The 72,089-nt window shown below is 36.7% G+C and overlaps 1 protein-coding gene across 2 annotated transcripts; it reads left to right on the plus strand.

The window, feature by feature from the left end:
• The first annotated feature begins 15,655 nt into the window (after positions 1-15,655).
• LOC131059997 (ubiquitin carboxyl-terminal hydrolase 24) lies at positions 15,656-59,880 on the plus strand. Of its 2 annotated transcripts, none has more exons than XM_057993078.2 (8): positions 15,656-16,077; positions 47,532-47,847; positions 47,950-48,518; positions 48,734-48,933; positions 52,766-52,992; positions 57,489-57,631; positions 59,244-59,420; positions 59,541-59,880. In XM_057993078.2, exons 1-8 carry the CDS (start codon positions 16,060-16,062, stop codon positions 59,727-59,729), a joined length of 1,839 nt encoding a protein of 612 aa, XP_057849061.1. In that variant the 5' UTR covers positions 15,656-16,059; the 3' UTR covers positions 59,730-59,880. The 2 variants fall into 2 exon arrangements, with proteins under 2 accessions (XP_057849061.1, XP_057849062.1); XM_057993079.2 differs by having other exon boundaries at positions 47,959-48,518.
• Positions 59,881-72,089: the final 12,209 nt, after the last annotated feature.

Below are 72,089 nucleotides of genomic sequence, written 5' to 3' on the forward strand. Positions count from 1 at the left end.
TCACTGCCATATGTGCCAAACTGCAGCCTCCAGAGAAACAAATCCCGCTATGCCTCTCCAACCAGTGTTTGAGGTAAAACCTTTTGCTCAATGGGCACTGGATTTCATAGGTGTTATTAATCCTAACTCATCTGCAAGACATAAGTTTATTCTTACTGCGATGGATTATTGTACTCGGTGGATAGAAGCCATTGCATGCTAGAATGCTACTGCTGAGGTGGTCTTGAAATGTATTGAAGAATGTATCCTCACTAGGTTTGGTATGTCGTTTGCTCTGGTATGTGACAATGGTCCTGCTTTTACTTCTGCACAGTTGATGCAATGGTCATATGAGTATAAAGTGATATTAAAATTTTCATCTAACTATTACCCGCAAGGTAATGGAGTAGCTGAATCCACGAACAAGAACATTCTAGATGTCATCAAGAAGCTACTTGAGAAAAATCCCAGGGATTGGCATAATCAATTGAGATACGCCTTATTGGCTGATTGAACCAGAGTAAAATCTGCCTTGGGAACTTCTCCATATTACCTTATCTACGGCCAGACCCCTGTCTTCCCAATCAACTTACAAATACCGATCCTCCAATTAATGAAAGAACTTGACATTGAGGATCAGGTAGAGGTTCGCCTCTTAAATTTATTAAGACTTGATGAAAAAAGGATTAATACTCTACAACACTTTGCCAAGGACCAAGTCGTTGTTAAGCGATGGTTTGATAAAAGGGCCAAGGTGAAATCTTTTTGGATCTCTGATCTAGTCCTGTTATGGGACAAGGCCAGGGAGAAGAAAGGTGATCATCACAAGTTTGAAAGGTTGTGGTTAGGTCCTTACCAAATAGCTAAAATTTTAGGCGATAACACTTTTAGGTTAAGCTCTTTGGCTGAAGAACTAGTACCATTGCCCGTCAATGGTCAGTTCCTCAAGCATTACTTCGATTAAATCCTCAATGAAGCTTAACTTGTTGTATATAGTAGTTAGTTGTTTTCTTTTTATTTTGCTTCATGTTTTGGGGCGTTGTTGCTTCTTTCCCTTTGGTTTTTGCTTGTTTGTTTGTTTTTGTTTGTTGAGTCGGGATATACATATTTTGTTCCCAAAGATTCTAAAAGGAAGGTATCCTTTGCATAACATCTTGCCAAATTCTGAGAGACTTTGACTCTCTGTTATTTACGACTTCATTGTCATTTGGTTAATTTTGAAACTTTTGTCTATACTCGTTCAAAGTGGTATATAATCGTTTAAATATGATTTGAAGTTTTGACTTTCAATTGGAAAAGGCTAGCTTGATAAACTCAACACTAACATCACATTAAGATACATCATAAAGTCTTGTAAGATATCAGATAAATTAGTTTTCAAGTGAAAAATCTGAAGTCAAGGCATTTCATGTTATCCACCATGGCTCCCAACCCAGTTATCGAACTTCAATGTTTGAAAGTTGCTTAAAAGGTTATTGAAGAAAGAAGTCATTCTCTATATCCTATAATTTTTTCAAAGAGAGAGAGAGAGAGAGAGAGAGAGAGAGAGAGAGAGAGAGAGAGAGAGAGAGAGAGAGAGAGAGAGAGAGAGAGAGAGAGAGAGAGAGAGAGAGAGAGAGAGAGAGAGAGAGAGAGAGAGAGAGAGAGAGAGAGAGAGAGAGAGAGAGAAGAAATGATCCTCTTAAGAAACTCAAATGGGTGTTTCAAGTAACCTCCACTGGGGCTATGGACGCCTGGCTGGCAGTGGAGCACTATTTGACAAGAACCAGAGGTATCTCTGTCGAGGCTATAGATGCTTGACTGGCAGCAGAGCTATGCCCAGGATGACCTTGCACGAAACACGGTTAATTACTTCATCTATGTAGCTTGCGACTAGTTTCCTCTGATTATTTGCATTATTGAAACGATGGAGGAACAAATCATACGCACACACTTAAGAGTTAATCATGTCTATTTCTCTTCCTGGTTGTTTTTTCATTACTTCACTCATCTTTCACTCTTATACATCCTTTTGAATGATAATAGCCTTAGGTGTTGGGTTAATCAGAGATTCTGAAGTTCTAAATTGCCTATAGTCATTTTTCCCAGATAGTCGCCATTTGTTATGCCTTTCATATCTATGTCCCCATTAGTCTCCTTGTGTTGAAATTTGGGTCCCTTTGTTTTGTTTTGTCTTTCTTTCTTTCTGCCTTTTTGACCTCGAAACTCTAGAGTCCCGAGGTCTCTTTGTTCTTTTGGTTTTGACCTTGGAACTTCGGAGTCCCGGAGTCCCGAGGTCTCTTTGTTCTTTTGGTTTTGACCTCGAAACTCTGGGACCCCCGGAGCCCCGAGGTTTTTGCATCTTCTGCCTCGGAACTCCAGAGTCCCAGAGTCCCGAGTTGGAGCCTCCATTTTCTTGCTTCGGAACCCCGAACCCCCGGAGTTCTGGGGTGGAAGTGTTCTTTTTCTTTTGTCTAGCTCGGAACCCCGGGACCTCGGAGTCCCGAGGTCGTGTTTAAGGCTTTCGTACGAATGAGCTTGGAGGAGCTATAAATAGAGATGATGGACTTATAAAGTTCATTTTGTGCATTCATAGCTCCTCCTCCCTAGCTCCAAGTCATGAACTTCTAGACCTCCGAGCTTTCCTTGGTGTTTTTGGGAATCTCGTTTCACCAGGTTGGTGAATTTTCTTGCCCTTGTTGTTGGTTTTTAGTTTAGTTTTTCTCCTCATTTTGTTGTTGGTTTTTGTTTATTTTTCTTTACATGCCTTTTTTTTCGTGTGCCCTAGTTTTTTACTGGAATCCTGGAACCCCGGAGTTCCGGGTAGTTGGTTTTTATGCCCTTAGAACCCTAGAACCCCGAAGTGTCAGGTGGTTGTTGTGCCCGGAACCCCGGAGTTCCGAGTGGTTGTTTGACTTAACCCCGGAACCTCGGAACCCTAGAGTTCCAAGTGGCTCTCGCTTCACTTAACCCCGGACCCCCAAAGTTCCGGGTAGATCTCACGTCGGAACCCCGAAGTTCCGGGTATCTTCCACTTAGGCTTATGTTGGCTGCAAAAGGAATCCCGGAACTCCGGACCCTTGGAGTTCCGGGATTCCTTTTGAACTAAACAAAAGCCCGGAACCTCGGACCCTCAGAGTTTTGGGATTCCTTTTGCACCCAACATAAGCTCAGAACCCCAGAGTTCTGCGCCTTCTTCACTTATGCCCATCCTGGGACCTCGAAGTCCCAAGGTAAATCAACTTTTATGCTTGTTACCAAAAACTGAGGATTTGCGTTCTGCTTGCAGGTTAGAGTGGTTGGATGGACTCATCCTCCAACAAAAGAGGCAAAGAGATTGATAGACTCTCAACCATCATGAAATACCATTATCAAGGACATGTCTATTTTTCAAAGCTAGAGGATCAAATCAGATGGGTCACGGATACTGAAATTGGCCATATAGAAATTGAAGATATCAAGGCTCAATTGGACAAACCTAGTCTGGAGGCCCTCCACCGGAGAATCAAGAGGTCTGGCCTAGTTGAAGCTACTGTCTTCCCATAGTCATTATAGGCACCCAAGTTCATAATGACCATTGCCCCATTTTATAACTCAGAAACTAGAAAGTGCACAAATGCACAAGGAAAAACAGTCATAGACTTGTCTCCAGATATGCTTGGGTTTGTCTTTGGAATCCCAACCAGGGAGGAGGTATTTATGTTAACCGAAGAAGAGGCCTTGAAGGCATGGAATGACAAAATATCAGCTAGTAAGAGGCACATGAATACAAACTGGTTAGAAGAAGAAAGAAAGATAACACTCAAGACAATAGAGATCCTAAGGGCGGACTTCAAAGAGCCTCAAAGAGACAATCATTATGCTCAGCAGGGCCTTTGGCAAGCCAGATTGCAAGCATTTTCATCCCTGGATGTTCCAATTCATGAGCACTATTTTAATAGGAAAATAATACTTTGATTGGCCACATATCCTCTCTGACAATATCTGTAAGCAGATGAAAGAAGTTCAACATACTCAAAAGTTCTTTTTCACGTCATATGTCATATGGGTAGCCGCAAGAGCTGGAAAGTTTCCAGGGCTACAAGTAGAAGGTCAATTGGGAGAGGAGGAAGGACAGAAGAAGATATGGGAGTATTATGCTCACCTCACTCTAGCCAATGCAAAGACTCATTGTAAAAGAGTTAATGATGCCTTCGTCTTCCCAATAATAATCAAATTGACAAGAGATGCAGGATATCGGATTAGCCCAAAGGCCATGGCTATCATCCAAGAGTGGGCATGTTGGTTTATCCAAAACCCACGCTCTACTTACATCAGGGTTAGCGGCTTCACAGGAAACCCAATGCTGTTGCCTCGATATTGCAATGATAGGATAATTTTTCTAGAGTATGTGAGGCAGCTTGTGGGCCTCCAGTCACTTTTGTCATCAAAACACAAAGCAGGTATCGATTTCTCAGTATCTATTGGATACTTTGCATGTTCCAAAATACAAGTAGCGAAGTTAGCAGAACAAGAGCTTCAAGAGTTGAACTTGAAAGAGTATGATCATGCTAGGGAGTTCTATGATCCCTACAGGAAACTTAAACAAGCTATGCCTAAGGCATATGAGGGGCACAGGCCCAGCTTGGAGGACTTTTGGGCCAACCTTCAAGACAGTTTTGAGGTTAGGGAGAAGAACTATAACGGGTTATCTGTGCCACAGGTAAGAGATTTTAGAATCGATACTAACCTCCCTAAAGACCTTAGGGATGATGGCGACATACTTGATCTAGCTTATAGGGAACTAGGGATAGATAAAAGGCCCCTCTCCCCAATAAAATGGTCTGCAAGTGAAGACACCAATATGGAAAAGATCTCCCAAGTAGTCATCAACAGGACCAAGCAATGGTTACGCCAGAGGGTAAGACCCAGCATCTCAAAGGCAAAACAAAAGGAATCCACTTCAGGGGTACCTGAATCAAGGGGCCATAAGGAGTACGCTTAGAAGAAAAGACCAGCCTCAAGGTAAAATATGTCCACTGATCCAGGTGAATAAGACAAACCTCAAGAAAGTACTTAGGACTTACTGAAGAAACTCCAAGAAAAGACGAGGGAGTCTGAATTATTAAAGAAGGTTGCGGACTTGGGAGTGACCGATGGATTGGGAGCGGTACCACTTGCCAAAGTTCTCCCACCGAGGATGACTATAGGGAACACTGAAGGAGAGGGTACCCAAGAACAAGAAGAAAATATAGAAATTACTGAGGAGATAACTGCTCAGCCACCTTCAATAAATGCCACAAATGCTCCAGGCACCAGTGCCCCTGCACCACCACTAGTCAATATATCCGCAGGGCAACCCGAAGTGCAAGGCTTCAGGTCTACCACTAAAGGAATAAAAGTTAGAAACATCGAGTCTGATTCAAATTAGGAGGAAGAGGATCTTGAGCTACAACGACCGCTGGAAGGCGAACAAGAAGGGGATGAGGCAAGAGACCTCTTGAATGAAAGACTAGTGCTAACCCCTCAAGATCAAGAGGACCTTCTTAAGGATATAGTAGTCGGGCAAGGGGAAATAGAGGCAGGTGACGAAGAAATGCCATTTAATGAGGAGGTCAATGACAAACTAGGAGAGTTACATAAGCAACAAGCTCTCCAAACCAATTTAGCTCGTCAAGTTATACCACCTCAAGACCCCAGGCAAACGGAAGCAGAGGTAAGAGGCGGAGCAAAGGAGTAGGTAGAGGTTCATGTTATAACTGCGGATATAGTGTCACATCAAGGTGACAAGGATGAAGATATACCGCAATGGTTGGAATTTACCTTTGGGAAGAAAAAGAGAAAAGCAGAACTCCCTAAGGTCACTCTACAACAAGTAATCAACGAGGAGCCACCAAAGGCTAAGAAGCTGAAAACTGTTCATCACCTATCAAAAACTAGTTCCTGTGAAGTGATTGCAGATGTGGCAGTTCCATCTCAGGCCGAGTGACAAGCTTCTCCCAAATACCAAATATCACAAATAAATTTGGGCAAACAAAGCAAGTGGGGGGAGCTAGATACTTTGGAGTTAGCCACGAGCGTCGTCAGAGGACGTGTAGAGAAGGAGCATACTTACAACGTGGAACTCAAAGCACAACTAGGATAATATAAGAAACTGCTAATTGAAATGAGCAAATCCCTGGACTCGTGCAGAATTGATTACTTGCCTTCTACCTCATCACTGCTAGAGGAAGAAGTAAAAATGTTAATGGAGGTGAGGCGGGTGGCCGCTGCAACCAAGTCATGGGTCCAAGTAAATACGACCAAAATAAGATTATTTTTGCAAGATACTATGGGGATGTATAGTAAGGTGGTACAGGTAGGCAGAGCTTTGGCTTCTTGTTCCACATAATTGGAACGAAAGTCGAACATTTTCACCAAACAATTTCAAGTTTTGAAGAAGATATTGTGGCTAGGGGAAGAGACGGTGATAAAGGAGGACCTCTTAGGGGGTGACAACTATAAAAACTTACAGTCTTATGTATATATCTTGGAGCTAAAGATTGAAATATTTCATCAATATATCAAGGATATGACCGAGATTCGGGACCCTCTCCTTACAGAAATTTTGTCATACGATAATTTTGTAAAGAATATGCTAGGACCTTTTGGCCTCAGATTAGCTGATATAGGAATAATGGACCAGCAACAAGTTTTGAATTAATGGGATGCATATGAGGCACAACACCTAAGACCCGCGACCTAGTTTGAGGAGGTGGCACACACAGTGAAGGAGTTAGAGGAGGGGAGAACGCATGCAGATGAAGTTTTGAAGAAGTATAAATTTAGAGTTAAGCATGTAGCAGATCCTCTGGTTCAAGCAGTTGCATGTATAGTTGATAATTATAGAGCTTTTATCAAGAAACAAAGGATAAGAACACAATTGCTAAAGGTGGCAAAGCTTTTTTTATAAATCCTTAAATCTTGTATTTTTAACTGCGGCTCCTACTTGAGTTCCAATTTTGAGAGAAATTCTGCATGATTACGAAAATGTGGCTCACCTAGCAAGGTTTTCGTAGTGCTCATGCAGTCCCCATTCCGTAGTTGTTAAGTGGAGTGTCAAGGCAGAAACTTGCAAGTTAACTGCAACTCCTAGTTTCAATTCTTAATTTAGGGTAGGGTTATTTCCTAGATTGTAGGGTAAAGAACTTCTATAAATTGAGAAGTTGGATTCATTTGTAAGGGTCCCAAATTGATGATTTGTGGCCTACTTAGAGATTTTAGAATATTTTGCAGATTGTTAAGAAGTTTGAGTTGTTTTTGTTATACATTCATTGAGATTAATATGAGAAGCAACTTGTAGATTGCCTGATCTACGTTCATATTCTACCAAATTGTTCTGTGTAACCTGGTAATGTCTATTATTTGGAGTTAGCAACATGGTTTAATATTTTTGTCTATCACTTTATGAATCATATTGTGCATGTCAATGGTGTATGAGAATTATTGTGATAGGCCATATTGTTGATGATTTTATTTCCATAGATTTGCGAAATTGATGATTTTGCAGGTTTTCTGGAGGTCCGTTGTTGAATGCTAACTTGGATAATATTTGATAATTGCTTGGATTGCAGGGAACTAATTGAGTAGTTCATTAAGTTGTTAATATATTGGTCTTTATTGTTATTCCCTTGTTTCCCTTTACGCTTCGCATTTTATTTCCTAGAGAATCTTAAACCATAAAAATACAAAAAAAGAAAGGAAGTGCAGTTATCCATAATTAGCGAGATCTAGTCTTACTAGCAAGCCCCTTGACAGGTACAACCATATCAACCATGGGGCTGCCCATCACCGTCGAGACCCGACTATAGAGACCTTGGAGTAGTGAGTTTTCCCAAACTCGTTACTTTTTAGGAGAGGTGGTGAGTGTTCACATTGGCCACCTGACTGTTGGCGGGTGTGTCAAAACAGACGTCAACATGTTTGCCTTTCCTTTTGGTGATTTATGGCCTCAAACACATGTGATCGTGGCATAAGTCACTTGTTATTTTATCTCTCCAACTTTAGGGAAATTGTGAAGCATCGACATGTGGCATGCGTACATATTAGGCTCAATCTTATTTGTTTTCTCTCCCAATAGTATGTGTTCTTATACATGTGGCACTTCGACGTAATTTGCTAGTACCTTCAATTCTTTGGCTTCAAAGACAATGCACCATGTTGATGCATAACTTGCTTAGACATAGTGATTTTATAAGCAAAAAGTTGATTAACTTTTTTAACCGCATCGCACAGAGCTACCACATGGTGCTCTAGTGTAACCCACTGTTAGAATTGCTATCGGCTTAGGAAAAGCTTGCACAATGTCGACATGTGGCACTTTAAGTACTACTCTTAACATTTGAAAGAATATAGCTTACAAACTTGTTACAAAAAGTTGGAATAAAGAAGAGAAGATGCAAAAGCTTTTAAGAAAGAAAATTAAACCTTATAAAAATTGCTAACTCAACTGAAAGCCACGGTAGATAGGATCTACAACTTTGGTGACTCCTTGGGGACCTCTTCTTGTGGGGGTATGAACTTCAAATATCTAGTTCTAAAATCAAAATTGGAAGGCAAAAATGAATACTATGCAACATTACAGTTCCAAGAGTGTTGATTGCAAGGGTGCCCAATAAGCTTTTGAAGGTTGCACTTGTTGTTGGAAGGCCTCAAATGCTTGATCTAATTCAATCATCTATTTGAAAGAGAAAATTCTTAATATTTCCAATATAGTCTTCATGTGAAATTCAAGTTGTGCCAAGGGTTGCAAAATTCCTTCGATTTCCAGGACACAAGGAGATGAGCTTAAAGACTGAAAAACCAACTAGTCTTGTTGCTTATTTAAAAAAATAAAATATATTTGTTCTTTAGCCAAAATTGTCCCATCCAGGAGGAAAGTAGATGAAAGTCCCAATTAGACTAATTTCTCAAAATTCCCTCTCATTGGAAGTCCTAATTAGACTAATTTCTCATAATGCCCTCTCATTTGTTTTACCATGAATTCCAAGGTACAATGACACTCCTTGCCCTTTAGGGATTCTTTATTGAACTTAATTAACTCATTATCCTTCTTTGTAGTTGATCATCTATCCTCGATCCCTATAGCTACCAAGGTATCATCCGTCATCGTGTATAATTTCTTGATTAATAACTCAGACTCAATCACATTTAGGGTGATAGATGTCAAAATTTCTCTACAATAGAGCCAAGATCCACACTTAGTTTCTATGTATCCACAATAAATATAAATTTCAATCACAGGGATGTAACAACATCCTTTGTTCTCTCCCAATAACAAGTGCAAAGTTGCTACAACATGGGAAAAATGTTTATTCACTGCATGGAAGTTGCTAGTGTATTTTGTAATTGTTGGATTTCTATCTCTTTCTCCTTACTTTCATCCTATATTTATTTAATTTTATTTAAATAAGTAGAGATATCATGATGCAATCTCATACGCTCTTGATCTTTTCTTTGTAACATGGACTCAACATTTTCTTTCTCTTTCTTCTTTGCATCTATCAAAACTTGGCCTTCCTGAAGCTCCTTCTTGAACTGGGCCTCCTTGTCCTATAACTCTTGTTGGATCTATACCTACATGCTCAAAGAGTTAGAGATCTCATGTTGTATCCAGGCTAGCAACTGTATCTTTTCATGTAGTTGTGTCTCAGCTAGTTCTTTTTCTTTCCTCTCAACTTTCTCTTTATGCAATTTGCTCTTCTTGATTTGTGTGTCCCACTACAATTTTTTTTGTAGGTTTTTGTGGTATCAGAGAGATTATTTTACACTTGCACCAATTCTTTCTCCTTAGCTTGTATTTTAGATTCTAAGATTTCCATTTCTTTCTTCTACGAGTCAATTGAGCATTTTGCAACTTAGTTTACATCTTAGCCTTTTCTACTTTCTCTAACTAAAGAGTTTCCATTGGAGCTTTATCTTGTAGTTATTTATTCTATCGAGAAATATCCATATCTTTTCCTTTGAGCTCAAGCTTTTCCTCTCAACGTTAGCTTTGATATTTTTTAATTCTTGCTACCTCTTATCTTCCTATTAACTCACGTTCAATAAATCAATTGTAATTGCTTTCCAAGTCTCCTCCATGAGATCCATTTTAACTTGTGGGTGAGGTTGGCTTAGGTTAAGACCGACAACATAAACTGTGTAATCTTTTGGTTTCATTTGGCCTTCAAGCTTATCAACATTAAGCACCATCAATGCAACCATTAATGTTTAGTGCACTTCATCATACACAGATTCAACTCTGGGGGTGACCGGTTTAAGAGCTTATTTTCCCCTCCTTATTTGCATTCTCTATGTCTAATATTATTTGGTTATGTTTGCTTGCTCCTTGTACTTAGTCAGGGATTGGATGTACCGTCTAGTGAAAGGGACTCAAGCAAGAAGGCCAAAAGGAATGGGAAATGTGGAAACTCCCATTTATGTTCTTGTTGAAATGGTCAATGGAAAGCTCGAAGTGGATGGGAGAAAAGGGGGAATGCTCTATAGAGATTGCATTGGGCATGGAGTCACTGGGGAGACTAACATAGCATATGATAATGAAGGAATCATTGAATGTGATGGCAAGGAGGCATGCACAAATGATGAAGTGATCACAATAGTGGATGTAGGCATGGAGGGTTGCATAATCGAAGAGGCAATTGTGATAGCAGGTACAAACATGGATGTGGACAAAGGATTTGAAATAGGGAGTTGCACAATAATGAAAATGATAGTAACAACTATAGACGAGGGTGCATGAGGAAACTTGTGCGTCAATAGACATGATGTCAATCATGGATTAAGACATAGTAGGGAGTGGAGAACTAGCAAAAAGAATTAGAGACTAAGAAGAGAGAAGGGAGGGAGTAAGACATATCATGTGTTATGGTGACCACCAGAGGATGTGTAACAACAACTACATATTCTTCTTCTTTGTCTTCTTTTAGGTTCTTCAACCTCCACATTCTTCTCTTCTTTTCAGGTTATTGAGCCACACTTGAGGAGGATCCTTCACTTACAGAACTCGAAGAGCCCTGAGCTTGTTGCAATGGGTTGATCCTAAATGTTCCTCTTCCCAAATAGTATCAAAGTAGTCATCATAGGTGATGGAGTCATTTGTGGAATTTAAATCATGAATTTCTTGATGATATATTTAGAAATCAACGATTTTCTCCTCGCTCTAATGTAAATCCTTTAGTATCTTCTTCAAAGGTTTATGAATTTTACATGAGGCATCAACATCTAATATATATAAACCATTTAGGCCTTCTACTAGGTGGTAGTTGCAATAGATCAATATACATATCTGTATTTTTCACCTCTAGACTATGCCTTTGATCCTAGTATGGTCCGGTTCATGGGACAAGACGATTCCCATGTTGGGTAAGCACCTATTTGGACCATAGTTCCAATGTTTTTTGCAATACTTCTTCTGCATTGTAGTTATACCCCTTGAAACTAGGGGTTTGTAGATCATAGCTTTCTTCTTCTTAGTGCATAATTTGCTATCAATCAAAGTTAACTGTCGAGTCATCTCTAGGGGAAGGGCCTTGTCTGTTAAAGAGTAAGGGGTCTAAAAGGTGCATCCACACAAAAGTAAAATTGGTCTGGGGGAACCAATCACATAGAGGTTGGTGATTTTTCATCCATTCTTTTTGGTGGTTTACAATCCTGATTGGGGCCTCCTGCTTGCTAATATATTGGAGAAATAAAATTAAGCATAACTTGAAAAATGTATAATAATCATATGTGGCTGAGAGTATATGAGCACCCACTATTGGTCCTATCTAATGTGCTCACTTGAATATATTTTTTATTGGTGCACATACACCCTTCCACTAACAATAACCTATACACAACCATTGATATGATACCTTAAAGAAATTACAATTAACACAAATTGCAATGTATCGTATATGGTTGTGACTCAAGCTCATAGATGTGTTAAAGGAATTCATTGTATTAAACTAATAAAATAATTATCAAAATAACATACAAATGCCAATTGAGGATGGGAGATGAATGAAATGATCATAAAGGCTATATTCCCAACAACACATGAAATAGTGAATGATATATGATAGAATTAATTGAACAATTGACATCTTGACACACAAAATCAAAGAAGATCACCAATAGTTTGTTGAAGATTTGATTGCTTTTCATTTTTAAACTAAAGCATGAACATTGAAACAATGGATAACTATTAAAGCGTGCAATTTCATTACTTTGCAAAGGAAGGTTTAACTTTGATATTGGGGGAAATCAATCTTGATTGTAATTGAGGGAGCTTGACTCTAGTTTGTTAAACTCAGTTGAACATATTATAAGTTGAGATGAGGGATTCAAAATAGAAGTTGGCTTTTTGCATGTAGGTTCAAGAGAAAATGTTGTTGCTCCTTTTTATACTCTTATTACAAAAGAATGATTCACTTTTGCCAGCTCAAAATCATAAAATATTAAGCTCAAATATTTAGTGCAATGTAGCTTAACACTAAATGTAACAGTGGTAAAATTTGGGTTTCACCAATTAAGATAATAAAACCACTAATCTTACCTAATAGGCCATTACATTGAAAAGGGAGAGAAATTAAACAGATCTAGCCACAATTCAATTAGGAAAAGGGCTAAGATGTTAATTAAATTTCCCCTATAGGATGTCTCCCCTTTTTAGAGTTCAAATTAGATGTGAATTGTAGAGTCTAAGGAAAATTAATGGACAATTGAAGTGAATTAGAAGTAATAGAGAGCTAAAAACATCAAATAGAGGCATAGGCAAAAGTTTGAGTAGAAGAAGAGGATCAAACCTATTGCTAGAAATTTGGGTTGAATTGTCAGGACTATGGTGGTAGGTCGCTTGTTCCTATAACTCTTGGATAGGCAAGTGAAATTAGGAAGATGCACACGATCCATTGTTAGAAGTTTGGGTAAAATTCTTGAGATTCTTGTGGTAGGTTGCCTTGGTCCTTCGCTTTTCACTGCTTCGAAATATGAACCTGTTCGTCGTTGTCAACTTTGTCGGAATGTTTAACCACAACTCCTAAAGCAATTTCCTACACATAGAAAGAAAGGGAAAAGGCTTGTGGATAGGGGTTTGCCTTAGGTCAAACCCTGGTTTAGTAATTAACCTTGAATTGGATTGAAGTATGAAATGTAAATACTGAAGTAAATGTTGGAAGATATACCTTAGATCTATAGTGATTGATAGAAGATTGATGATGCAATGCTCTTTAGATGTGATCATGAATGTTGGATGCAATAGCATGACAAACACATGAACACAAATGACCTAATCAAACACACATGCTTGCATGAAGATTGATGTGATTTTGCTCCATGATGTTTGAATGATGAAATGTTGCATTGAATGCTTGAGAATGCTTGATGATGAATGCTTTGACAGATGCACAAATAATGGGGTATGTGTGTTATGTTCAAATGAATTAATATGATGTACTTATATAGGGTTCCCTAGGTAAAGTACCAACTAGGGCAACCTCCAATGGTGGCACAGGGACCAAAATCCATTGGGGAGGGGGAGAGCCTGCCCGAATTTGAATCGGGTCTTGTTTAAGGAGGACCGGGACGGTGGGGCATCCTAGTCCTCCAAAAATAAGACCAACAAATCAACAAATGGGGGAAGACAACTCCAGGATGGGGCCCACTCAATGGTGCAAACAAGTGATATCAGATTTGGAGCAAAAGGGGCCAAAATGAGCCTAGGGGGAATGGCGATAGGACACACTAAAGTAGGTGCACAAATATGAGGTGTGAATTGTACAAGGTTACAATTTATGACGCTACACTAAATATGTGTCATAAACATTAAGTCTCCCAAATGCCTTGAAATATTCCATGAAGATTGACATTTATTGAATCTACTTCATCCATCAATGTTTGGTTCCTTTTCCCACTAATTGGATGTATTTCATCATCTAGAAAAAAACAAGAGTATAGTTCACAAAATATTTTTCTAACACACTAAAATTACTTAAGGGTTGTCAATTTGATTATAAGAAATCTTAAAACAATGGAAGGAAGTAGACAAGTACACTATAAATCAAGCATGGCCAACCATATAATGTCACATGATCGCCATCTTCTCATGACTATTTGCAATGACACCATTTACATGAGAATAACAATTTCACTACATAATTAAAGTTTCAAATATAATTTTCACTTTATGACAAACTTGGGTCCAAGAACTTGTTCCAAAACACATAAATGCAGTTATAATTCACATATGTCCTCTTAAATTATATGCTTAATGAGAATGCAAAACGATTACAAACAAATGTATCATTGAATCACAATAACAAAATTTTTAACTAAAGAAATGAAAATAATTTTACTTAAGAAACCACAACGAAAAAACAATGATTGTGCTTAGTTTTGGTTCATTAGCGTCATGAATTGATACTCCTAATTTGTATAAACAATAACACATTTTAAAACAAGCCTCACTAAATCTTATCAATCCAATTTACACTAAAACAAAATTACACTAAAAAAAGAAGAGAATTAAGAAAAAGTGAGATTATTGGGGAATATGACCATTCTCATCCCCATTTTTTCAAGTGGTTACACAGATTTTGCTTAGTGTTTAGAAGAACCAAAATATTTGTCGAAGTTCAAATCTACATTAATTATCTATCTATTTTACACTTCAATTCCTTAGATGTCTACTATCTTGAGAAGGATAAGGGCACTAAAGGATTGTGCATATGTACATCTAAAAAATCAAGAAGAGGGCATGCACGTTGATTATAAATAGTTTAACATTCCAATACAACTATTACATCCACCTTCATTGATGTCCTTGTCAATGCATCAACCACTAATTGGTCCATGCATCTCCTCATTGATAGATTCATATGCTTGTGAGCTCTAAATATCATTCAAAAAGAACTTGACAATTCTTAGGGAAGAAGTCATGAAACATCATACTATGAAACCCATGCTACTTAACGCTTGATCAAATGGTTTGCACATTGTGACTGTGCATCTATTTGTTGACCCTTGGTGCCTTAACTCAAATTGATTGTCTTTCAATTAGCCATTTCTTACCAAAAATTGGAAGATAACACGTGTTTATAAAAAAATACATTGAACATAAAACTTCATTTACTTAAACACACAACAATTCAACTTTTAGACCTCTTAAACATATCCTTGACACACTTAAGTGCAATAAATGAATGAATGGAGGAATTTTAATGACGTCCACGAGACCAATAATCTAAGGGACCCAACACCAAACTCATGTCATCTTCATGTTCTTCTTGATATCTGCTCTTCAATTATGGATCTTTATAAAGAAACCAACAGTTTTGTGTAACCTTTCCTCTTTAAAAAATAGGTTCAGACAACCCTCTTTCAAGTTGTTCTCATACTACTTGAATATCTTGACAAGCAACGCACTCAAAAATTGATAATTATATGAAAAATAAATAATCACTAGGACGAAACTCCCTCATACCCCCAATCACTAAAACCATACCCAAATGGTACGGCCCTAGCCCACGATTCCATCGCCTCGCCACAACAAATGCATTTGTGATAAATAAAACGCATCGAAACCCTAAAGTCGAACATGCAATTACTACAAACCGCACACAGGGACCGCGTCGCTATCCGCAAAAAGCGTCTTGGTCACATGTAGCCGTCAGAAAACATTATATGTCGATTGTCGGCACTCCAGTAAGGAAAAAGGGCGAGGATTCTGTTTTTTTATAATTCATGCCTTGCACTGAAGAGGGCGCACCGAAAGGGCTTGAATTCGATGCAACTACTGTACCACAAGCCTAGCAATCTCGTCTTTTTGCCCGCATATTTACTCTTGGTTAGAAGAACCAGTACTTAAGAAAGGAGAGGAGCAAGGAAGAGTAGGATTGTTTGTGAGGCGGGCCCTGAGAAGGCCACAAGTATATGTCCATCTCATCGATCTTATTTCATGTCTCCCTTGCGTTCATTGCTATTTGCCCCTCTTGCCGAGGTTCGGCTACGGATCCTCCACACTCAATCGCAACAATACAATAGTACTTATCATTTTAATAGGGGGATTCTTCTCAACGCTCTTCAAACTCCCACCGCTCACGAATGATGGACGCTTCGCAGGTCAGCTAGGGTTTTCTCTCTTCCTTAACTTCGTTTTTCTTTTTGCTGTTGGTTTTTTTCTTAATATTTTCAAATGCTGCGATTTAATTTCATATGATTCTTTTCGTTGCTTTTTTCTTTTTTGATCGTTGTAAAGCCCACTTCCTTGTTGTAATCAGGATTTGTTGTATTTTTTAAACAACCCGTGTTCTGAAACCTGAACGTTCTGTGGCACATAGTGGGAAATTAATTGGAATCTGTAGTAGGGATAAGTCTGCTTTTGATGCAGGAGAGATAGAATTTTTGTATCCTCCAGAAAGTACTTTTTTGTTATTCTTCTTTGTATGAAGGTCGGGAACTTTAGCATATTGAAATTGGTTTGGCTTTTGAGCTGGAAATTTATAGAAACATAAAAACCTAAAATTTTAGACAGGCCTTACATCACACTATTGAGTTTCAGAATCAGCAGGATCGTTTTGGGCGTTATAGGAAAAACAATTTTTGGGAACAAACTCCATAATTTCAATCACCCAACACTCAATCTAAGTTGTCTAAAGGGTTATCAATTGTTTTGAATAAAAGCAGTCTTCCATTCTGGAAATTGTGTTCTTCTCTCATAGGAACTCGGAAGAAGATATTATTATATCAGACCGAGGGGCAGTTTCTAACCTTAAGTAATTCTTGTCCTTTAGAAGTCTTGACTGAATCGAGTTCACTTTACATTTGAGCTACCCGAGCTCGAACTCAAGTTTCTTTGAGACTGTGGGTCTCATAACTATGCACTTAACTTTTGATTTAAGAGCACTCGACAGTAACGCTGATCCTAATCACTTGGTACAGAAATTCACGTATGTAGGGAAGGGCACAATACTCCAAAGTTTAGGATTCACAGATTGTTTTAGCTTGATTGGGAAATCTACAAAAACTAACTTTATATCTAGTTTACAGTGCATCAGTATCTCGTGAAATCTGTGAATGTCTTGCAGCTGTTTAATTTTAGGATTGTAGAGTTTACCTGCTTGATACAAGAGATTGGTTAAATTCCCATTAGATGAACCTCAATATGCATATGTTTTTTTTTAGCATTGTAATACTAATTTTAAATTTCTGTTGTTATTTTTTTTCTCTACAGTTGCCCCGCAGCCTCCCAGGATGACTTGAGTTAGGGGGATTTAGTTTTAGTTTTCCATTAATATATTTTTTTGTGCAAGTTTCAAACTGTTTTTAGTTTGTTTTTTGTAGCTTGTTTACCTAAGGATTATTTGTTTTTTCAATTTCACCTTTCCATTATTGAATCCAATATAAACAAATTGCCACCTACGAAGGCACATTTGTCAGGTATCCTATTCTATATGCCAAATTTTTTAATTTGTATTTCCTTTTAAAAATATTAGTTATATGTTCAAAACCCTGAAGATATGTTGGACTCCAGTATTTTCTTAATTTAGTTTACTATAATTGTATGGAGCCTCTGTAGTTTTAGCCATTTCAAAACATTAAATGGACACATTTCTTGACCACATCATAGATGTGTCTAAATACTCAACCCTCAATGATTGCAATGCAGAAGATTTAACTCACAGAGGACCACACATAATAATGGATTTAAGCGTGTTGAGTGTCCCTACATAAAAGTGAGAGATGCAAATGCCAGTTGCAATGAGCCTTTGTTAATTTATATGATCACGCTACTAGAGTCCCTTTCAACTTCAATATTAATTTATCCTTTGTCCAAACCTATTTGAACTTGAAGTCCTTAAATCATAGCTTGATCACAGATACATAATTTGTAGCTTTGATATAGGTGAAAATATGAAATTTGTTTGATTGTACTGGACATATTGAAGGAGTAAAGCATTCAAATGAGGCAATCACTTCCTTATTACCATGCGAGGCCTCTCTGAAATCAGTTGCATATATTTGAGAAGAGATGGTTCTATTGGACTTAGTCCTTCATGTTGCTCTCATCACCTTTACCTCTAGCAAGGGAAGTGAGTCTCTATACATCTCCTGTGTGTTGATAAAATACTCAATTTTGATTCAGAGTCTTACGAATCAGCCCAGATTTTTGCCAGAAAATTAAATTTTTTATTCCTTAATCCATAACTGCCATAATATAAGATGTATATCCTGTTTTCATTTTCTTGCACTCTCATCTTATTTGTGCAGTCTCTTCTAGGTTGCTACAAGAACTTTGACACTAGTAGGCATCTCTCAAGAGAGGTGAAAGGATTACAATTTTCAAATTCAAGGCTTCTTTCACCTTGCATGGATTACAATTTTCATGGCCTCAAAAGAAAAAACCACAATATGTAGTCATGAACTATGGTATAGAGGAGCTTATATCACTTGTCTCAGCATCACTAGCTCAATAGTGGGTCTTGTGCTTACTTCTCAGAGAAGTCCTCAGTGTTGCTGCAGCCATAGTGACATTACGTGGGATTGAGATTGACTTCACTAACCAAAAATATAACTGCAGTTCAATGTAATGTCCACTTTTGGGATTGCCCTAAATCTGCCCTTGTAAATATTGAAGTCTGCTAATTTTCTCCCTTATTAATTCTGATATTAGATATTTCTCCCTTGATCCATTGACTTTCTTGTCTTCTTTGATCTTATGGATGATTCCTCCAAATCCTTCTTCTCAATTGAATTAATTTCTTCTTTATATTGTCAATTGTGGGAAGTCTCACCTCTTCATAAGAAATGAGTCATCACTCTTCATTGCTGCCCTTTGAGAATAATAAATTATTCTCCAAATTTATCTCTCTTGGATGTCCTCGTCAAATGAGACCTTCTCCTTTTTATATATTCCAATATGAGGGAGAGTCACACCTCTTCACCCTGTCTGCCCTTTGCAATAGTCACAACCTTCATAATTATTGCCTTTTGAAAGAGATAACCCTTCATTATTTCTGCTTTTTTAAGAGAACCACTTCCTTACTTACTTCCCATTCCTTCTTCTCCATTTACCTTTCCTTAATTCCTATGCTCCCATATTCTTTTCGTCTTCCTCATCTTTAAAATGAACGGTTCTCCTTTTTATATCTCATGCTTGAGGGAGTCACAACTCTTCATAGCATGCCGCTTGACTTTTCATTAAACTTAATTAACTTATAATTATAGTATATTATATTTTATTATTTATTTATATCTTAATTTAATTATTATTATTTATTATTAAATTCTATTTTAGAAAAGGGACATCACAGTCCACCCCACCCAAGATTGCTTGTCCTCAAGCAATGATCATGGAGTGTTCAAAATGATTCCCAATATGAAATGTCTTTGGAAACACACATGGAATAAACTTGCTGAAAACACCTCAAGTATGAACCAGACACGGAGCATACACATAAAAACACGAAGCATACACATGAATATATGTAGACACAGAGTATACACACAAATGCACATGTTAGATGCTTTATTTTCTCCTGAGCCAAAAAGTGTGCCTAACCCCAATCTTGCTGCTCATAATCTATTTTGACCTGGAAAGTGGGCCAAACCCCATCTTTCTCTTCATAATCCATTTTGAGCCAGAAAGTGTGCCTAACCCCATCTTTCTCTTCATAATCCATTTTGAGCCAGAAAGTGTGCCTAACCCCATCTTTCTCTTCGTAATCCATTTTGAGCCAGAAAGTGTGCCTAATCCCACATCCTTTTGCCCATAATCCATTTTGAGTCAGAAAGTCAGCCTAACCCAATCTTTCTCCTCATAATTTGTTTTGAGCCAAAAAGTGGGCCTAATCCCATCCTTCTACCCATAATCCATTTTTGAGCCAGAAAGTGTGCCTAACCCCAATCCTTCTACTCCTAATCCACTTCGAGCCAGAAAGTGGGCCTAACTCCAATCCTTCTACTCCAAATCCATTTTGAGCTAGAAAGTGGGCCTAACCCCAATCCTTCTACTCCTAATCCATTTTGAGCTAGAATGTGGGCCTAACCCCAATCCTCTGCTCTTAATCCATTTTGAGTGAGAAAGTGGGCCTAACCCCAATACTCCTCTTTATAATAATTGCACCACTTCATAAATCGTATCTTCTTAACTGGTTTCGCTTTAATCACACTTCATAAGATCAATTTGTCCTATTAAATAGAGATGATCCATGGAACAAGTCAGCCTCTTCTTAAAAACTTTTTACTATTAATCGATGTCTTCATTAATCATTGTTGTCTTGACAATTGTTTTAAATGAGCTTGCTGCCTTGACAAATATAATCGCTACCGTTAATCTGCAAATTGTCTTCAGAAGTTAATACTTGTCATATGTAATCACCATCTGGTTTGCTACAAACTAATGCATAGTTAAGGCTTTCCCAACCACAATCTGTTTGACTAACTAATTAAAATTCATCACAAAACTAATGCACTAGTTAAGACTTCTGATGACAATCTATTTGCTGATCTCTGTCACCTTCTTGTTTAATATAAGCAATGTAAAGTACTTCACCTGCATACGGAGTTCATCTTCAAGATTAATCTGGTCATAGAGATTAATAGCAACATTTCTACGACTTTAATGAATTTGAAGTCGCAATTTGAGTTTGCCTCAGCGCTGCCATGAATATACAGATTTCTGCCTTATCATTAATTTGCTGTCCATAATGATGATTGTTGCTTTGTTTGACTGATTTGTAATGTCACCACAGGCTGGCAGGAACAGTGCTCTGATACTACTTGTAGTGTCCCCTTTTGGGATTGCCCTAAATCTGCCCTCGTAAATATTGAAGTCTGCTAATTTTCTCCCTTATTAATTCTGATATTAGATATATCTCCCTTGATCCATTGACTTTCTTGTCTTCTTTGATCTTATGGATGATTATTGATTCCTCCAAATCCCCCTTCTCAATTGAATTAATTTCTTCTTTATATTGTCAATTGTGGGAAATCTCACCTCTTCATATGAAATGAGTCATCACTCTTCATTGCTGCCCTTTGAGAATAATAAATTATTATCCAAATTGATCTCTCTTGGATGTCCTCCTCAAATGAGACCACCTCCTTTTTATATCTTCCAATGTGAGGAAGAGTCACACCTCTTCACCCTGTCCGCCCTTTGCAATGGTCACAACCTTCATAATTATCACCTTTTGAAAGAATCATAACCCTTCATTATTCTGCTTTTTTAAGAGAATCACTTCCTTCCTTCCCATTCCTTCTTCTCCATTTACCTTTCTTTAATTCCTATGCTCCCATCTTTTTTTCTTCCTCCTCCTATTTCAAATGAACCGTTCTCCTTTTTATATCTCATGCTTGAGGGAGTCACAACTCTTCATAGCATGCCTCTTGACTTTTCATTAAACTTAATTAACTTATAATTATAGCATATTATATTTTATTATTTATTTATTTATATTTAACTTTAATATTTATTATTAAATCCTATTTTAGAAAAGGGACATCACATTCAGTTACTTGGAATTTAATAGGGGAAAAGTTGTGAACAATTGGGAAACTAGAAAATGCTGAAAAATTCATAAAAATAGGGGGATAAACACTGTTTTTGTTATTTCAAGTCAAATAAAGGAAAAAATGTTGCTTTTCTATCTGAGCAGCCCAGAATATTTTTTATTTTTTGCTTTTTAAAACCAAAGCAGGGGGTTTTGGGAAGCAGATCCCAGTGGGGTTGATGTACAGTGCAAATTAAGGTCTTTAAAGCCACAGGCACCTTCATGGCACATGCTATGTTTCATAATTTTATAACCAAGCTCCAAACCTTTAAAAAAGTATAGAAGGTATGCATAGAGCAGTAATAAGAAGGTTGAAACAGATATTCACTGACCTAATCTATCCAATGTCTGGTTACTTTGGTAAAATCCAGATGTTCTATGGTGAAATCCAAGTCTAGTCACACTTTTGTATTTCATATTGGTTTTGAGGGTCTATTGGTTGTCTGGCTTTAACCTGTAGGACTTGCGAGTCTTGGCGAGTCTGTTGAAAATGCTCATTAGGGAAAGTTTAGGTTGGATATTCAAGGAGGTAGTTGATTCCACAAAGAAACTCTCCTAAAACTCAAATTTGAGGAACTACTAATGATGGATAAAAAGCTAGTAATGTGAGCTTGCTTGCAAGATCTATGTTGTGAAATAGGGGTGGTGGCCCCTGTTGAGCAAAGATAGAGCAATGACCATCAAAATGAGAGCAGGGGTGTTGAAGAGTCTTAGTAATAGTACGTCACAAGGATGGACAATGTCTCATTGTCTCCATCTTTATGTGAATCGATAGTATCCATAGGGCATTTAATGCTTCCAAATATGTGATCTATATAACTAGGGAAGCAATCAATCTTTTAAGTTTTTGATCAGCATGAAGTGATCTATGCCTAAAATTGGTTACATAAAAAAAGACAATGCATCTTTGACCAGGGTAGTGGCAGAAGGTGGATACAAAACTATTGAATATTTGTACGAACAATGGTATCTACACACATTTTATGGTATATTTGTGTAATGTCCTCTAATTGTGAATGCCCTAATTTTGCCCCAAATCACAAATTCCAAGTGAAACAACGGTAGGGTTAGAAATATCATTCACCTGATTGAGACCTTGCAAACATGTTAGATAATCATTGAAAACATAATTAAACACATCTTTGTTAGAAATAATAAGCAAAACATAGATCTCATTACTAGGTTTAGGAACATTAGCATGATCATAAGACATATAACTCATTGATGGAGTTCAACCGTAAGGAGGATAGGATAAAGAGGTATGTTAGGGTGCCTGAATGTTCCTCTACCCTAGGCCCAAGTGTGGGTATTTAATCCCTCTTGGCTACATGGGACCATTCGTTCACCACCATGAGGTGGTGTACCTAGTGAGGATTCCTGTAGCCGTTCCCCTCACCATTCTTTGTTTTTCTTCCCTTAGGTTCTGAATTCCTTAATCCCATGGTCAATCATGATAGGGAAGTTGAGATGACTACAGTAGGGTGTCCCGAGAATCCTTCCCTCCTAAGCCCAAGGGCAACACTCCTTCTGCCCTCTTGCTCTCATGGGACCATTCGGTCACCACCATGAGGTGGCGTACTTAGGAGAGGATCTCATCGCTGTTTCCCCTCCTTGTAATCCCTTGATGCCCCTATCATGGCTGATTATAATAATTAAGCAGAACATATAAAGAATCCTATATTATGGCATATATATATATATATATATATAAATCATTATTCAGCAATTATTAGATATAAATAATATTCACTATGCTATGTATAAGGAACTCATACCAAACCCACAATATATGTTTGAACTGCTGTATTTGATCTGATCGATTATTGCAAACAGTAATTCACATTATTAAACACAGATATTTATGTTAGATTTAAGCATTCATGTCTGCATACAATCTGGTATGAATATATACATATGCATAAGTAATACAGTTATTCCCTCATGCCACAATATTTGAAGAAGTTATTATAGAGTTTGGTTTGCTGCATATATTATTGTTTCTGCTGTTGATTGATGCCTGCACTTTTCTGTATTAAACCCAGAATCTGAATTTCTATTCCCTCCTCTTCATATTAATTGATTACTCTTTTTATACCTTCATATCTCATTGAGGAGACACATCTCCTTGGAAAGAGATATTCCTTTAAAGGGTCGTGTCTCTTAATTTCTGTCTTACTATTTAAATCAGATCTGCGCTTCTGATTGTAGATTCAAGTTGCTGTTTCAAATGAAGTTCTTTTCTCCCTTTTATACCTCATGTTTGAGGGAGTAACAACTTTTCATTTTATGCCCTTTTGACCATTTAGTTATATATTTTAATTTATTATTAGTATTTACTATTAAATCCTATTTAAAAATGGGGACATTACAGTCCAACCCGCCCAAGACTGCTTGTCCTCAAGCCATGATCATGGAGTGTTCAAGATGATTCCCAATATGAAATGACTTTGGATTTTGCAACTTCTAACTTTGCTTTTAATGAAGATCTAACTCCTTGGTAAAAAATTATAATTCCCTCTTCTCCAAATAAAAATCTTTATTCTGCACCAGAATTTCTTCATAGATAGGCAGTAGGAATCTCATAATGTTATCTTGGATCATATACATTGTTTGAGAGCTAATTAATCCTTTGTCATAAATGTGTTTTAGTTTCTTTATTGATGATTGACTACATCAGATATGAAATAGCTATGTTGTGTATAGCAGATAAGAGTGTGAAATGGTAATGTTAACTATGCTTCATAAAATGGAGGGCTCATGATGTTAGGAATTTGTTCACAGCAATCATAGATATGCCAAACTCGGAGTATACACATAAAAACACGAAGCATACACATGGATATATGCAAACATGGAGCATACATGCACATACACTTATTGTTAGATTTCTTCTCATTGACTAGAATGCATCCATTGATTTTTCTTTTTTTTCTCTGCAGGCTGGTAGGATCAATGCTCAGATACCAATTGTAATTCCCCTATTTGTGAATGCCCTAATTTTGCCCCAAATCACAATTTCCAAGTGAAACAAGAGTAGGGTTAGAGATATCATTCACCTGATTGAGACCTTGCAAACATTTTAGATAATCATTGAAAACATAATTTTACAAATCTTTGTTAGAAATAATAAGGAAAACATAGATCTTGTTATTTGGGTTTAGGAACATTAACTTGATCATAAGACAGATATAACTCATTGATGGAGTTCAACCAAAGGGAGGCTAGGATGAAGAGGTATGTTAGGGTGTATGAATGTTTCTCTACCCTAGGGCCAAGAGCAGATATTCAATCCCTCTTTGCCTCATGGGACCATTCGGTCACCACCAATGAGGTGGCATACCTAGTGAGGATTCCTGTAGCTGTTCCCCTCACCATCCTTCGTTTATCTTCCCCTATGATCTGAATTCCTTAATCCCATGGTCAATCATGATAGGGAAGTTGGGATGACTACAGTAGGTTGTCCTGAGAATCCTTCCTTCCTAAGCTCAAGGGCAACACTCTTTGTGCCTCCTTGGCCTCATGGGACAATTCGGTCACCACCATGAGGTGGCGTACTTAGGAGAGGACCTCATCACTGTTTCCCCTCTTTGTAATCTCTCAATGCCCCTATCATGGCTGATTATAATAATTAAGCACAACTTATAAAGAATCCTCTCTCTCTCTCTCTCTCTATATATATATATATATATATATATATATATATCAACAACATATAATTAATCAGCAATGAGCAGATATAAATAATATTCACTATGCTATGTATAAGGAACTCATACCAAACCCACAATATTTTTTCGAACTGCTGTACACTTAATTTATTATTAAGTCCAATCTGATCTGATCGATTATTGCAAACAGAAATCCACATCATTAAATACATAGATATTTATGTTAGATTTAAGAATTCATGTCTGCATACAATCTGGTATAAATATATGCATTCACATAATAGACATAAATACATATGCATAAGTAATACAGTTATTCGCTCATACCACAATAATTGAAGAAGTTATTATAGAGTTTTGTTTGCTGCATATATTATTGTTTTTGCTGTTGATCGATGCTTGCACTTTTCTGTGTTAAACTCAGAATCTGAATTTCTATTCCCTCCTCTTCATATTAATTAATTACTCTTTATACCTTCATATCTCATTGAGGAGAGACACATCTCCTTGTAAAGAGATGTCCCTTTAAAGGGTCACGTCTCTTCATTTCTGTCTTATTATTTAAATCAGACTTGTACTTTTGATTGTAGACTCAAGTTGCTGTTTCAAATGAAGTTCTCTTCTCCCTTTTCTACCTCATGTTTGAGGGAGTCGCAACTTTTCATTTCATGCCTTTTGACCATTCATTAAACTTAACTAAATTTTAATTATTTTAATTTTATTTTTTTATATTTTAATATATTATTAGTATTTATTATTAAATCTTATTTCAAAATGGGGACATTACAATTTGACAGTAGAAAATGAGTACTCTCCACTCTCGGAGGGAATACAGATGATAATCCCTCTCAGTATGTAAAATATGGAGGTCTGTCTCAACACAAATCTAACCTGAGCAAACTTGCAACTAGTCAAGGGGAATTCCAACAAGAGCAAACTTCAATGCATAAGCATCTAGGGGATTGGGCAACCTTGCATACACCAAAAACGTTTCTTGTTTTCATTGCTTGCTTATGTTTTTCAGTTCTCGATGTTGTGATAAGAATTAGACTTTGGTTTTTTGTTTATGTTTGTTTGCAAGAATGATTGAACCCTTTTGGTAACACAAAGACAATTGGTTGAGGAATTGTTGCTGCATGACAGCACAATTGGCCAAGGAAATTGGAACCCTCCTAGTATTGTCTAGGATTACTTTCATCACCTAGAAGCTGTGTGTCATCAAAACGAGTTCTGGAGTTCATTCTTTATACTATGGATTGGTGTTATACTCAAATTTGTTGGGATTTTCCCCTTGAGCCTCGAACCTCTCTTCCTCAATTGTTTCATAATGTTGGACCCAATTGGATTTGTGTCATCATTGGAGCTGATATGCATGTTGGTGAGTTGGAATCCAATGTAAATCCATCACGGGAACATCGTATGGAGTTGCAAGAATGTAGCATCTAATCAACCAATGAGAAAGCTTAGTTTGCCTAGGATTAGTGAAGATAATTAATGCAATACATTTTGTACAGGGCATGTCCTCTCACTTCATTGGCATTGTGTAACCACTTAGCATAAAGAGCTGGCATGTTGTGGTTGGGATTGTTGAAGTATGTAGCGGCGGGAGATATATTCCTTGAGAGGCCGATGCTCATTAAGAACTGCCGCCCACTTTAAATAATGTTTATTTAATTATTAAGAGGACGCGTCTCTTAAGGTTGACTCAAGGAGGAGTCACCTCTATTACTAGACGTCTCTCTTCACCTTTGAATAGTCGCCTCTATTGGAGGCCGATTATTCAAGAAGGGGTACGATCCACATATTTATACATAAGGCTGGCTCATTCACTTGCATCAAATACACATACATTTTCAGTTTGCTTCATACACTCATACACAGCAGTTCGAATACATGTTCAAGGAGATTAATACTTGCTCTTGTTAATAAAGAGGTGCTCTTATATTAGTTGCAGATCGATCTGGTAACTGATCTCATTATTGGCCTTGTGTTTGGCCACATTGTAATCAAATTGTTTCAATATATATAAGAAATATTGTTGCTGGGTTTTTCCCTTCAAGTGGGAGGGTTTTCCCAGGGTATATTGCTGTGCCAATTGTTCAATAATTGTTTGATTTCTGCTTAATTTAATTCTGATCATAAAAACAACAGGGATTAATATGTTTAATGTAATACATTTTGCATGTGGAATGCTATCTCACTTCATTGGGATTATGTAATTGCTCAACATAAAGAGCTGCCACTTTGTGGTCAATGTGTTTTCTTTTCAAGCTCTTCCTTATGGGTTTTCTAAAAGTTCATTTATTTGTGTGTGTAGCTAGTGACTTCGTAGGTAGCTGGTTCCTTAGAAGAAAATGTTGATAGTATGTGGTCAACGTGCCAACTCTTTAAGCTCTTGCTTTTGTGATGGATTTTTCAAAGTCCATAGTTATCAAACAATTTGGATGCACTTTTTACACAAATAACTATTAATTATTAAAGTCTAATAAATGATACACATCAATTTTAATTCATAATTAATTTTATAAGAAGTGTATTTAGAATGTTGGAGCCCATTGATATACTGTGGCAGCAGTCCTTTCTCCTTGTGCTGTAGGATAGTCATTCTGGACATGACCCTCTCGAGAGCAGTATGTGCACCATATTTCCTTAGCTTTCTTTTGTTCTCCTTTTGCTATGACTTCACTTTGAATGGTTAATTCTATATTTGTAACTGGAGGTCCTTAAGAGCTTTCTTAGTTTCATCTTTTTTTGGCTTCCTCTAGGGCTGTGCTTCAATCCAGTAAGCCATTGTAATGAGGTTTTTATGAGAGTCAAAGACTCTACCATGCAAAGCCATTTTAAAATCCTTTTGCAATCCGGATGTAAACCATTCTTTTCGCGTCTTCGATAGTGGTCCTTCCAATTTGCAACAAACCTCTTTGAACCTTTTGTCATAGGCTTTAACTGACTCATTCTCTCTTTGTACCAACTATCTCATTTTGTTGACACTTTCAGTAGAGATGGCTGGAGTATCAAAATTTACCAAGAAATCATCCTTAACCTCAAACCCAACTGCTGCTATGTTGAGGATAAGTCTTCATATACCAATCTAGTTCATCTTTTTTTAAAGAGGACACAAAGTCCAATAATCTCTACCTATCTTCTTGTACACCTTTTCTCTCTTCTAGGGGACTATAATAGGAACACATCTTTTGCGGCTTTATTGGTGTCCTCACTGAAGTTTGGTATCTTGATTGATGCTTCCGTTTTATGTGATTTCTTCTCTGGTTTAGGTTTTCGGATTTGAGGACTTTGCTTTTTCACCTTTATAATACTTTGAACTATCTGGGGCTTCTTGTCTTTGCCCTTATCTCTCTTTAATTGAATATTGAAGAACTCACTTCCCAACTTCGCTTCCCAAGCAATTTCTTGCGTTACTTTTTCTCCTAATCTTCTTCTTCTCTTTTCTGTAGTATTTCTTCGATCGGAATTCTCCTACTCTTATATGGTTGTGGGGAGTATCTTGGTCAGGGAGTTGTAACTCCTCAAAACAACATTTCATCTTTTTATTTGTAGGTGACATTTGATTGGTTAGCGACCTAAACTCTTTGCCCGAATTAAATTTAACTTCCTCTTCTTTATTTTTGTCCCTTTTTTCTTAATTTCCTTATACTCTTATTAACTAATTTCTCCAAGTATGCTTCAGTCAAGGGTGAGACCTTCACTAGAGTTTTTAGAAAGTCCATAAATTTGTCATCTAATTTGATTGTTATATTTGAGAAGTCCAATTTGTTTTTAGAGTTCATGGAAGGTTGCAATAGGGTAGGAGTTGCCATGCTACTACATTCCCCTAACAACAATCTTCTAGATCTTCCATATTCTTCAAGAGTCTTCTCCAAACTGTTTAATAATTGTTCTACCTTATTTCGGCTTGAATTTGATCATTCTGAGGTCTTTTTGTCCGTTTCCTTGTTGTTTTTCTTCTTTTTCTTGGCATCACCCACATTGCTGCACTCAGCAACACCCCTACTTGTGCGCTCTAATCTCATTTTCGCCGTAATATCCATCTTCTTGCGGTGTCTTTCCTTTCTTTCCATCCTCTAGGCTTGTCATTGTCATTTTCTTTCCTAGTTCAATTTGCTCTTTGATTTCTTTTGTATTTATTTTGTCTTCTGTTGCCATGGGTGTTTTTGTTTTGGGATTGCATTACTCCTTTATTATTCCCCATGGTAGTTATCCACAAACTTTTTTTATTGGTCACATCTTTTCAAGGATCCCTTCAATATTTCTTACCCCCTTTCCACTCCCCATCCCCTTGGCGCCAAATCCCCTCCCCTCTCACAGGGTAGACATTATGAGGACAAGATTGCAGATTTTCATATCCTTCTTATCGTCTCCTTATCTTCTCTATTCAGTATATATTTTTGAATTTGAAAAATTTCTGTACTTGTCCTCAACAAGACTTAACCAGGGTCCTAGCAACGGAACTAATGTCAGCAGGAAGTCTGGGGACACAAACTGAAGTTTTGAACCCCAATGACTTTCTAGTGTTGTCTTATACCCCAGTTTCAGTCATATTAAAGAAACATGGAATTAAATCCGGATAGAAGATTATCTATTTAACAGAATATACACCCTTATATTACCTTATATTCCCTTATATATTCACATCATATTGAGACCCAAAAGTATTTGTATCATTGATATTCATTTAGTACATCATATACACCCTTATATTACCTTATATTCCCTTATATATTCGCATCATATACATTCCTTCTTCATATTCTATCTTTCTTTATACATCTATAACATCTTTGTACTATATCCTTAGCATTTGTGGTCATATCTTATAATATATTTGTATCTACAAGATCAGACTTGAGCCATAATTAGTATCTCTAATCTATATGCTATATTCCAACTCTTAAGCTTCCGAGGCCTGATGTGGCATGTCATCCAGAAGTTTGTTTGGGTGCTCTTTCCCTGCCAATAGACTACTTCAAGAGGGGTTGATCCATGGTTTTGAGGCTTAAAAAGCCTTTAGCACACCCCATTGTCATGTTCCCGATTTTTAAAGTGACAATTAATTAAATTGATTTTTATTAAGTCATCAAGAATAAATAAAATATCCTATATGATGACTTAATATTAATAAATTTAATTAAATAAGCAATAAAATATTATAATGTCATTTTATTAAATAAAGATTTCCAACGGAATCCCCCACCTCCACGAAGGGGTCTTATGATATCAACATACTTCCACAAAGGAGAATCAGAATTTGGTTGTTCATTATTGGCATTGCCTATGGAGGAAGAGGTAGATGCCATTGTATTACTATGGGAAGAAATTTTATACACATTCAATATAAAAACAAGAGAATGGAAAGAAAAATAGGTAGATCTTTTAGTTTTGGACAGTTATGAATCAAAGAGAAATGAAAAAAATTAATGAAATTAAACAAAAAAAATAAAATGAAAAAACACTTACCTCTTTCACCCAATAGAAGCTTGCAAAGGAGTAGGATTGAAGAACAAACACTTGATCAAGCTTCACAATTGATCTTCCAACTCCCTCTTGCTGAACCAAACTTTTGTTCAATCACCTATTTGCTCCAGCTCAAGAGAAAAAAATCTATTTGCACAACAAATGAGACATAAAACCCAACATAAGTTATTATAAAAGCACTTTTTAGGGTTGTGGATGTCAAAAGACTATTAAATTTGCAAAAAAAAAGCTTTTTTTGGTGGACTGGTTCGCCCGTGGTCCGCCGAAATTCGTCTTGGTCCGCCTGGGTTCAAACCTGGTCCGAGCAGTTTGAACCAGGTCCTGTGGTCATGGACCTTGTCCAGACCCACAGTCAAACTGGACTGGAACCAGGGCCTAGCATAGGTGAACCAGACATCCTAGCTTGCACCCTTAGTTGTGATGAAATTAAATCACATACACCTGCTTTCAGATAGAGATCATCTCTTCCAGCTTAACGAGATATATTTTGATACATTGAGAAGAAAAGAAGAAAAGTAGAAAAGCTTACCTATGAGCGTAAGGCAACTATGGACTCCCTGAAGAATACTTAAATGACCCTCAAAGAATCAGAAAAAATAAAATTGATGAGCTTTGTGTGGAGTTGAGCTCAATACATTCTTCATCATCCGAGTCATCTACAACAGCCACACCCAAAGAGCAACAACTTAATATGAAAATTGTGAAGAGTACACACGTAGAAGAAAAATTCATGGGTCCTCAATGTGAAGTTTGTAGAAGGGAAGATGAAGATATAACTTGCAACCATGGGACAGAAGTTATGACAGGAAATATGTTTGGTTTACAGTTGGAGACAGCTATTGTTGATGATCATTTACTCATGAAAGGAGAAGGGATTAATTTCTATAAAGACATCACACAAAGGCACGAGGAAATGACTGATTTAATAGCTTGGAACAGCAGCTCCTTATCTTTGCAGAATCATGAGTTGGCAGCCCATATACATGAAGATGTCAAGGTTATGGAGTCTTCCAATGTTGGCAATCAAGATTTGAGAGTCCAACAGGAGGCAGTTGTTACGAATCTAGGTCACAAGAGGTCTGAGTTTGCTTATATCAGCATGGAAGATGTAAAGAAGACACATAGTATGGGTGTTGGTTGGCCACAAAGAGCTAGGGAGGCAAAGTTGCTGGCTGCCCGAACAAGACAGCACTTACAAGAGGTCAAGGAATGCTGCGATCATATAGATCAAGCAAGACAATGAAGAGAAACCCTTCCTCGATCACTATTTCTTCCAAGGGAAGTGAACTTGGAGTTGGAGCATATAGGGGATGATCCTCTTGGGTGGAGCAAGCAAGAACATTCAGATTGGTGTGAACAAGAGAAGAGGGATGGTTCAGAAAATTTTGTTGGAATATTCACTTTGCATCCTGTGGTACGTGAGCTTTCTCTATTAGAGGATCCTTTGATGACTCAAAGCATAGAGGAGGATGGGATAGTTGATTATACACGAGATGGATCAGCCATTCGTGTTACACCTATGCATGTAGAGGCAGGCATAAGTGTTTTGGTTGGGCTCTTTGTCATTCATGGAATATTTGAGGAGTTATCTCTCCTAGAGGTTCTTATGGTAAAACTCACATTTTTTGGATCAGCCTATGGAGTGTCCATGGATGGGGGCATCATGGATGGGGCATCAGTGATGCAGTTTTGTTTAAGCATGTAGACTCTCTTGGAGAAGCTACTATTACACTTCCACCTCATGAATTATCATGGGAGTGTGAAGTTGCTAAATTTTCAAAGCATGAAGTGTGCATAAGCAATTTTCTTCATGTCGGGTGGCATTTACTTGGAGTGAATAAGTCCCAGCTGAGCCTTGGTACATGGCAAGCTGAAACCAGAAAGATTTTAGGGACAGTCGCTGATTGGGGGAGTTGGAGAGGATTGTATTGTCTTTCTTTTATTGGAGGATGGCTTATTGATAACTTCCATCATCCATTGTCATTGGAGGTACTTATTGCTTCACTTGGTGTGAGATTCTCAGTCAAATAGATGCTGTCCTCATTTACAACAGCAGCATATGGTATATTTGCATGTCTGGTTATGCAGTTAAGATGATCATTGTTCACATCCTTGGGAACTCATACAAACTTAGATGGACATGGGGCGTTGGTGGTATGAGAAGAGACTTCCATCCTCCCACTTTTTGTGGGTATAAGAGAGTGATGATTTAGGATTTGTCAATCAGCTTGTTAATGGGAATGTTTCAGGATAACTAAATCGCAGGATTCAGCACTGCTGATTGCATCAGATTGGAGCAGCAAAGTGATGTAATATTTTTCATATGGTTAGTTTGGGATCTGTTGTGACCATTTCACACATCGCCCCATTTAAAATGGGGACCCCCTCTTTTTGCTCGTTTTTGCTCGCCTTTCGCTTTGCTTTTTAGGGTTTTGGTAGTTTGTTAGTTGTCTGGATTAGGGTCAAGCCTTAGGGTTTCCGTTACTGTCTTTTCAGGCCAGAGCCCAGTCAATTTTGAGAGCTTTTTAAGCTTCCTCTCGCAGGATGCAATTTTGAATGGAATGAATTTGCCAGAATGGTCTATTTTCAATTGGAATTTTGAGTGCAGAGTCTTAATTTGTCTAAGTGTTGATGATGAAATTGCGAGTTTTGTCCAATTGAGTAATTTTGACCAAATTTTGAGTTTTTTGATATTTGATCCTGGGCGTGAGGAATGATTTGTTTTTGCCTTGTGAAGTGATTAAACTTGTGAAATCATGATATTTTGGCCTGTAGGAGCAAAATCGCTCCTGTCCCTCAGTGAAGGACCGGAGCTTGTTTTCAAAAATCTTACTGTCTCTGCAGGATCAAGATGATTTTTCGAATGGAAGTAGTAAAGAAAGGCGTGATCTTTCCGTTGAATATAAATTGAAGAATTTCACGAACACAGAAATGCCTCAGGAAGCAAAATCGCTCCTGTCCCTCAGTGAAGGACCGGAGCTTAAAATCAAATATTGCTTTGTCCTTGCAGGATTTTAACAACTTGACGATTTAAAAAGGTCCAAGGCGATGCATTTTATCAATTGAATATAATTTGAAGACACAAACATGAAGAAAGTGGACCAAATTGCAAAAATCGCTCCTGTCCCTCAGTCAGGGACCAGGGCGAAATCCATTGTAGCTCCCGTCCCTCTCCCAGGGACCAGAGCGAAATCCTTCATAGGGCATGTTCTGGGCGAAGATCAAGCAAGTTTTAGGATTGAAGGCAAGAAAGGAGGTGAATTGAACCCGTTGAGGATAAATTGAAGATTACAAAACGTCAACAAGGGATCCAAATGCCCAAGTTCGCTCCTGTCCCTCAGTCAGGGACCAGAGCGATTGTTGTCTTAGATGATTTTCTTGCCAAGTTTGAACGATTTCCAAGCCAAAGGTGAATAAAACGGAGCATTACAAGACCATTGAAGATAATTTTTGAAGTTAGCAAAGTGAGATGAAGCCTACAAGAGCAAGTTCGCTCCTGTCCCTCAGTCAGGGACCAGGGCGAAATGATGTTTATTTTGCTTTCTACCTAAGTTCAAACCTCTCCAAGTCAATGTAAAGGGTGGTAAGGACGTTTTAAGGCATCTCAATGAAGAACAAAGCATCAAAGGTTGCCAGTATTGAAAGATTTGCATCAAATGTTCAAGTTCGCTCCTGTCCCTCAGGGAGGGACCAGAGCGAAATCTTCATGAGGCTCTAAATTTTGAAGGATTACCAAGCATCAAGTATCCAAGGAGATCAAAGGGACTTTATTTTGCACGATGAAAGTAATTGCAAGTCAATAGAGGCAAAGACAAGCTCAAAACCTTGAAGTTCGCTCCTGTCCCTCAGGCAGGGACCAGAGCGATATTGACTATATTGGCCAAATCTCTCAAAAATCACGTTAGGTCAAGGTTATGCGAGATGATAAAAGGTCCAAGGTATCTTTAGAGGATGATGTACAAAGGTTCCAAACGTCAAAAGTCTATCAATCAAGCCAGAGAAGCTATATCGCTCCTGTCCTTTGGACAAGGACCAAAGCGATTTTTATTAAAACACTCGTTTCCTTCAAAATCAAGACAAGGCAGGGTCGCGCAAGATTAAGGACGTCGTTTGGAAGGCAATGAACGAGAAGTTAAAGGTTAAGTACGAAGAATGTTGGCTAAAACACAAGGATCGCTCCTGTCCCTCTCCAAGGGACCAGGGCGATGATCCTCCAAACATCTAAATGCCTTAATACATCAAGTGAAACAAGCGTGGGATGAAGAAACCATGTTATTATTCGCCTTATAAAGAGGATTGGTGATTTAAAAAGCCAGATCAAAGGGAAACACCAGGATCGCTCCTGTCCCTCTCCAAGGGACCAGGGCGATATTTGCTAAAACACTTGTTATCCTTCGAAGATCATGACAAAACAAAGTTGCAAAGGGTTTGAAACGTTGCTTGAAAGGTAATGAACGTGGAGTTGATATCAAGAACGGAGAATTTCAAGTAAAACATAAGGATCGCTCCTGTCCCTCTCCAAGGGACTAGGGCGATATCACATTTAGAGGCACTCATTCACACAGGCAAGTCACTTAAGTTTGAAATTCCTAGCAAAAACGCCAACTTCAACGTAAGGATGAAGATTTTGAACGCCAAAATTGCAAGAATCAAGACCAAGTTGATGGATCGCTCCTGTCCCTCAGTCAGGGACCAGGGCGATGAGGTTTGCACTTATCCACTCTCCAATTTTGGCGCTCAATCAAATATTTTTGAATTTATTTTAAATGCTAAATTTGATAAGCTTTGAAAATTCAATTAAATAGCATTTAAAATTTGCGCTAGAACATTAATTAATTATTGCCTTGTAAAAAGATCGAATTTATTAATTAATAAACGATGGCATTTAATAATTAATTATTAATTATTAATTTAAAATTAAATGGAGCGCTTGGATTGTGAGGTCGGCCCTTGTTATTTATTTAAAAATCATTTTATTTGCTATATTTTGCCAAGGTCGGCCTAGTGGTAATTGTGGTATGAGCGCTTATAAAGGGGAGATGAAGATTGTTATTTTCACATTCTCATTTTACCATTTCAAGTGCGATTTGAGGAAGACAAAGGGAAGTGCGAATTGTGTGTTAGAGGTGCGAATTTTAGCTCAAGCAAGGGAGGCGCAAGTATCATCAAAAGGAAGTGCGAACCTTAAGTTTCATTTGTGCAAGTTTGCCAAGGATATTGGAAGATCACGTTAAAGACTTGAAGGGTGGCGAAGTTGCTAACTTGAAGAGGAAATCACGTTGAAGCCATCTAATATCGATTTTGCCTGGGCGATTTTTTTTTCATTTTTCATTTTTGTGTTAGCTCTCAAGAAAGGTATGGCGATATTGATTTATTGTTTTGATTTTGAACGTTGATCGTCATAGCTTAAATTTTGAATTTTGAATTTTGAATTCCCCTAGCTCAATCGTTTTTTAGGAAATGATAACTCAAAGACTTATCATGAAGTTTCCTAAAAATAATCTAATCTATTTTATGCATTGCAATATCTAGTTACTTATTGTGAAATGTTGTGTAGGTATGGCGACCCCTAAGGCGGGAGCATCCACCAGTCGTCCAGCTCTCATGAAGGAAGATCAAAAGACAAAGAAGTGGAAACCAAGATCGTGTCGAAGTGGAGCAACATTGGAGATACTAACTTGGGCAACTTCAGCACGAAGAAGTTTCGAGATGTCCCTTACATTGGCAAGCCATCACCTGTCGCCTGGAGGATAATTGAAAGTGGTATCATTAAGGCGGCCGACTTCCCTCCAGCAGTACAGTGTCATGAGTTGATGATCGAGTGTGCTCGTCATTATGATCCTCAATCCAGAACGATCGTGTCCAAGGAAGGAAACACTTTGGCGTACCTTTCAGAGGAAGCTATAAGTGAGGCTTTCCATCTTCCAGAGCACAGAGATATGGTCTACAAGAGCATAGAAGGAGCCAGGTCAATGTACGAAGATGATCCAGATGCTTGCCTAAGCATCATTAACAAGAACTGGTTACTCAAGAGTCGTCCTCGCCTGAGCAAGGTACCGAACACACCACACATGATTGATTTCCAGGAGGAGTACAGAGATTTGATTACAATGCTCAACCGAGTCACAGGAGCCCCTCAGGCTTTTTACTTTGAAAAGTGGATGTTCTACTTCATCCAGGTGATAGTTCAGGGTAAAGGAACAATTCATTGGGCTAGAATGATTAGCCATTGCTTGGACGTACAGTTGAGGAGACTCAAAGCTACCAAGTCCTTCCACATGAGTTCATACGTCATCTATGCCTTGATCAGGAGCTTCGAATACGCAGGACTACCTCACAGAGGAGTGATTGGAAGAGGACCCGGCGAGGTCAGAGTTTGTGATTCCTATGTCCACTTGCATCATCCGCCAGGAAGCAACTACAAGTTAGTTAATGATACCTTCACTATGAACATCACAAGGACGTTGCAAGGTGGGATTCACAACAGATTATCTCAGGATGCACAGGAACTAGTAAAGAGGTACGGTGCTTGGTTTATCCAATTTCCGAAGTTTACTTATATCAGAGTTCATGGATGTCCTTCACCTCCATACATGTTGCCGAGATATCCGACAGACAGAATAGTGTTACTTGAAGTAACAAGACAGTTGGCAGCTTATGCGAAGGCATTCAGACACAGACATGGAAATGGAGTTCCGGTACCTATCATATTGGGCAATTCAGTTGAGGTATGTCCTAATGCTTTAGCCATGGATGACGCAGAGAAGGAGTTAGCTTTGTATTCTTTTTCATCCTTTGCCTTGAGGGAAAGCTTTGATCCACATGGATATTTAGAGGAGACAGTCGGTAGGAAGTTTAAGCATGAGTTTCAGATAGAAGATTTTATGATGAATCTCTTAGACGATCTTGAAGTGAAAAGAAAGATGCATTCTAGATTGCCTTTGGATTTCATCAGGAAATGCAAGATTTACAGAGTGGCCGACCAAGCACAGGACAGTGGCAGACATCTCCAGTCATCCTATGATCGAGAAAGCAAATCAGTAAGGTTAGATTGGAATGAGCCCGAGGTCGTGGATCTAGATGCTTTGATGGCTCCAGTCTTGTCTTCTACTCGCAGATGGGTTGATGTGCAGCATCAGAAGTTGAGAGAGCAAGGCATAGCTATGACTTTCACTTTGGAAGAAAAACCAGCCGAAGGTGGAGCTAGTGTGAGCGAAGGTAATCCTAATCCCAGAAATGCAAATGAAGGCAACCTTCGAAGTGCAAGTGAAGGCGATCTCCATCCAAGAGGCTCAAAGAGGAAAGAGAGACCCGGAAAGAGAGAATCTTCCAAGAAGAAACAAGAGGCCAGCCGAGATCGTTCATCCGGTACATCTTCTCGACAAGAGAAAAGGACACTTGAAGTAGAAGAGTCTATGGAGTCGATGGTTCAGAATGATAAAGAAGGACAGGTACCTCAAGGGTCGCCAAGTGGATCTCTCCAAGATTATGAGCTACATGAAGACAAGAACAATGACGAGGTAACATCTCCTCACAGAGAAGAAGAAATATTGCATAAGGAGATACAGGTTAGAGAGACAAGATCAGCCATCCCAGATTGGTTGAAGGAAAGATTAACAAAGGTGATTGTGATCGAGGACGAAGACAATGTGATTGATTTAGAGAGCCTTGTTGGACATTCCCAGGAAGTGACAGAGAAGAGAAAGGCTACCAAGATGTCCAAGATGATTAGAGATGAGACTGGGTCCAGAAAATTGCAGATAGCTACACCGGCAGTAGACAAGTATGAAGGTGAGATCTTAGCAGAGGAATATGATATAGAGACATTTGAGCTAGGTCCATCCACAGCCGAGCAGACACTAGATGATGCCACAGATTCATTTGAGGCATTGAAGGACAAGCTTAGAGAAGAAATGGAGAAGAGTAGAAAGCTTGAGAGGGAGGTCGGTGCATGGAGAACATATTTCAGCCATCTCAATCAGCCTTTAGGACGTCAGGATCCAGCAAGATCACCTATACAGGCACTTCCCCTTCAATCAATTGGTGAGGCAGAGAGATTTAGGAGTATGGTCCAGCGTATGAGTACTTGGATGGACAAATCTCATACAGTTGCCGTAGAATTTGCAACAAGGATGATGAAGACTATTCACCGAGCTATTCAGGTTCTTGAGATCATCCACAATTTGATGATAATGGTAGCCGCTTTTGCTCATACCAAGGACGTTATCATTCCTGTCTTGAAGGTAATTAGACAAACATCGAGGAAGGTCTTAGCGCAGGAAAAGATTATGGATGGAGGACCTCACAGTTTACTTCAGTGGTCAACCTTACTCCAGATGAAGGAAGTTCTCTTTGAGGACATCAGTACTAGGTGTAGTCATGTTGAGGAGGTGATCAACCCGATCCAGGACAGAGTATTTGAGGTACTTCGTACCATTCTTGGCAGGAGGATCGAAGTTGAGACAGATGTGGATTTGCAGGAATTGGAGGATAGGATCAAGGTCATCTTTTGCAAGGACGTCAATATCACAGATGAGCAACAGGACCAGATGTTTGCTACCATGCTCCTGATCGAAAAGACTAAGGAACTTGAACTTACATGGGACGCAGCTCTTCTAGATGCATTTGATCAGGTCATCCACTTGGAGGAAAGAATGAAGAATCTTCCCGAGATTCCAATTGCTGAGATCGAGGGAATCGTATCAAGATTCGTTGCATATGCTAAAAAGGAGCATTGGAAAGGGAATAAGATTCTAGATGAGAGGTTGTTATAGATGACATGGCACCTTAATTGTTATTGGTCTATGTCTCCTAGATTTTTGTGCCAAATTTATAATTGGCTATGCATTTAATGTTGTGCAATAAAAGGAGGCTATTTGTAACAAACCCTAATTAGGGTTTAGGTGTCATGATCTTGACCGTTGATCTGCTTTCAATCTGGACCATTCATTGTAATTGAGGATGCTATTTATACCCTCATTTTCATTTCATTTATAATAGAGAATAGAGATAGTTAAGAGATTAGAGAGAAAGTTTGATGTATTAGAGAGATTAGAAGCAATTTTTATTTTTGTAGCAAGATTGAGTTTGAGGAAAGGAATTCAAGCAATTGTTGTATATGATGACTTTGAAATCAATGAAATATTGAAGTTATGGTGTTTTGTTGCAACTTTCTTGGTTATCTTCATGGTTGTTCAATTTACTTGAATCATGCTCAATCAAAATAGTGTGTTAATTTGAAGGACATAGTGTGAGACTTGATCTTTGGTAGGATTCGCTTTCCATACCACTAGCTTCTTGCTGATTGTAGGAACGCCTTGCGTGGTCGACTGGAGATATTTGAATCACTTAACCTTCAATCATTATTGTATCTTGGATATGTACCTTCGTGGTAGTGTCTTTGATCTTTGATGCATTGAAAATCATTTTGTTACCTTAGAAGATCGCATCAATTTCAATTGAGTTGTTATTTTATGGCGAAATTGAAGTTGGTAGAATCTTGCCAAGTCTTGTCCACATGAAGTCATTCTTAGGGTTAGATTAGATTAGACCTCTTGCAAACCCTATCCTTTTGTCATTTTTTTTTGAAACCTTGTTTAGTTTAGTAAGACTTTCGGAGTGTAAGGCCCCTTGAGGACACAACAAATCACATCATACCGCTGGTGCTTATCCACACGTAGAGACCCTACTAACCAGAACATTGGAGTCATCCTAACTGATCCTTCATGCGAATCTTCAACAGTTAGCGACTTTATTCAAGAGAGGATAAGATGCCTTTAGGTATTTTATTCTGTGTATGATGGTGTACAAAATACACGTCAACAGGATCCAAGTGGTGCAACAAAGAATTGCTTGAGGACAAGCAATGATTGGGCTGGGAGGACTGTCATGTTCCCGATTTTTGAAGTGACAATTAATTAAATTGATTTTTATTAAGTTGTCAAAAATAAATAAAAAATCCTATGATGACTTAATATTAATCAATTTAGTCAAATAAACAATAGAATATTATAATGTCACTTTATTAAATAAAGATTTCCAATGTTCATGTCGGCCTCATCTTCTAGAAAGTTCCTAGAGGTCTTTATAAGGAGGCTTGTTGGGAGTTGTAAGGCATGCTTGTGATTTGATAAACAATTTTGTGATTTCTGGAGGCGAAAACCTTTAGGAGTTCGGAGAAGGGCTGGATGAAAACCCTGGTTCTTCTGGTGGGGTGGATTTGTGATAGTCTCACAAAGACAAATTTGTAAGGTTTAGGGTTTATTCTGAAATTAAGATATTAGCAGATATTAATGATCAATATTGTTTGATGATGTATTTCTTCCATCTTAAGTAAGGAAATAGTTCTATATGATTGAGAGCTGGTTGCTTGTATGCTTGGTGAGAATAGACCTGTGCATGAGGTGCTTGGGTGCTAATTGTGACGTAGCTGGGTTAAATACCCATATTGTCGGGTTAAGTAAGACGGAGCAATTTGATATTGCATATGCCAAACATGGGCCAATATAATATTTCTGGCAATCACACATAATATTGCAATCGAAGCCATTGTGGGATGATGTGACAGGAATATTTGAAGACTTTGGTGGCAGAACTTAGTAATATTGGGATAGCTGAATAGACAGCGATGCACATAATAATTGAGCAGCCAGACTATATTGAAAGCATTTGACGAGAACATAAGCTTATGATCACTATTGTGTTGGTTGAGGCTCGAGGTGTCACAGTGGTATATTGAGAAGAGTCGTGGGTCACCTTTGTGCAATTCGTGGCCAAGAGGAATTGATATATCTGGATGCTCTTTCTGTATGCAGTGGTGCCTTTATTGCAGTCTGGAAGTTTGGGTCTAGTGCGAATCTGGTAATTCATTATTCCTAAGCATTCGAGTTTGATTGTTTTCCATGGTAGCAATCAGAATATTGAAATTGCATAAGAATCGTAAACTCTTCTATTAATGATAGCAAATTCCCAACGCTAATCATTAATAATATTGTACAACCTTATATCTGTTGGGAAAGACTACTTGAGCATTATTGTTGCTGTAGTGAGAAGATAGAATTATAGAGCTACTGAAATATTTGCTTGCTGGTGTATGATTATTGCTGTCAATAGAGACCATCTCAGATTGTTCTTTTGGGGCATTTTGTTTATACAGTTGTCAGATATATCTTTGCATATGTTTCAATTTCATTGCAAGATTAGAAATTGAATTCACCAGATAGTTACGTTACAGTATTTGAAAAAGAAAGTATAGTTCCAAGTCTGGGGATATTACACCCATGTAGCCCCAAGTTAATACTTTATGCTAGTCGTGCAAGAGCCATACCATTATAAAAGAGAGCAAGGAAGTGGATGTTGCATATTTTAGGCGTCAAAGTCTGTTCAAAGGCCCAACTCAGCTGTAAGGAGGCTTTAAAAGTTTCAATGCAGCCATCATAGCATCCAAAGGGAGTTGCAACTATTGTAGAAGCTGCCTTACATGTTTGGGATTACTATATCATGTGGAAGGGTGTGGTACATCCCCAATAGGTAGTTACAGTATGAGGAATTAGTGCTGATGTGGATGTTTGACCAGTCAATAGCAGATTGGCAAGCACCTCAAGCACCTGAAGCATGTCAGGCAGGTCAACCATTGTGAATATAAATTATTATTGATTGCTGATGTAATTTTCGAGGATATGTACTTTGAATCACTAGTGAACAGAGTAGAAGGAGGAATTGTCAATGCAATACATGATGCGATAACTTTGTGTTTTTGACATGAATTTAAATATTTGAATCTATGAATTTAATGCTATGATCATATTCCTCAAACAAATTGCATAAACACAATTTGACCACCTGCATACCAACAGTTTGACAAAATGTTTGTGAGGGAAAAAAAGTCAGAAAATTTGCGTGTATGTTAAAATATCTGGGTACATGATATTACATAGTTGACCAAGAGTAGTTGGAACCCTTGTGTTATTGTTTGGGATTGTGTTCATTGCTTGAATGTTGCACGCCATCACAAGAAGTTTGGTATCTCATTTTTTACATTGTGGTTTGGCACAAGACTCAAATTTGTTGGAATGTTTTCCTTGAGCCTTAAACTTCTTTTTCTTTACTGTTTTATGATGTTGCGGCTGATCAAGTTTGTGTTATCACAGGAGCTAGTATGAGTGGGTGGGGGGAACCCCTATTAACCCCTTGTTGGTGTGAAAGGAGTGTTCTATCTAGCTAGTTCATCATCTACATCCTATTCACACTTATTACTTAAGTTTACTTAGGGTACAAATAGGATAATTATCACTTTGTCTCAAGTCATAAGATTATGCAATCCTATGTTCACCTTGGCCTATATAACCGAAGAGTTCCTTTTGTAATCTCATTCAAATTGTTTATCATTGTATATTTGCATCCTTTGATAGGATAGCATTATTCTCTCATTAGTTTATATTGCTTGTGCTTTCTTACAAGTTCCTAGATCTTGGGTGGCTACAATCTTTAGTGAAATATTGCATGGTATAGAGCATTCTATACCAAAACTTATATGGTATCAAAGCTTGTGAGATTGCTTCTTGATAGTCTTAATTGAGAGATCTAGGTTGTGATTCTTGGTAGATTGTGAGAAGTTGAGTATGCTCTTCTCTTGCATTGAATGATAATATGGAGAATCACAAAAACTTGGTAGAAATACCAGATTTGGTGGGCTTTTTTCTTTGTGGCTTTGTATTATAGCTCCATTTTGGAGCTTCTTGGTACATATTTGAGCTCACCATTGATTTCAGAGGGTCCAAGAAGTCTTTTTGGCCTTTTGTTTCATCCAAATTGGACATTTGAGGTCAAATTTACAAGGGTTTGAAGTTGGTAGGTGGTTGCTAGGTCTAAAAGGTAGCTGCAATTTTGGAGCATTTTGGGTCAAAACAGACTTTGCCATCATGTCTAGAAGGCCTAAGAACTTTAGGGTTGGTTGTCAATTCATCAAAATTGAGTACTAGAGAATTTCTTCCCCCCTTAGCCATATGGATCGCAAGTAATATTTTGTGGAATCTTCAAAACTTTTTGTTTGTGTCATCATAGTGCCGGGTTGTGTAGGTCTGGTACAATTGGGTAATAAAAAATAAATTTCAAAAAAATGTAATACCTTATGTATTGTAGACCCTATACAATAGGGTATTGCACACCCCATTGATCGACAATTTAAATTTTGAAGCCCCGATAATAAACCAATTATAATATGTTGAGGAATATTCCTTGCAAAAAATCGACTCCAGATTTGTTGGAGGGTAGAATATTTTGTTGAAAAATTAACATATTTTGCTCATTGCCAATTTGAAGAGTATCCCATTTAGAGGAAAGTATATACTAGTGAATTTTTTGGCAGAGGAATATTTTTGGTGGGAGTGGCAAATATTCTATTGATTGCAATTGTTGACGTAATTAATGCATACCAGTGTGTTTCCATAGGAGAAGTGCATGTGACAGGTTTTGAGTTTTTCAAATAACAATAGTTCATTCTTTGACACTTCATCCATAAAGAAGTACCAAATTGTCACATCCAATAAATTGTGGAGTTTGAGGATCTATAAGGTCAGTTTGGGAACATTTGCTGGGAGTTTGAAGGTGTTGAAAGCCTTTGCTAGCATAGAAAAACTGACTGGATAAATGGTAATTATTGTTTGTTCATTCCAAAATTTTGCTTGGTGGGCATTTATCTTGTGCTTGTGAATGGTGAAGATATTTTTGGTTAACATTCTGTGATGCCCCCAATCATGTCACAATGAATTTAGTTAAATAAAGTATAATAATAATATTCATTAACTTAATCATGAAATCAGAAATAAATTAAGTAATAAATAAGATTAAAGAATGTATATACAAATATATTATTTTTGCTCAGAAAATTGTCTTATTTATTAGACTTCACGATTTTCTGTATTTAGCCAAAGATTATAAGATAAATAAGACAAAGCAGAAAGTAATTACATTCAATCAAGTAAAGAAGGACCAGTTACTCCTGTCTTGGCAAATCACTTTCTTACTATGCATGATAACTAACAAAGATTAATTCTGGCCAGCCATACCTTGGCACCTAAGTACAAGGCAGATACAAATACATATTAATCACTCATGAAAAAAGGGTGCAAGTCTAACGAATACACAGCCAGTACTCACTTTATTCTGACAGCCAAATTCTATGTTTAATATACCATAACCAACTATACAAAGGTGGTTGTTATGGAAAGCAAGCATTGAAGTCAGCGGCTTAATCATAAGGGCAGCAATTCAGATCATTAATAGTGATCCACATAAGGTAATAAACTAAAACAAAAGATATTTGTATACAGTGATTGCAATCATATTAGATGTCGCGATTACCTTAGTAAAGAATGAGAATATTTGTAAGGAAATAACACAGCTGGGCAGCGATTAAGTATGAGGGTTGCAATCCTTGCAAAGGCAATAGACTCAATGAAAAGGTGTCTTCTCCTCATTTGAAGATATAAGAGGAAGGACAAATCACTTGGAAAAGGCATTGAAGGAACAGGACATTAAGTTACCGGCCGATCAAATTGCTGGCAATCATTGTGGAAGCAGCAGATTGGTATCTTGTATATTATTTATGAATTGAATGTTAATTCACAGTAATATTATATCTGAATTCTATTAGGAATTAGGAACAGATATATAGCCTATGGTATAAGTTGTTACATTTATTCTTATATAGACTTATAACAGAAATAATAAGATTATATTGTTAATCAGATTTATATAACAATTATGCTTAATTTCAGTTATTTACATATATATTCATAATACATGAGAGAATAGTATACAAATAGCCTAATCCTTAATCATTCTCTATTGCCCCTCATGAGGATAGGTTGGTTTTGTTAGGGAATGGCGGTTGTAATACCTCTCAAAATAGGTGAGCCAAGAGGTGTTATGGACGGGTGTTCTTGAAACCCTTGGGCCTATTTGTGGAGAATGGTTTTCCTAGTGCCCTAACAAGTAATTCCCCATCCTCCGTTAGGGTTGATGATTAGGAAAGAAGTAAGGATTGGGGCTTCAGTATAGTAACTATCAATTGTATTATGAATGCTAATTGTTCTCTAGTTTAGTGTTCTGATTTTAGGCATAATGATGTATGTTTTTTATACAGGCAGCCTCCTAGTAGGGGATATTACACATTCCCTGTGTAAGAAGAAATTGAAAAGAGCCATGAAAGGGCGTTTAATGCATTTTGTAGTGATTTTGTTTGGTGTTGAGTTCGGATCCTTACTGTAAAGTGAGAATGTTAGGGGTGTAAGAGTTGGTATAGAATGCTCTATACCATGCAAGATTTGACTGAAGATTGTAGCCACCCAAGATCTATGACTTCTATGAAAGCACAAGAGAATAATGCTATTCTATCAAAGGATGCAAATATAAAATGGTAAACAACTTGAATGAGATTACAAAGGGAACCCTTGGTTATAAGGCGAAGGTGAACCTTGATGTGTTTTATGCCAACAGAGTCTTTGGAAATTTATAGACCTAGCATATGTTTGATAAACTTTAAAATTTTAACATTCCTAGCATTAAAGGTACTTTATGGCATTGCGCAGATGAATTGAACCAGGCCTCCTTTGCTTGAATTCTGTGCTACATCTTTTTCCAGAAGACTTGGATGCCACTGCAATTCCTAGCAAGAGTTTTTGCAAATAAAGAAAGTGAAAGAGCACCATGTCACAGCCAAAAAAACAAAGAGCCCAATATTATAATGCAGAATGTTGTGAAAATAGCCACTTTTTGTAGTAAAGAGTGTCACTTCAATTGATGCATCGATAGTGTGAGGTTAGGGACTTAATGACACTGTTGATGGGATATTAGATACTATAACTTAACTTTTATATGGATCAGGATAAAGTTTATGTATGGGCAAAAGTGGAAGTGGTTAACTGAAAGCATTCATGCTAGCCTAATTATCTTACTGCTTATACATCTGCCATGAAATAGTGGCTTGCCAACAAAAGAAAATGTTGGAATTCATCAGTGTATATGTAATGATTTGGACACAAGTTGCAGAGCATAAGTTTATTTTACTGACAAGTTTATTGTGATACATTGATTAAGATTCTAAAAACTTTACTGCAGTTCTTTTTTCGAGGTGCAGCTTTGTGATTATAATTGTTTAGGTTTAGCACAAAGACATTTTTGTTGCCTGTAGTTGCCTTGCAGCATGGTTGAAATTCTAAGTAAATTTTTGAATCACATTTGATGTTGGTTTTGCATTCTGAAACAAGAAGGAATTGAGCAGCTGGATTCCTGTTTGTGGTCCAGCTAACAAAAAAATAAATATAGCTTAAATGCCAGCCTTTTAAATGTGGTTATCATGTGAAACAGAAAGTTGGTTCTAGTCAGCATAGGAATAGTGCTGGAAATTTTTACTGAATGTATTATTTCAACTTTCAAGTGTATTTTGGAAAGACATCAGGAGGAATTACTTATTAAGAATAATAAGGAGACTTCAGGTTTGATGCAAGAGGTTAGTTTTATTGTTCCTGGAAAATTTCTCCTCCATGCCCACTCTGCCAGAAAATAATACTTGCAAAACATGATAACACAATTAAGTTGTTAGAGGTGTGAAAACAAATAGGCTTGTAATGCGTGCTACGTTATGATGAATAGCATTTGCTTTACTTTTTTTTCTAATCCTGTAAGGTGTACCGATTATGCAGAAATCATGATGTTATGAACTCCTGATTATGAAGAAATCATGATGTTATGAACTCGTGATTATGAAGAAATTATGATATTATAAACTCTTGTAGCATTTTTAAATAATTGTGGTTTTACTGTGGATGCTATTAACCCTGTCAACTGTCTTGTTAACCAGGTTTTCATATTTGGATCTTTTAGTGAGGATGAAGCGTCCTTCTTCCAGAAGGACATTGTAGAAGAGGACACTAAATTATTCAAGCAGAATGATTTGCTGTTTGGTTCTTTCGATAGTCAAGTTGAATGTTTGCAGAAGAATCCTGAAATATCATCTAAGCAGGCATGTAATGGGGAAGTGAAAGTGAGTGATCATCTAAGATCGAATGTCAAGTCTCATATTCCCAATGATCAAGAAAATTTGGTTTCCAATAGGGGGAGAACTGGTGAGCAGTCCACAAAGAAGCAGGCTGTTAGTGGGAGTTGTGACACAAAAGGTATGCTGGATGGGAGAATGAGAATTTTCCATTATTATAAGCAACATCATAACTACTGGAAAGTAATATAATTTATTTTAATTTTTTCTATCATGTATGCAGTTGCTGCAGCAAATGGTGGTGATACATATTCGATGAAGTTAGAATCTAGTGGTGAATGCACAATAGTTGAAAATGGAGCGGGCAAAATGACTGATAGAACTAAAAGTTTGCAAGAATTCCTTGTTGAATCAAGTTCTAGCCTTGTGGGAAGTGACACCATCCAACGGCTTGACTCTTTAAGCTTAGAGAGCATTGATTCTGTTGAGGAATCTATGGAGTATCCATCCTTGATGAGTGAAAATATTCCTATGTCATGGGCAGCAAAATTTGGAGGAAAGGAAGGAAATGGGCAAGTTGCATATTCTCATGGAGGTGATAAAAGTAGGAAAAAATCTGGGGTAGTGTCAACTATACCAAAGCTTTCTCAAGGGAAATCAAGCACCAGCTTGATTGAAAATGTTGGCAGCATTTCCGCAAGTGGAATGGGAGTCATGATGAAGAGGTGGCAGCCAAGAGGTCTTAAAAATGCAGGAAATTTGTGCTTTCTTAATGCAACGCTGCAAGCACTTCTTTCATGTGCCCCTTTTTTCCAACTTTTACAAATCCTCAGATCTCGTGATATTCCGGAGGTTAGTGCTAGTCTGTAACAAGTTTTCAACTGGTTCATGCTTAGTAAAGATGAGGATTTTCTATTGCTCATAATAAAATTCGGTAAACATATGATAGCATCTTCTATAATATTGATATTGAGGAGAAACTGTATCCTTACTATTTTTAAAGTGTTTAAATGTTATTTTAACAAACATGATTGGTTTCACCCTAAAAGCTTTAGATTCTCAAACAGGTTGGCTATCCAACACTTCGGGCATTTGTTCAATTTCTGGACGAGATTCAGGAAGAGAAACCTGCTGATTCAGTCCTTGAAAGGAATGAACAGGAGATTGGATGGCTTGAATCTGGGAAGCCTTTTTATCCAACAATGTTTGACCCTGTACTTAAGTTGTTTAGTCCTGACCAACCGCTTAGTTCTCTGGGAAGACCGAGGTATATATTTGCACTGTATCAGTAAGGACAATGTTTTTGTCAATTATTAAATTAAAGAATACATAACTTGAGGTTTTCTTCTTCAAAACCCTTGGAATAAGCAATTGTTTATTGTTTAGTTCTTAATGCATTTATTTACATTGTAGGTTCAAGAATTCATTCTCTATTTTAATATATTTTTCATGTCTGCCAATTCGTCCATAACAGGGTTAAAAGTGTGGTTAGGAACCTGTCATGGAAGGTAAAGGCATATATCTAACTGACAGAGAAATTTTTAAATAAACAATTTCTCATCCCTACATATCATTCTTCTTGCATAGTTTTGGGTTGTTATGGAGAAGCCTTAGAGAAATTTAGCAGGTCTATCTGGAAAGATTGTGGCAGCCGCTATGTCTGTTTTGGACACTCGTTGCTATTCTTTTTTGTTTGTTTGTTAATGCATGCTTTTCTTGATGGTAGCTACTTCTCATGCACTGGCTATAAGTACTGCAATGGTAGGGAAGGACTAACAGTATTGTGGAATTCGTGTTAGCGAGGAATTGGTTTACAGATTTATCTATGTAGGGATTGTCCTCATGGAATCATGAAAACAAGGTTGTTCTGTTTTGTATGTACAAGAATTGGTGATGTTCCAAAATATATGAGGTCTATGCTTTTCTTATCTATCATTTGGTGGTTGCAGCTTCCATCATTGAATGCTAATGATATGACTCATACGATTATCCTACATGAACAAACAAACTAATCCTAATTGGATTATCTGAGGTGGGATTTGAGATTGAAGTCTAGGCATTTATGCCATTATATTAGTTTATGAGGCGCGTTACCAGTATATAAGATAAACCATAAAGGCAGTATGAAATGAAAGATCACGTATTTACAGAGAATTTTCTAGTGAAATATTCACTGCCTTGAAGTTATTGCTTAATTCTCGAGTTCCAGGTTCTTTCCACCTTCAGCTTTCCCAAGTGGAAAATTATTTAATTTTGCACAAACGCTTGCAAAATTAAAATCTATTTTTTCTGCATTATACTATTGAATATTCATTTTGTGCTATTTGATGTAAGAAAGCTAAGCCGAAATATTAAAGCAGGAGGCACAAGCCTTATAAAGCTAAAAAGTGGCTAAAGCTAAAATCACAGACAAAATTTTAAAGAAGGATATTTCTCATTAAGAAAGGAATGATAATATTCTGTTGCAAATAAAAAGGTTAGGGCAATGATTAAAAACATTTGAAGAGTTTATACCTTTACTATCTTGGAGCACCTGTGACTTTTTCTAGCAAACATATTATTGCAAGCAGATACGAGACATTGGATGATCAGGATATATTTATATAAGTATGGGATGTTGGAGGATCAGGATATATTTTGAAGGCCCTTTCAATGGCGCAGATTTGTTTGAACTTTGTGATGTATATAAATATGGAAGAGATTGCTCAATTGTGAAATTTTTTTACTGTCTAGGTTGCTGTTTTATTTTTTTCCAGCAAGCTTTCTTCCTTTTGAGAGCTATGCAATAGTGTATTTTGCCACCCCAGTCTTTGGTTCTATGTGGATGGTTTAGCCTCATTGTAGTGTTAAACTTCTTACTTCTGGCATAAGCAATTTATTGTTGAATGTTTAGATTCTAGGTTTTTTGTGCATATTGTGTTTTTTTGGGAGTAACTGCACACTATATGGTACATCACCCTTTTATTTTTACATTTAATATAATTTCTCCCATCTTTACCACTCCTCCCCAAAGCATTTTAGATAGCTTTAGGATTAGCTGGTCTATGTGTGAAGATATTTTGAACCAAACCCAGAGTTCTCCATGTCATGGTCTGTCTTCTGATGCATTTATTAGACAGTTTGATGTGTCAACAAAGTACATGTTAGAAGAAATTATATAGGGTTTTTTCTGTTTAATAATAACTATTGGAGCTTGTTCCACAGTAACATTTACTTCCTTACAAAAAACCATTGGACTAGTTTGGAGGCCATATATTCCTTTTCCTTTTCATCTACCCCAGAAGTTTGTTTTGAATTTCTTTAGTACATTGAGATGGTCTTCTGGAGGTACAGTCTTCCTAGATCTTGTATAGATCAGGATTCAATCGACAATTATAGAATAGGAGAGGAATCTTTCCATTTAAAAATTAAAGATATATTAGTATATCAGAGGATAATATTGGTTTTACTTTTAATACTTGTAAAGTTAGATTTCACACTTCTAGTGGATTTGTTTGAAAATTGGCATAAATATCCCATTAGAAGCATTATAGACAAGATCCAGATAAACATATTATAGATTCAATGGGGAATTCCTCAAAGTCACTTTCTCATGGTATCTTTGTCCGAGCTCCTCAATTTTCCTTCCACGCTGCATGTTACAGCCACTGTGGCTTTTGGGTTCTAACCTCTCTCTGTGTTTAGTTTCTTGCAGTTTCATCATAAACATAACCTTGTGCTCCCTTCTTCTACCCATTATTCCTTTTTGATCCTCCAAATTCCAAGGTGAATTAGAAACCTGTAGTTTGAACAAAGCTAGTACAAGCCATCAACTGATATTATCGTTTTACATCCCGAAGGAACATAGTAGTTTACCCACAATGCCTACTGTAAATGGCTTCACAAACAAATCATGAGTTCCAGGTGTATTGATTGGGACAATACACGCTCTACAATTATGAGTCTACTGGATACCCTCATTAATCTCTGGGGTGGCAAGAAGAGTCCTAATCAGTTTTAAAAAATTCTTGATGAATATGAGATGAATTTTTTTGTTTAAACTTTATAGCCTTTAAGCATGCTAGTTTAGGATGTTCTTGACTGATGACATGACTGATTCAGTTTACCAATTTTCTGAAAGAATGATTCTGATCATTATTTCCAAAGCCAGACTGATGCAAATGACAAATAATCTGTTTTTGGTGGATTTAATCCAAATCACTGCTTAACATATAATTAATGGGTCTTCAGGCATTATGAATTTTCTGTTTTTGATGAGATTGATCCTCCAAATTGATCTCACTAAGTGCTTTAAATTCTTTAATGTCTTCTTCAGTACCTTCAAAAAAATTATAACCTTGAGTTGTTCAAAGTTTCAGACCTGTGATAAAATTTGCAAGCTTATCATGACTGCTTATGTAATTACTAGATTATGTGCTAATAGAATCTCTTCCGACAAAAAGATACTCTTTAAGGAGTCCCTGAAGCTTCTAGCGATTCAGCTTATCTTTCATAATATTGAACTCCTAATGTATATATTTGCATACTTTTTAAATCTTCTGATTTTTAGTGAGATGGATTCTCCATATCAACTTCCTTTGAGGGCTTAACTAGATTGTCTTCTTCATTACCTTTGAGAAAAATCAGAGCCTTGATTTCTTCATTGATGGAGTAAATTAATATCTATGTTTGACTCTTAATTGGGGCTTCTTCAAGGGTCTTAAATTCTTGAATGTGTTTTTTATTACCTTTAGAAAAAACATCTGAACTGTGAAATCTTCCAAGTTTTAGATTGAAATTGCAATCAAATCTGCAAGACTATCATTGTCCCTTTAATAATTGCAAGACTATTTAAATAAAATCTGTCCAAGCAAACGATGTCTCTTATTAATTATTTACAGTTTGAATCCCTTTTTTTTGGAAAAGTTTAGATCATCTCTTTCTTGTTTCCTTGTTCTTATAGGAGATCATTATTTCCAAATTCTTAATAATATGTTTTTTAAAGGCTTATTGGGATCTTGGTTCAACTTAAGATTATCCATTGCAATATCCCAGTCTGCAATAGTTATAAACTTATTTGTTTATGTGTCTCTTCGTCAATCATCTGTTTATTATTGCAGGCAAGAAGATGCCCAAGAGTTTCTTCTTTTTGTTATGGATAGGATGCATGGTGAACTATTACAGCTGGATGGCAGCAATTCATCAATGATTACAGTTAGTGGAGATGATGACTGGGAGACTGTTGGACCCAAGAACCGGAGTGCAGTGACTAGAACTCAAAGTTTTATGGATTCGGCTCTAAGTGGCATATTTGGAGGGCAGCTGAGAAGTGTGGTAAAATCAAGAGGTAAATATGTCTAAATATGTGTTGCAAAATCACATTTTTCTCATAGTTTATAATTAATCATTTTTGGCTGCAATTTTTGAATATGGAAGTTAAGGCTGATGATTATGATTAACATCAGACCATGACTTATGATCAGAAACATTGGTGCAAAACACATTCACATAGTTTAATCCAGAAGCATTCTTGATCACTAATATGGACCATATAAATATCACGCGTTTCTTATGGGTGGATTTCTCTGAATATTGAGGATACGTTCTTTCTGAACATTGTACAGAAGATCCTTAGAGATGAGGAATAGAAAGTGCTTATGATTAGTAGCGATAAAAACATCATGTCCTGAAATGGCTGTAGGATTGAGTGGTACCTGGCATCTTTATATGTCTGTAGATGGTAAATTGTGATATAGGATATGAGATGATAATAGATACAGATATTCAAATGAAAAGCTGCGACCAATAAAAAAGGATACCTAATAAATGTTGTTTGTAATTAGGGCTGGCGGATTCCAATTGCCTTGGGCAACATTGGAATCCGCCTCCATCATATAGGGCCAGGCCCAATACATCTCGGCTCCCACCTAAAAGGCTCCCACGCTACACTCAAACACATCACGCCTCCTTGATAGGGCCGACCCTATCCAATTCAATTAAAAGGAATTAATATAATTAATAATGTTTAAATGCAAAGAAGGCCGACATGTTAAAAGGTAATATGTCTCCTATAAATGTAACATTTGCTTCTCATTATCATCACTCAATTCAAGCAGATGAAAATTATATTCGGTGAAAAGCGAACTTTATATTAAGGCATCTGGCAAACAGCGAACTTCTCTAGATAGCAGCAGTAGACAGCGAACTCCATTAGGTAGCAGCAGATCCTCAATAGGAGACAGCAAACTCCATCAGACATCAGCAGATCCTCAATAGGAGACAGCGAACTCCATCAGACATCAGCAGATCCCTAATTGAAGGCAGCGAACTTCATAAGAGGCAGCAGACCATACAGCGAACTTCATAAGAGGCAGCAGACCATATCCAAAATACAGCGAACTCCATTAAAGGACTGTGACCTACTTGAAAGATAAGTGTGTAATGTTCAGTTGAATTCAAAATCATAATCAGATCTGAGGATCCTTTGGCTGGGTTTTTCCTCCTTGGAGGTTTTCCCAGGGTAACTGTGTTTGTCTTTTGCATTTCATTTCCTTTATTATGCTCAAGTCTGGAAAACAATAAATTAATTAACCTTATTCTAATTTTCTGAGTTTTATTCAATCTGAAAGTACTAAAATTAACAATAAATACCATTCGAAAAGATAAAGGAGTAACACAATCCCAAATCAAACATACTCGTGGCCAAAGGAGATAAGAAGGATTCAAGAGAAATTAGACAGCAAATTGAATAAACAAGGAAGGTGAACATGGCAAGCCCAAATGGTGAAGAAAGAAGATAGAGACAGAGTGCTAAGAGGGAAGAAAGACATTACAGGAGATTCTTAAATGCAGAAAAGAGGAATGAGAGTGCCAATGAAGGGTGCTGCTGAGTGTGCCAAGATAGGTGTTGTTAGAAAAGAGAAAGATAGAGAAATTAGAGAAGAATGGAAGACCTCGGAGAAATAAAATTCATGACTGGGAAAGGCAGGACGATGTATAACAAGGTTGGAGAAGAGCATTGACAACTATGGAAGATCTAAAAAGTTGTTGTTAGGAGACTGTAGTAGCATGAAGGCTCCATCCCTATCGCAACACTCCAAAAGACCAGATCTATGAAACATAACAGTCAAGTTAGATGATAGATTCCTTGAATTCTTTAAAAATATGAAGAAAGTCCTATCCATTCAAGGGGAATATTTGGAGGAGTTAGTCAATAAAACTATAAGGAAACTAAGAAGAGAAGAAATAAAAAAGAAAAAGAAAGCCATGTTTAAATTTGGGAGAAGAGTTATGTTAATTAACCGATGAAATGTCATTAACAAACCTTTGACCTTCATTACGAATATCATTTTTACAATTTTTTACACTTTTTGTTTATGGTGGTAGTTTATAGTTGGGGCCATGATAGACTCCTAGGCATCTCCGGGTTGGTTAGGGGACCCCTTGGAGTCCTCAGGACATCATACCGTCCTTGATGTCTTGGTGGCATCTTGGCAACGATGGCAGTGTGGCAGGGGGATGTTTCCCCTGAGTCCTTGCATCTTGGAAACATCCCCGTCCTAGAAATGCGAAGATTTGGAGGGGGGACGCATCCCCATGGTTCAATAGTTCGAAACATAGACTCCCCATGGCTAATAGAACAAGACAACAATAATGAGAAGCCAAATGTTTAACCAGTAGTGTTTTGTTAAATCTTGGTCTCATCATATCTTGAATCAAAATAAAATTTATCGCAAATCTCTCAAAGCTATGTCCAAAGCTATGAAAGGGAAAGAGCTTAAAATGTACAAAACTAATGGACAATTTGATCTTTCAAATGAAAGGTTAGCTTGGGACAATGTCCCACTGGGTATGCCAAATGTAAACATGCAATTTAGAATGAAAAGGAATGTTATTTAAAACAAATTAATAAATTGAACCATTCAAACCACACACAAACCTTGTGATAGTGTAGATGGATAGCTCTGTAAATATACGTTTGTTTCTCGTTTCTGCAGCATCTACTTACAGATGTTGTTAATGAGGATGAGGATGAGATGACCACAATTAACCAGTTGTCCTGATTTATTGATTTTATTCATTTATTTTCTCAAGCAGGTAATTAGTTTGGTTTTTCATTTTTCTTTTTCAAAGATTTATTGTTTATGTCAAGAAATTAGTTTGCTGAATGTTTTGATTTGATTTGATTTTAAGATTTATTAAATTAATTTATGGATTTTTGATTTAAAAATGGAAAATTGGAAATTTATGGATAATGGAATTATGTAAATTAATTAATTAACCAGAATCATTTATTTAATTGATTTTGATTAAGTGAATTGATTTTTAATTAATTGGGTGTTTGTTAGGTTATAGTGTGCTAGCAAGATTTAACTGTCGACAATTCTAACTTTCCAGTTGTCACTTGCCTCAAGTTTCAACCCTTTTGGTAACAAAAAGTTTCAAACTTAAAAAATGGAGTTATCACTTTTCATACAATTGAAAGAGCCAGTAGCAAATCTTAGAGCTATCATATCAACAATCGTATCTATATCTTGCTTCCTTTTACTCTCTCTACATTTGATCTGCAAAAGTACATATATAAAAAAGGAAGATGCAATGCAGTATTCCCACCCGCACTGGAATTTGCAGTGCAGTACTCTACTGCAAACATTCAACCTTCTTTTATTTTCCACACTTAACATCTGACCCATTTGATATTATAGTAATTATATCTTCCTTACCAATTACTTTTATAGTCTATAAAAAATGAACCAACTATAAAAAATATCTCAATATTTCACTTACATCTCATGAATTAGGGGGTTTAAAACAACTATTTTGTCAAAAAGTTCTACTTTATTGCTTCTTAATAATATATAGAATTGATTTGGGCAGCAAGTGATTGTGACTAACCCACCCAGAAGTATTCTACTGTCTGGTGATTTAGCAGGATAATATTATCTTTCAGTTTAATTAAGTATCACTGGGGGTTGGCAAATGACACAAGATATACTGATATTTACATTTACATTTCCATAACTTAAACTATGCCTACACACTCAATACCATCTGTCTTCAATAATGTGCACATCATCATTGGAATTTTTATTTAGGATGGAACATAACACTCAGGAATTGGCTTTGTGGATCTCTTTGCAGATTCTTTTTGTCCGTAGATTAGGGGATCTGGTGCTGTCATTTATCAGATGTTTACGATTGCTTGGCTTCCTAGATGTAGAATACAACCCTTTTTTTGTTCTTCATGCAGGAGATAAGTACCAAGAGCATTTGAAAGCAGCTACACTTTTAAGACATTCTTTAGCCGGATAGTTCTACCTTCTAAATTTTGTCATCAAATTGTACTGTAGGCTGGTAAATTACACCCATAGCACCAACTGCCAACATTTCAAAAATTGAAACTATGTTTATTTAATCCTGTCAGTCTTGAATAATCTGTACATCATTATTGGAGTTCTAGCATGGCACTGTTTCCTCTGAGGATAGATCATAGGTTCAATTCCAATCTTTTTGCTAATTTCTTTTTCCCTTACATTAGGGCTCTGGTGCGATTGATTAACAGATGTTTATGATAGCTTGATTCACTGGAAGTAGAATACAACTCTTCTCAATTGTTGTATGTACCTCATTCAGGAGATGGCTACCAATAGCATCTGAAAGCAGCTCCACCCAAAGCTCTGGGCAACATTAGAGACATTATTTTTTGCCATTGGGCTGCGCTGGATCCAACATGAATTCCTTTATCAGTTTTCCAATGATATTGTAGTGCTATTCTTGTGTGTATCAAACTAATTCTTTAAGCATTTTCTTGAATACGAGATTCAACATTTTCTTTTTGGACAGGTAACAGAGCTTCAGCTACTATTCAACCTTTTATGTTGCTTCATTTGGACATTTTTCCTGAAGCTGTTAGGACAGTTGAAGATGCTCTTCGCCTCTTTGCATCTCCAGAGTCAGTTGAAGGTTATAGAGCTTCTACAGGCAAGGTATATTTTTTAAGTTTTTCACAATCATGAATCATGGTTAATGGCTGTGTTTTCTGTACAGAAGTATGTTCGTATAAATGAGAGTTGATGTTTAGATGCTTGGCAATGTGTACACATTTCAGTGTACAAGGAGGTTTCTTTTTATGTGACATAGTTTTATCTTGCAGGAGATCAAATATTTTTTTTTTAATGATTTATCTCCTGCTTTTATCATTAAGGATTTTTTGGGTGCTCTTGCTATCTGTTTTATTAAACTTTTTGTATGCATTATGTGGTGTCTCCTGGTAGTTTGAAGAGAAATATTATTGCGTTGTTGCTATTGACTTGATCACTATTTATTCTCGAACATCTCAGGACTTTTTATATGTCAGATGACTTTAAGTCTTTAACCATTACTTGCCTTTAGCTGCCACCTATCTGCCCTGTCTCCATTCATGACCTGTTGTGCAGATCACTTATTTTCTGACATATTTTGGTGTTGTCCGCTGAATGGTTCTCATATTTAAGTGGTTTAATTACTAGGTTTTCCTTTTTAATTTATGGCACTTTCAATTAAATGTTTTGTACAAAAATCTTTGAAACAACTATAGGAAAATAGAAGTGTAGTACCTTTTGAATGTGAACAAATCTAAGTATTATAAATGAGGAGGTTCCTGAATAAGTTAACTAGAGCACAGCCTCATGATGGGAAGCACCGAGTGAGAATATCACTTGCCTCCTATTAACAGTGTTTTGAACAGTTTGCAAATACATGCTTCTGATTGGTCAGGCATGATAGGAAATCCAAAAGGAGAGTGTATATTGATAAATTTGTTCTGGCATGCATTTAGTAAAGTCTTTCTGAGATTGGCGGTATTCTAATCATAAACATGTCTCTCTCTCTCAAGGACAAGAAGAAATATTCTATCCATGTTCCAATCAACAGTATTGGCTGTGGGGTTCTATTACAAGGACAACGCAAGCATATCCATTGCAGATACACTGGAAGGATTCTGCTTTCAACTTTTGCTACCCTAATGATCTCCATCCCATTTAAGCAACTTATTTCATTTGTGTTTTCATGAAGATAGAGAAAATCAAAACCCTTGATTTTATTACTAGTATCAACTTCTGTGTTATATTCTTCAACTTGAGGATTTCATCTAAATTATTGAGTGATTGCTCTGTCTTTCAATAACAGATCAATTTTTGTGAATGTCATGTTTGTTGGATTGGCGATGTCCCCTATCTTGCATCCTTTAAATGAAAGAATGTCTTGGAGATTTTCCTTTCTATATTATGCGTTTTTGTATCTTTGTTTTATTCAACTTGCTATGTGTTTGCTTGAGCAGCCTCATCTCAATTTTATGCAATTTTGTATATAAGCGTATGGTATGCTGATATCTGATATTGTAATATCAATTAATAACTTCTCCATTTCCCTGTTTGATATCATTTATAGATTTGCATATGCAATTTGCACATATGTTTTAGCTCTGATGGGAACCGCATTACATCAAACACTGATTCAAATTTTGTGGTCTTTTTTCTTCTAAATGATGTTAAAGTAGCCTAGTTTTAACTTGCATGGAAGCAAGTGGATAGAACTCTGAATTGTTTGGTTGTGGCACAGGAAGGCATTGTGAGTGCAAGCAAGTCTGTAAAATTACAGACTCTGTCAAAGGTGTTGATATTGCATTTAATGCGCTTTAGTTATGGAAGTAAAGGCACCAGCAAGCTACATAAACCTGTGCGCTTCAATACAGAGATTGCTCTAGGGCGTGAATTGCTTGTCTCTCCAACAACAGAAGTAAGTCTTAAAGTTGTCAAATGTGTTTCACTTAATGTAATTAGTTGTCTAATTCTTAATATTGCTTTATTATTTTTAAAACATTTGTCATTGTATTGATAAACTGTCAAAATTCTACAGGGCAGGAGATATGAACTAGTTGCAACTATAACGCACCATGGATGGGACCCTTCAAGAGGGCATTATACAGCTGATGCAAAATATTCTGATGGTCGTTGGCTACAATTTGATGATGCAACTGTGTCTGTTGTAGGATTGAACAAAGTACTCCATGATCAAGCATATGTATTATTTTATAAACAAATATGAGGATATAGATATGCCACAACACATCTTACATGTCTGCACAGAGTTTTGGTTGCAGATTCAGAATTTTCATATTTCGAATTTCAATTTGATGCCTGATAAACACTTTAAGATTTTCTTGTTTGGGGAAACAAATGGTGTTTTTGATTGATTACACTTTGTTGTGAAAATCACTTCACTTTCTTGGGGGGCTGATATCGATTCTTTATTCATTATTCTATAATATTTTGTAAGAGAACCGTATCTGTAACAGATTTCTTTTATTGTTTTTTGGTATAGAATTATTTCAAATTATACATATAACAATAAAAATCATCTGTCTCAAAGCTTCAGAATCACTTTAGCTAAGTCAATAAACGTATGGATGTTAAAAGAATTCCTCTGAAAATAAGTTGTAATAATTCTAGGGAAATTTTTGATAAATTTAAAATACGAAGTATATCTTTCAGATTTTAAATTAGCGTGATTTTTATGGCTTGCCAAGCACATGTTAATTTTGTTTATTTGAAACCATGTCAGTATTGGCTGTGATAAATCCATGGTTAGACTCTATTATTAAACGAGTTTTGACTTTTGTAAGAAGTTTCTGAGTATTGCAGTGCTTCTTTTAAGCAATTCCTTGTCTAGCCTTTCACCAGTTATGCAGATAGCTGTAATTATTGGGCATGATAACCTTCAAGGAGGTGAGTCCTGACAACGTTTCTATTGGAGCTTGAGTTTGTCTTGTCAATTTAAAATTTATGCTGTAGCTTATGTTGCTTTATATGGATACCTCCACCATTGGCATGAAATCAAAACAAAATGGCCGTGGTGTTCAATTCTATGAAATGTCTTTTTTGCAGCCTCTTTAATTTTTTAGCGTTTAATTCTATGAAGTATCTTTTTTGCAGCCTCTTCAATTTTCTATAGGATAATCAATAGATGAGTGGTTGATGAATGCATTTTACATATTTTGTGATCTATAAATATTGTAAAAATAATGAGTGGCCAAAATATTAAGAGTAATACATATCTGAATAATAAAGCTTCATATTTATTTGCAACACATTTAGCTGTAGCATGTGACTTTACATTGTCCACTCCATAACTTTATTGGGGCACTCTGCATTTTTTGTTCTTTAAGATGAGATTAAGAGGCATATATTGATATCTCTTGTGAAGTTGCATTTTGCAACAAACTTATATAAGGCAGACGGTAAGGAGAAAACAAATCTAATTTGGAACAGGTTTAGACATGGATAACATATAAGGGATGTATGTGTCCTTCACTACTTAAATATTGGACCCTTCCGAAAATTTTTGGTGTTAATGAAGGATACCCTTTCTCAAGACAACTGCCCTATCCTCGAGTTTCCTCACAATGTCCTTTGCTCTCAGAGATTCTTTGCAATGATTGGCTGCATATTAAGTAAACAAAGCGGTATGCATTCAACTTTTTCTACCAACAATATTTTTGAAGGGTAGAAAAGAGCAGTTTGAAAGGGCTCTCTACTCTTTTACTAGAGTAAACTAAAAATATTATTGGACAATCAAACAAGAATAATAAACATTAGGTTAGACAAAATGATCGGTAAGGCTACAACAAAGACGCAACATAGTGAAAACAAGAATGCAACAAACAAAGAGTGGGCCATAGAATTACAAGGAGTTGAAGGTCACAAACGTCTCCCATTTGTTTAAAAAAAAATAAAGAAGCCCTCACTTTCTGTTTCAGGTCTTTGAACTAGGCCCCTCTTGTGTCAAATTGCTGTGGGGCATAAGTCGTTCCTGAAGAATATTAATGCTGTTGGCACAAACTTTTTTGTGGTCTTACTAATGTCCACAACATTCTTAGGTTCTGTTAAACTGACAACTTGCCTTCAATAACACTAATCCTTTAACCCTGTTTTTCTTTTGGCATAAGTTTACTAATTTCCTCCATCGCTTTGACTTTGGCTGATTAGGATTGGCATCGACCATTGATTGGGGATTAAGCCCGTTAATTGCAGTAACATCAAGTTTCAGATTTGATCTTTTTATTTCCACCAAGAATCACTACAATATATTTTGGTGGACAGATTTTTGCTTTTTCACGTTAGAGGATTTATCCCCCAATATTTCAACAATGGAAGACAAATAACTAAGCCTAGAAAAGCTAAATGGCATGCGACCTTGGAGTGCTTAGATGAAGGCCATGGGTGCAAGTCTAGGCCATGGGTGCAAGTCTTAACCCACAGGGAAACTAAACTTAGCAGAAATATCCTCTTCCACGAACATTTTTTCTTTGCTCTACTTTTGAGCAAACCTCATCTCACCAAGTAATCCCTTTCCAATCACCCCTTGCAAGGAATCAAAATTCGTTTTCCTATTGCATTGGTTTGCGTTAGACGAAAGTTGCCCTCATCATAGGGCGGGGAGTGCATATGAGTTAGGTCAAGGGCATGGGACACTAGGAGAAGGATAATGGGTTGACGTAGAGGGAAATTGGATAGAGCACGACGAACCTCCAAATGAGTATCTAAGGACATCACTAAAAAGAACGATAAATTCACCAACTTATTGAGACAAAATTGATTCAGAAGCATAATTGGAACAAAGAGATACCTTTAAATATATATTGCGTTATTGGGACAACCTTGACCCATAATGTTGGGAGTGGTTCTGATATAACCGGCTGCTTGTCAGCTCAAGTCTCTCCTTACCCTTGAAGGACTTCATCAAATCCTTTTTTTGTCCTATCATTATTGGTTTTACTTCGAGACATTTTTGAAAGTTGAGCTATAAGTTTCTTAATAATCACAAGCTCCACATCTCTAATCTTCACAGACCTAGACTCCAACGTTGGATAAACTTCTCATAAAGGGTAGGATTGTGACCTTTGATTCATTCCTCATTCTCCTAAAATTATGCTACAATGGAATGTTCCACTTAACCTCTTCACCTCTTCATAGCACACTGTCTTGATTCAAATTTTGTCTCATAGTTGTAATTTTTTGTCAAATACATGAGCTAGTAATGCTTACACTTTTCAACCTTGGCATTGCCAAAAAGGAGATAGAAATAAGCTCTAAGAGGGACACTTACAAAACATGGAAAACCATCCTCAGAGAGAAGAGGCAAGCCTCTATTCCAACAAATGTAACAAATTGTATTGTATCTTGGCACTCAAGATGGAGGAATTTCAACATTTAAAAATTGAAGAGCATGATGCCATTCTTATCCTTTGCTTCAACACTCCCATCCTTTGTTTCTAATTATTCTCTTGGTTGATTCTATAAGCAACCATGGTGTGTTGTTGGGTGGTGTTTTGTCTCAAGCATGTGGTGCTTCTCCCCCTTCAATATGTGATGCTCATTCTTCTTTGGTGTAGGCTCCCTTGGATGGGTTTGTTGGTGCCTCTATACTTGCATCTTTGCTTAGGATTGCCTCACATTCTACTGTTGGTGTTGTGGGTGTTGGCATATTTGATGTTTGCTAGTGCTATTGGTGGCTAGAGCTTTGTTCATGTGGTTGGTAATTGTTACAAACCACATGAACAAAGTGGTTGGTATTTGATGTTTGCTCGTACCGAAAGCTCCGTAATTAGCTAAAAACTAGCTATTGCTAATGTTTTGATGTTGAAAGTGTTGGTCACCTTTGTTCCAACTTTCAAGGACCCTCATGGACATCCCCTATTTACTAGTCACAAAGAAATCATTATATTTCAAATTATGTGAAAGATGTCACAAAACTCTTTTGTAGAAATAATTTTAACATTCTTTTCTCCAAAATGACCAGTTTTTATGGTCAAACTCCATGTCGGCTGGGAGATTTTAATTCTTTTATTTTTGGGTTACTCATATGCCCAAACAATTAAATTTCAAGTCTTATATGTCCTATGCAAAAATGATTTATGGGTTATGCTCTACTTGGCTTATTTATTCTATAGTTAAAATTTCACAAGAAACAAAGCCCTCAGTAAAAAGTTATGCAGATTTTTTTATGGCAGCCCAAAGGAACAATTGTCATTAAACTTGAACTATTGAACCTTTTCAAAAAGTTTAAAGTTCGGGTTCAAGTTCAAAATTTGGGTTCAAGTTCAGAGTTTGAGTTCAATCAGAGCAAGTTGTATTGCAGCTTTACTTTTTAATGGGTGTAAAGTCTTTGTAATTTTTGGTCATTGAACTTGAACTATTGAACCTTCTTTGGTTCAAGGTTTAAGGTTCAATGTGCAGCCAAATATGAATACACGGTGATAAATGAAGCATAGTGTGGACAAAGTCTGTAATTTTGAACCATTTGATTGAACCTCGTAGGTTCAAGGTTCAAGGTTCAAGGTTCAAGGTTCAAGGTTCAAAGTTCGCAGGTTCAGAGTGTGGATGTTTTTTAAAATGATCATCGAGTTGAGAGTAAAAGTGTTTGGATGACTTTTGAGATAGCCACACTAACACATACAAAGTCCAACCTTCATGTTGAAAAGGAAGATTCGACTTCTTGAAAGATGAATTTAATTATTAATTCATATGTTGATAACAAAGGACAACAGTTGATAACATTTTCAAAGAATTGTTTTAGCAACACGGTATCACAAAAAATCTAAAGAGTTACAATCCTCCTCTATTATAAAGAGAGTTTTGTCATAAAATAGAGCTCATTCCTTCAAATGACAGCTCAAAGTCGTGATCCATGTGCAAGTTTTGACATGTATATTGTTTATAGTTTTCAATGGAACTCGTAACTACGAATTTTCTGAGACAGAAAAACCAGTCTCAGTGTGGGGGGCATAACTATTAATTGAACCATTGGATTGCGTTGAATTTTTGATATGTTTTAGAAAACCTCCTCACCAGAGCGATTGGAAAAAATATTATCGCGTTCAAAAGTTATTAATCTCTGAGTACAGGTCTATAAAAAATTCTGAGATAAAAGATTTGAAGCAAAAAAAAAAGAAGATAAAAGATAAAATATAAAAGAAAAGATTAAATAATCTTTTCGAGAATCAGTTATTGATAACTGAAAGTCTTAGAGGCTATATATATGTAATGAAAGAAAAAAGCATAGGTTATTTTTTTTTTTGATCTTTTGGCTATAAAAAAGGGGGCAACATTGTTTTCTGGACTGCATAGTTTTATTTTTCAAAAGTGTTGAGTCAGTGAGCTCACATTTTGGCATGGATGGAATGAAGAAGATTTTGTTGATTTGTGGATTTGTCAATATGTTTTTTTGATTACAAAGAGCTTTGTTTCTCTTGTGATTACCTTTCATTGCTTTTTCTGTTACATTAGATTATGTATGCATTTAATTCTGAAACTTTGATTTCAAAAACAATTTGTGTGGAAAGAAATGTGTTGTTAGCTCTTTGTCTGGGTATTTTGATCCCCCTTGTCCTTTGAGGCATGAGAGAGACTCGATTAGAGTCTAGAGCATTTTGATCTATTAGAAAGGGTATTTTCTTGGGTATGGGTAATTAAACTGTGTTTTACTTATCTTCATTCACTTCATTATAAATCTGCTATTCGCATCTGTGTCATGGCTATGAACAGATGTTAGTTGCCTTTATTGCTTTCCGGTTAAAAGAATATTCTGAAAATATACATTTTTATCCAATGAACGGAGCTGTACCTTCATATCAAAATTCAGAGAGCACTTGCACTCACCATTGCAAGTGACTCAATTGTTGGTTCTTGTTTTTGTCTTTCAATTTGGGCATTTGGGAGTCATTTTTGAAAGGTATTTAAGAAGAACAAATCTGTTAACCAACAGATTTTTGGCGACTCTGTTGGGAAATTGAAAACAAAAGATTAGTCCTTTCTTTCCTCAGGTTTTAAAGACATCTCTGTGTGCAAGGAGATTGACGACTCTGTTTATGTTTGGTTGAAGAATTCCAGTTTGAAATCATGACTTTGGCTGTAACACAGCCACGGGGGGCTCATTTTGGTCCATTTGCTCTACCACAATATTCAACCTTGCCTAGAAGATCAATCGAATGCTTTCCAAAGTTTGCTAGAGTGCAAGAAGAAGATGTATTTGTGAGATTGTTTGTTGGAAGCCTCACCGGAAACGCTGCAGAATGGTTTCAGAATTTAGAATATGGATGCATTACTAGCTGGAATGATTTAAAGGTACAATTTCTTGAAAGATTCAAAACTATGATTGATACATATGATTTGTTGCTTAATTTATTTCAAATACAAAAGAAAGAAGATGAGCCCATTAGAAGTTTCATTGAAAGATTTAATCGGTGTGTTGGAAAGATTCCTCATGGGTGTCAACCGACTGAAAATAATCAATTATGTGTATTTATTGTTGCATTACATCCTGAGATTCAGTTTTTGTTGAAACGTAAGAAGGTGCAAAATCTAGAAGATGCACAAAAGGAGGTTGTTGAGATAGAGGATGATATGATTTTGAGTGGAATGAAATGCATGAGTAAATGTGTTGTGAAAGTTCCAGAATTTGAAATTTACTTTCATAATCAAAGTTTTTACCCAAGAAAGACCTTTGCAAAAGAATATTGTCATGAAAGAAACAAAGCCAGCATCATCTATTTCTTGTCAAAACTTGACAGTTTTTAATGGAAAGGATTTTCGAGCATCTTCTGAGACCGAGAATGACACTTCTAACATTGCAAGAGATTATTATTTTCAGGCCAATGGATTTAGTTTTTCTGGAGATGTAGATGATCATGTTATTCAACTAAAAGAATTGGTAGCTTGCCCAACCATATATGCTATTAAACAAACTTATGATGATATGAATAATGAGAAATTACGCAAAAGTTTTCTGGAAAATTTTTCTTCTTCTGATTTTGAATCTTTTACATTTAAAACTTTTGATGCAGTTTCAACAAATGATCAAACAAAGCATAAAGGACCAACATGAGAAAGATATAGATAGTTGTGGACAGCTAGATGTTGTTATGCCAATGGATTATGATTTTTTTCAATTCACTTGTAGCTATGGTGAAGGACACTTGTAGATTGAGTGTTTGAGAAATTATGAGGGTGTCAGAAAACAAGTGGAAGGCAATACATTATCTATTGCTGCTATAATATCTAATTTGCAGTCAGACTTTGAAACATTCAGATTTGGTGATGAGAGTTTTGAAAATAAATTGTGCCTAGAAGAGTCAAGCAGTCTTTTTATTTTGAAAATGATGCCATATTAGTTCTGTCTTAGGAACCAACACATGAGGATGAGTGTTGCTTTCAAAATATTTATAGAGGCTGCCCAATTCAGAGTTTGGCTAATTATTTAGACAATCTGGCACAACATTCTGATGCAAATTTAAATCAACATGTACAACATAATGTCAAGACATTTCAGTTGGATTCAGAAATTTATAATGTAGAGTGGCTTTTTGGACCCAATATTTTATTTGAAAATATTTTACAATACATTGTTGTTGAGCCTCTTCTCACGGTGGTTGCAGAATGACAGTTGGGAATGAAGCTTCTTTTTTATCAACCACTTTTCCACACTGGCTCATATTTCTCCCAACCAATTAATGGTTTTGCATGAGTAGCCTGGAGTTCCCTCGAGGTAAAGAGGTTTTCCCACCCTTGTACATATTTGCAAATAAAGTTTTTGGTTTGTTGTAGGCTTTAGTGGTTTTGGCTTTCTAGTTTTGGCTTATAAGTTTTTAGTTCTTGGCCTGTTCCCCTCTCTGCAAGCAGCTCCCCATGCTCTGTTTCTTCTTGATTCTGTTGCCCAATGGATGATAGGCACTGAGCTCTCCTAGAGACATTATAGATTCTCCTAGTCCTTTACAACCCTGGTCCCCAATCAGAGCCAATGCTACCCCTATTATTTTGCTCGTGCCTAAAACCCCGTAATCAGCTAAAACCTAACTATTGCTAATGTTTTGATGTTGAAAGTGTTGGTCACCTTTGTTCCAACTTTCAAGGACCCTCATGGACATCCCCTACTTGTCAGTCACAAATAAATCATTATTTTTTAAATTATGTGAAAGATGACACAAAACTCTTTTGTAGAGATAATTTTAACATTTTTTTCTCCAAAATGACCAGTTTTTATGGCCAAACTCTATGTCGGCTGGGAGATTTTAATTCTTTTATTTTTGGGTTACTCATATGCCCAAACAATTAAATTACATGTCTTATGTGTCCTATGCAAAAATGATTTATGGGTTATGCTCTACTTGGCTTATTTATTCTACAGTTAAAATTTCACAAGAAATAGAGCCCTTAGTAAAACGTTATGCAAATTTTTCTATGGTAGCCCAAAGGAACTATTGTCATTGAACTTGAACTATTGAACCTTTTCAAAAAGTTCAAAGTTCGGGTTCAAGTTCAAAATTCGGGTTTAAGTTCAAAGTTCGAGTTCAACCGGAGCGGGTTATATCGCGACTTTAGTTTTTAATGAGTGTAAAGTCTTTGTAATTTTGGTCATTGAACTTGAACTATTGAACCTTCTTTGGTTCAAGGTTCAAAGGTTTAACACGCAGCCAAATATGAAGACAAGGTGATAAATGAAGCATATTGTGGGCAAAGTCTGTAATTTTGAACCATTTGATTGAACCCCGCATATTCAAGGTTCAAGGTTCAAGCACTGCAGGTTCAAGGTTCAAAGTTCGCAAGTTCAAAGTGTGGATGTTTTTAAAAATAATCATCGAGCTGAAAGTAAAAGTGTTTGGATGACTTTTGAGATAGCCACACTAACACATACAAAGTCCAATCTTCATGTTACAAAGGAAGATTCGACTTCTTGAAAGATGAATTTAATTATTAATTCACATGTTGACAACAAAGGATAGTAGTTGATAACATTTTCAAAGAATTGTTTCAACAACATGGTATTACAAAAAATCTAAAGAGTTACAATCCTCCTCTATTATAAAGAGAGCTTTGTCATAAAATAGAGCTCATTCCTCCAAATGGCAGTTCAAAGTCGTGATCCATGTGCAAGTTTTGGCATGTATACTGATGCTCTGCAAAAAGGATTAGAAAATCTGTTTGATGGCAACACACACAAGAGCACAAGAAACAAACATTAGTGTTAGCAACAAAAGATTATCCTAAACAGACATATCAAGAGAGATATTAAGCATGAAATAGAAAGCATATAAACATAAAATGAAATAGCTAATCAAGATGCTCATAGTTGCTCCTCCCTTGTTCCTCTCCTCTCCAAGTCCCAAATGAGTGTAGCTCTCAGCAGCTTTTTGCACTATGGATGCTTATGGAGGATTGAGATTTAATACTAAGCTTCAAATATGAAATGAAAAGCTAAATACTATGCTAGAGTAGATAGTGATGCTATGAAAAAGCTCTATGCTAATGCCAGTATAACAACAATACTCTAAAATGCTTCTCCTTTTGCTTGAGGAGAAGGGTTCTATTTATAGAAGAAATAGGGAAATGAAGGGTTAAGATTGAGTGGTTTAATCAAGGGCCAAGTTTGAAAGTTGGGGATCCATGTGCACAATTGGCACCAATAAAATGGTGACAAGTGTCAACATAGGACTGGGTTGAGAGAAGAGGTTGGAGACATTAAAGGCCTGAGAAGACCTCATGGTTATCTAGAAGGTAAGGGTCAAGTCTAAATTAAGATTACCCATTGGATTAAGAGTTAATCCAAGGATAAACCTTTGTGCAAATGATTAAGAGATAATCATGGTCAAAGCATTAAAGGCTTGATGAGACCTTTGGGTTGGGTAGAGGTTGAGTCAAAACAAATGTTTTAACCATGTGGGAGGGTTGAATTAACCATTAATGGTTATTGGAGACTTTGGGGATTAAGTGGTTGAAGGTTGAAAGCTTTCAATGGTTATCAAAGACTTTGAGGGTTAATTTGTTGAACACACAAAGCATTAATTGCTTTTCAAAGACTTTGGAGTCTTTGAGAAGTGACTCCAATTTGCTTAGGAATGTGACAATATTTAGGGGATGGATTAGGCTAATTAGGAAGGGTTTAGAAGAATCTAGAAGGGGTTTAGGCATACAAGTGGATTTTGTAGGAAAATGCAAGTGGGAGAAATTTTGGTATTTTCAATTAAAATAAAATCATTTATTTCAATTAAATGGTGTAATTTGCATTTGGATAAATATTCAAATAAATATTAATTTATTTAAATGAGAAAAAGAAGATAAAGCATTTAAAATGCTTGAAGACTTTGAGGGAAACCATTAAAGGCTTGAAGACTTTAAGGAAAACCATTAAAGTCTTTAAGAAGACTATAGAAGGAAGCCATCAAGTTTGAAGACTTTAAAGCCATCAAGTTTGAATACTTTAAGGGAAACCATTAAAGGTTTCAAGTGGGTGAGGATAAATAGGATTTTAAATAAATAATTTATTTAAAATAGTTGTGCAACTTGCTTTTGTAGGAAAATACAAGTGGGTGGAGGATAAAGGTGATTTTAAATAAATTATTTATTTAAAATAATTGTGCAACTTGCTTTTGTAGGAAAATGCAAGTGGGTGGAGGATAAAGGTGATTTAAATAAATGATTTATTTATTTAAATGTGAGAGGTGGGATTTTTGGGGGATTTAAATAAATATTAATTTATTTAAATGTGAGAGAATATTTAATTAAATAAATATGATTTATTTATTTAATTAATGGTCTGAATTTGGTTAAGTGAATTAAATCAAATAAATTGAATAATTTATTTAATTAATAGGAGAAGAGGGTTAAGATGAATTAATTAAATATTAATTTAATTAATTATTAATTGATGGTTAAATAATCAAATAAATACTAAGTATTCATTTAATTAAGTGGACAGATTTATGTGACTACATTTGCCCCTCTTTGAGACGGTGCGGTTTATCGCGTCGTTTCAAAGAAAGAAAAATAGGTGTGAAGAGATGCCCCATAAAATATAAATTTAATGGGTGGTATGCCCCCTCGAGAGATGGGCCAAATTTTGTTTTGAAAAATCGGGCGATCTCTCGAAAAAGAATGCAAAGTGGAGGGGAGGTAGAATAGAAGAAATTAGAACTAATGATGAAAGAATGGGAGAAAATGGAGTGAATATGAAGAAACAACAAGCCAGCGAGTACCCTGAGGTCATGCAAGAGATACATAGCAGATGTAGTGTGGGGTTTTGATTGATGCTATACAATTGATCAAAATTGGTTGGACAATCTGGTGCAATCGATTGAATTGCCCCGGTCAAGTCAAAGCGTGACAGTTGATGTCAGTTGATCGCTTGGACATGATAAAGTCTGAGTAAGTGAATCAAAGTGACCTGATGTGACTTAGACAATTGATGTAATTGCCCGATGAAGTCAAGGTATATGAAGCAAAATACTCGTTGAGACTTAGACAATTGATGTAATTGTCCGTTGGATTGTGTTTGATTGGCTAATCAATTGATAGGATGTGCGTGTGATGGATGGTTGTGGGGAATCATGGTAGCCCCGTTGAGACTAGGTCATTATGATAAATGCCTGATGTAGTCTAGGATTACCATAATCGATTACCTGTTGAGACCCGAAGATACTTGATCAGAGTATCTGTTGATAGTCTAGGTGTGTGTGAGACGATGTATCTGTGCAGATAGAGTAACTTTCTTGACTTATTGGATGACTTAGGATAGGAAACACAATTCCTCCTAGTTAGAGATGGATGGTGATGAACGTGGCTTGATTAGGTTGATTGGGACATGATGTAGGGTATGTGATGCTAATTATCGAGATGGGGAGGGTGGGGGGGGTTCAATGTTAGATAGAAGAAATGGAGGACCTATTACATTCCTATGGAAGAAGAGGAAAAATAGAGTATCCATTGTCATTACTATGTATGAATGATATGCAGCTATTTATGAATGTATGGATGGATGGAATGCAACGGAATGCAATATATACAAATGAGATGGAATGACGATCCATGGTGCATTATTTTTCATCATTGAGCTTTAAAATGTTGTAAGAAAATACAAGCAACTTGACATAAAGATTCAAGATGACCAGAGTCTTTCTTACATGGATTTTGATATAGCAAGTTAATACAAGCAACTTGATATAATGGATCAAGTTGACCTGAGTATTGCTTGCGGAACAGACAAGGATTATCTCTATTCATGCATGACTTGGATCGTCCTCCTTGATCTTAGGCTGATCATATCCTGAGACAAGTGCATACCGTACTAAGAAATAAAACCTTTATCCAGTTTGGACGAGGTAGGAGGAACCAAAGGAAGAGCATTGTACCTGCAAACAAATAGTATATACATAAAGAATAAAGAATAAGGATCCTTGGTAATGGTTCATGCTCATATGGTCGAGATATACGCTGTAGTCAGCAAGCCGTAGTGATCTATGACTGCATTTGGCATAAGATCACGTAGCTTGGTGAACTTCCCACGTAGACACCATTAGTACATGCCCCAGAACTTCATCGGAAATAATGCGCAAACGATACAAAACAATGCTGAAAG

This window comes from Cryptomeria japonica, chromosome 8 (assembly GCF_030272615.1).
Source record: "Cryptomeria japonica chromosome 8, Sugi_1.0, whole genome shotgun sequence".
Classification (NCBI taxonomy): domain Eukaryota; kingdom Viridiplantae; phylum Streptophyta; class Pinopsida; order Cupressales; family Cupressaceae; genus Cryptomeria; species Cryptomeria japonica.

Coding starts and splice junctions, on each gene's coding strand:
- LOC131059997 (XM_057993078.2), top strand. Junction 48,934..52,765: donor AGTTCTCTGGGAAGACCGAG/GTATATATTTGC, acceptor TTATTATTGCAG/GCAAGAAGATGCCCAAGAGT. Junction 59,421..59,540: donor TTGTCTCTCCAACAACAGAA/GTAAGTCTTAAA, acceptor AAAATTCTACAG/GGCAGGAGATATGAACTAGT.